The following is a 72,089-nucleotide window of genomic DNA, read 5'->3' as shown; positions in this document are numbered from 1 at the left end:
GTTCTGTTTTTGACAGATTCTGTTTTTCATGTGTTGTTTACTTATTTTGATGAATCTATGGCTAGTAAAATAGTTTATAAACCATAGAGAAGTTGGAATACAGTAAGTTTAACACCAATATAAATAAATAATGAGTTCATTACAGTACCTTGAAGTGGTCATTTATTTTCTTATACTAACGGAGCTTACGAGTTTTCTGTTAAGTTTTGTGTTGTGAAGTTTTCAAGTTTTGGGTAAGGATTCGGTGGACTACGGAATAAGGAGTGGAAAGAGCCTAAGCTTGTGGATGCCCAAGGCACCCCAAGGTAATATTCAAGGACAACCAAGAGCCTAATCTTGGGGATGCCCCGGAAGGCATCCCCTCTTTCAGCTTCGTTCATCGGTAACTTTACTTGGAGCTATATTTTTATTCACCACATGATATGTGTTTTGCTTGGAGCGTCAATTTATTTTGTTAGGATTTGCTTGCTGTTATTTAGAACAATGTTTTGCATCTTTTATTTCAATAAAAGTGGCATCGATAGCCCTTACTATGCCTATGTTACAAGTATACATGTTGCTGTTTGAAAACAGAAAGTTTACCGCTGTTGCAATAATTCCCTCGAAAAGTCAGAATGTGATAAAATGTTGAAAACTTTTGCATATTAAGCTCTGATAAATTCACTACAGTGGGAATTGTCTTTCATAATTTTTGGAGCTAGGGAAGTATGGATGTTGTAGCATTCTTTACAGACTATCCTGTTTAGGCAGATTGCTGTTATGTTTGCATTGTTTGCATATGTTTGCTTCTTTAATGATTCTATTTGAGGATAGGACTATTAATATGCAGAGGCATTTAGTATGCAATGTTGAATAATAATTTTAGTTATTTGCTACAGTAGAGTATGATAAGGTTTTTGCAATGGTTTATACTAACTTATCTCACGAGTCCTTGTTGAAGTTTTGTGTGGATGAAGCTTTTGAGATTTAGGGAGACCGTGATATGAGAGGAATTAAGGAGCCACAAAAGCTCAAGCTTGGCGATGCCCAAGGCACCCCAAGACAATATTTCAAGAAGTCTCAAGCGTCTAAGCTTGGGGATGACCCGGTTGGCATCCCACCTTTCTTCTTCAACAACTATCGGTTAGTACCGGTTGATCCTAAGTTTTTGCTTCTTCACATGATCTTTGACATTCTTAGAATGTCATTTTATTTTGCTTTGCTTGCTGTTTGAATAAAGTACCAAGATCTGAAATTCTTAAATGTTATAGAGTCTTCACATAGTTGCATAATTATTCGACTACTCATGGATCTTCACTTATATCTTTTGGAGTAGTTTGTCATTTGCTCTAGTGCTTCCCTTATACCTTTTAGAGCATGGTGGTAGTTTTATTTTGAAGAAATAGATGAACTCTCATGCTTCATTTATATTATTTTGAGAGTCTTAAATAGCATGGTAATTTGCTTAAAATCCTAATATGCTAGGTATACAAGATTAATAATAAAATTCTCTTATGAGTGTTTTGAATACTGATGAGGACATCAATACTATTGTTACACCCACAGCCCCTACTGTTACATATACTGGACCAATTACTAGAGCTCGCGCACGCCAATTAAATTACCAGGTACTTTCGTTTCTTGGTGATGATTCTAATGTTCATGAGATTATGATGCTGCCTAAATTGGATACATTTGTTTTGCTTTCAAATGAAGGGCCTAGCTTGGAGAAGGATGAACATTGGAGCAAGAACACGCATGAAGTTGATGGCATGCGCAAGGGGATCAAGAACGGAGTTACAAGTGATGATTTCAGGACTTTGAAGCCGCCATAAGGAGTGCATGAAGCCATGGACGAAATATACAAGATGCCACTTCATAATATTCGTCCATAGGCTATTCTAGGTGCTGCGTCACCTTATTAATGGGCCAGGCCCATGTAATTTCGAAATACTTAAGTATAGGCTATTTTTAGAGTCCGTATGTATGGGGAAACAAGAGTTAGGGTTGGTTTCGGACCCCACCCTCAAGGGCCACGAAATTCCCCTCTCTTTCTCCATATATACAGCCCTTAGGGCGTCGTTTAGATTTTGGGTTTTGTTTAGATTAAAAGTTCGCCATAGCTGCAACTTCGCGTACTTCGTTTGTGTCCAACGACCAGACCAAGACGTCACAGAACCCCACCTTGATCAATAAAGCTTTCATCTTATATTCGCAATATCCAGATTGCAATCTCAATTTCTTGCTTGTTCTTCGTTTGCTCGCAGGAAACAGGCCCTCGTGGTCAGGTTGATCGTGCTCCGGCGTGGTCAATAACCCCTCGGAAGTTGGTTTAGCGATTGCTAAGGCGCGACGTCTCGCACGTTCGTAGTCGGATCGTCAAGGTCGACTCCCACAGAAAACGATAGCCACCATCTCATCGAAACATCGGGACACCTTTGCCTCTATCAAGTGGTATCAGAGCCAGGTTGCTCGGTGAGATTTTACAGTTTTTCGTAGATTAGATCGAGTCTGTTCTTCATACCTACAGTCCACGAAAAAGCCACACAAACAAAATTAGGGTTAGTTCATCATATCCGAACCAATCTGAGCCTTTGCATAATCTTTTTAGGGTTTTTGCTTTGTTGAATTTGCGGTTGCATCGTCGTGTCAAGTTGCTGGTCTTAGAGTCTAGTCTTTTAGAGTGTCGAGTTCTGGTCATAAGTTGTCACGCCGCCGCCGCACCATCATCATCGCCCATCTACCACTTTTGCTTATCCGCCACCGCTCTGAATCCTTATCCATATACCACTACCAATCCGTATCCATATACCACTACCAATCCGTATCCATATACCACCATCAATCTCTATCCATATACCACCACCGCTACCATATACCACCACCGCTGCCATATACCACAACCATATATCCACCACCAATCCGAGTTCTTCTCATATTAAGTTTGTTCTTGAGATCAATCTCAATTCCGATTCGTGTTTCCTTGCCTGCGTAGGTCTCGGAAAAAAAAAGTCTGGAGACCCCCGGGCAGTTTTTAGGCCAAAATTTTCACGGGCAAAAATATTTTTTCCCTATCCTATTTTTAGGCTTTTCTGAGTCTTTTGAGCCACGTGCCATCATAGTGATTTTTTGTCGCACTTTTTCGTCGCCGCTGCCCTGATTTCCGCAAAAAAAAAGTGAAAAAAAAATTGCGTGCCCATCCTATTAGTTTGACGAGGGAAGAGTTTTGAGACACTCGCCATTATAGTGATTTTTCGCAAAAAAAAAAGAGGAGCGCAAAAAAAACGCGAAAAAAAAAAGTTCCAGAGTGTGCTTTTCCCTTATTTTCGTGCAGCGCCGTGATTTTTGTTAGTGTTCTAGGCTCGCGTCTCTAGCACGGTCTAGCCTAGGACCAGCACAGTACCGTCGTTGAGCGTTTATTCAACTTTGCATCTCTGAATTGATTATTGCTGACCCTTTTTGCTACCATACTATAAGCCGTCCCAGCTCCACATACCTCTACGTCGTGCGTTTGACTCTCCCTGGCAATCGCTCTATCCAAGCTTTTGAGAGTTTTGACTACAACGGTTGCCGATCACCGCCTGCTGCTGGGTAAGAACTGGTAAGAATTTGAGAATTGCTTGACGGATTTGTGACACCCGCCACCACCACCTCTTGTTAGTATTCTGTAGGATCATATTCTTGTGTGTTTTCTATTGTTGCTAACCATGGCAGGATCACAAGCCGACGAGACTGACTGGGAGAACATGACGAATCAGGAGTTGCATGATAAATTTCAGCAAATGATGAATGGACAGGTGCAGGATGTGCTAAACAGATTTGAAGAGGCCATGGAGAAGATAGATGACATGGAGAAGACGTTCGAAACTAAGCTCGATAACAGGTTTAATGAATTGCTCGCGCGTCTTCCACCACCACCACCGGCTGCACCTAACGCACCTCTACAACAACAACAACGACGACTACCTACACATCGTGAAACAGCCCTCCGCCGAGCGAGCCGTCTCCCTCTTGCACCTTGCCAAACTGTTGGTGCTGCTGTTGCTACTTCTGTGGCTCCTGCTGCTGATGCGGAGGAGGATGATTTTGCTGGCGATTACGAGGATGAGGTTGATCAAAATCAGAACTACGTGCCACCACCAGCACAGCAACCATCAGGTCGTCCACATGCCAATAATGGCAATGGTAGGGCTCACCCTCAGGTACGAGATCATGACCATCTCCCTAAACTAAAATTGAATATTCCACCATTTGAGGGTAGATATGTTCCTGATATATATCTTACTTGGGAGTTAGAAACTGAACAACGATTTACATGTTTACAATATCCCGAGGAGAGACGTGTTCCTGCTGCTGTTTGTGCATTCACTAGTTTTGCATGTGTTTGGTGGTCTGAGCATTGTAGATTATATCCCATTCCTGCTACTTGGGCTGCTTTGAAAACTGCTATGCGTACTCGTTGGGTTCCACCATATTATCAACGTGAATTACTTCAAAAATTGCAGCGCTTAAGACAGGGAAAGAATTCTGTAGAAGAATATTATCAGGAATTACAAACTGGCATGATTAGATGTGGTATTGTTGAGGAGAATGAAGCTATGCTTGCACGTTTTATGGGTGGATTAAATAGAGAGATTCAGACGATTCTAGAGTATAAGGAGTATACTAATATCACTCGTTTATTCCATCTTGCTTGTAAAGCTGAACGTGAAGTGCAGGATCGACAGGCATTGGCGCGGACTAACTTTTCTGCAGGTCGACCTTCTTCATGGACACCACGTGCATCATCTACTTCCACACGTTCTGCTTCACCGGCGCCTCCGTCGGCTGCCACCTCCAACCGTGATACAATAAAGCAGGCACAATCACCACTATCTGCCAAGAGCACACCTTCTGGGCCTGCAAAGAGCTCTTTTTCATCCATGGCATCAACAGGGCAAACACATGATATTATTTGTCGACGTTGCAAGGGTGGAGGTCATTATGCGAGAGAATGCCCATCTAAGCGTGTGATGATTGTTACTGAGGATGGTGGGTATGAGTCTGCTAGTGACTATGATGAGGAGACTTTGGCTCTTATTACACGTGACGAACACGGTGGAGACGATTCTGATCATGAGATGCAATACATGGCTCCTGAAGATGCTGACAGGTATGAATGTTTAGTTGCTCAACGTGTTTTGAGTGTGCAGGTTACACAAGCTGAGCAAAATCAGAGGCATAATTTGTTCCATACAAAGGGAGTTGTGAAGGAACGTTCTGTTCGCGTGATCATAGATGGAGGGAGTTGCAACAACTTGGCTAGCATCGAGATGGTGGAGAAGCTATCTCTCACCACAAGACCACATCCACATCCTTACTACATCCAATGGTTCAACAACAGCGGCAAGGTTAAGGTAACATGTACTGTTCGTGTGCATTTTAGTATCTCTACATATGCTGATTATGTTGATTGTGATGTGGTACCGATGCAAGCATGTTCCTTATTACTTGGTAGACCATGGCAATTTGATAAAAATTCTATTCACCATGGTAGAAACAATCAGTATACTCTTGTTCATAAGGATAAAAATATTACTTTGCTTCCTATGACTCCTGATTCCATTTTGAAAGATGATATTAATAGAGCTAATAAAGCAAAACAGGAGAAAACTAAGAGTGAAAATCAGATTGTGGCAAAAGAATTTGAGCAACAAATGCAGCCTAATCTGATTCATTTGGTGCTCAAATTCTTTTGCCGGTGAAGCAGAACGTGTGGAAGTAGATGATGCACGTGGTGTCCATGAAGAAGGTCGACCTGCAGAAAAGTTAGTCCGCGCCAATGCCTGTCGATCCTGCACTTCACGTTCAGCTTTACAAGCAAGATGGAATAAACGAGTGATATTAGTATACTCCTTATACTCTAGAATTAATAATAAACAATCTAGTGTTGCTTCTGAAATTAAATTGAAAAGTGCATGTTTACTTGCCACCAAATCTTGATATTGATGATCTAGATTTTAGCAAATCTGTTTGCTATGCTTTTGTGTGCAAAGAGGCATTATTTTCATTCGAGGACGTGCCTTCCTCTTTGCCTCCTGCTGTCACTAACATTTTGCAGGAGTTCGCCGACGTCTTTCCACAAGACGTGCCACCGGGATTACCACCTATTCGCGGGATTGAGCATCAAATTGACTTAATTCCGGTGCATCATTACCCAACCGGGCACCATACCGTACCAATCCAGAGGAGACGAAGGAGATTATGCGTCAAGTACAAGAACTGCTCGACAAAGGTTATATACGCGAATCCCTTAGTCCTTGTGCTGTTCCTATCATTTTAGTGCCGAAAAAGGATGGTACGTCGCGTATGTGCGTTGATTGTAGAGGCATTAATAATATTACTATTCGTTATCGTCATCCTATTCCTAGGCTAGATGATATGCTTGATGAATTGAGTGGCTCTACAATATTCTCCAAAGTTGATTTGCGTAGTGGTTACCATCAAATTCGTATGAAATTGGGAGATGAATGGAAAACAGCATTTAAAACTAAGTTTGGATTATATGAGTGGTTAGTCATGCCTTTTGGGTTAACTAATGCACCTAGTACTTTCATGAGGTTAATGAACGAAGTTTTACGTGCTTTCATTGGACGATTTGTGGTAGTTTACTTTGATGACATATTGATTTATAGCAAATCTTTGGAGGAACATTTGGAACATTTACGTGCTGTTTTTATTGCTCTACGTGATGCACGTTTGTTTGGTAACCTTGGAAAGTGCACCTTTTGCACCGACCGAGTATCTTTTCTTGGCTATGTTGTTACTCCACAGGGAATTGAAGTTGATAAAGCCAAGATTGAAGCTATTGAGAGTTGGCCGCAGCCCAAAACGGTCACACAAGTGAGGAGTTTCCTTGGCCTCGCTGGTTTCTATAGGCGTTTTGTGAGAGATTTCAGCACCATTGCTGCACCTCTCAACGAGCTTACAAAGAAGGATGTACCTTTTGTATTGGGGTACCGCACAGGAAGAAGCCTTCACGGTATTGAAAGATAAGTTGACACATGCTCCTTTACTCCAACTTCCTAATTTCAATAAGACTTTTGAGCTTGAATGTGATGCTAGTGGAATTGGATTAGGAGGTGTGTTATTACAAGATGGAAAACCTGTTGCATACTTTTCTGAAAAATTGAGTGGGCCTAGTCTGAACTATTCTACTTATGATAAAGAATTATATGCTCTTGTTCGGACCTTAGAAACATGGCAACATTATTTATGGCCCAAGGAATTTGTTATACATTCTGATCATGAATCTTTGAAACACATTAAAAGTCAAGCAAAACTGAACCATCGACATGCTAAATGGGTTGAATTCATTGAGACTTTCCCTTATGTGATTAAACACAAGAAGGGTAAAGAAAATGTTATTGCTGATGCCTTGTCTCGTCGTTATACTATGCTTTCACAACTTGACTTTAAAATATTTGGTTTGGAGACCATCAAGGATCAATATATTAATGATGCTGAATTTAAAGATGTATTGCAGAATTGTAAGGAAGGGAGAACTTGGAACAAGTTCGTTCTTAACGATGGATTTGTGTTTCGTGCTAACAAGCTATGCATTCCAGCTAGCTCCGTTCGTCTTTTGTTGTTGCAGGAGGCGCATGGAGGAGGATTAATGGGACACTTTGGCGTCAAGAAGACGGAGGATATACTTGCTACACATTTCTTTTGGCCAAAGATGAGACGGGATGTTGAGCGTTTTGTTGCTCGCTGCACTACATGTCAAAGAGCTAAGTCACGACTCAATCCTCATGGTTTATATATGCCTTTGCCTGTACCTAGTGTTCCTTGGGAGGATATATCTATGGACTTTGTTTTAGGTTTACCTAGAACAAAGAAGGGGAGGGATAGCATATTTGTTGTCGTGGATAGGTTCTCAAAAATGGCACACTTTATACCATGCCATAAAAGCGATGATGTTGTTAATGTTGCTGATTTGTTCTTTCGTGAAATTATTCGCTTACATGGTGTGCCAAATACTATTGTTTCAGATCGTGATACTAAATTTCTTAGCCACTTTTGGAGATGTTTATGGGCTAAGTTGGGGACTAAGCTGCTTTTTAGTACTACTTGTCACCCCCAAACTGATGGACAAACTGAAGTAGTCAATCGAACATTGTCTACTATGCTTAGGGCTGTTTTGAAGAATAACAAGAAAATGTGGGAAGAATGCTTGCCTCATATTGAATTTGCTTATAATCGTTCATTGCATTCTACTACTAAGATGTGCCCTTTTGAAATTGTGTATGGTTTCCTACCTCGTGCACCTATTGATTTGTTGCCTCTTCCATCTTCGGAGAAGGTTAATTTTGATGCTAAAGAACGTTCTGAATTGATTTTAAAAATGCATGAGTTAACTAAGGAAAACATTGAGCGTATGAATGCTAAATATAAACTTGCTGGAGATAAGGGTAGAAAACATGTTGTGTTTGCACCTGGAGATCTTGTTTGGTTACATTTGCGTAAAGATAGATTTCCTAATCTGCGCAAATCAAAGCTAATGCCACGTGCTGATGGTCCTTTTAAGGTTTTAGAGAAAATAAATGATAATGCATATAAACTTGAGCTACCTGCAGATTTTGGGGTTTAGTCCCACTTTTAATATTGTAGATTTGAAGCCTTATTTGGGTGAGGAAGATGAGCTTCCGTCGAGGACGACTTCATTTCAAGAATGGGAGGATGATGAGGACATCAATACTATTGTTACACCCACAGCCCCTACTGTTACATATACTGGACCAATTACTAGAGCTCGCGCACGCCAATTAAATTACCAGGTACTTTCGTTTCTTGGTAATGATTCTAATGTTCATGAGATTATGATGCTGCCTAAATTGGATACATTTGTTTTGCTTTCAAATGAAGGGCCTAGCTTGGAGAAGGATGAACATTGGAGCAAGAACACGCATGAAGTTGATGGCATGCGCAAGGGGATCAAGAACGGAGTTACAAGTGATGATTTCAGGACTTTGAAGCCGCCATAAGGAGTGCATGAAGCCATGGACGAAATATACAAGATGCCACTTCATAATATTCGTCCATAGGCTATTCTAGGTGCTGCGTCACCTTATTAATGGGCCAGGCCCATGTAATTTCGAAATACTTAAGTATAGGCTATTTTTAGAGTCCGTATGTATGGGGAAACAAGAGTTAGGGTTGGTTTCGGACCCCACCCTCAAGGGCCACGAAATTCCCCTCTCTTTCTCCATATATACAGCCCTTAGGGCGTCGTTTAGATTTTGGGTTTTTTTTAGATTAAAAGTTCGCCATAGCTGCAACTTCGCGTACTTCGTTTGTGTCCAACGACCAGACCAAGACGTCACAGAACCCCACCTTGATCAATAAAGCTTTCATCTTATATTCGCAATATCCAGATTGCAATCTCAGTTTCTTGCTTGTTCTTCGTTTGCTCGCAGGAAACAGGCCCTCGTGGTCAGGTTGATCGTGCTCCGGCGTGGTCAATAACCCCTCGGAAGTTGATTTAGCGATTGCTAACGCGCGACGTCTCGCACGTTCGTAGTCGGATCGTCAAGGTCGACTCCCACAGAAAACGATAGCCACCATCTCATCGAAACATCGGGACACCTTTGCCTCTATCAAATACTATGAGAAGTTTGATACTTGATTATTGTTTTGAGATATGGATATGATGATATTAGAATCATGCTAGTTGAGTAGTTGTGAATTTGAGAAGTACTTATGTTGAAGTTTGTGATTCCGTAGCATGCACGTATGGTGAACGATTATGTGATGAAGTCGGAGCATTATTTATTTATTGATTGCCTTCCTTATGAGTGGCGGTCGGGAACGAGCGATGGTCTTTTCCTACCAATCTATCCCCCTAGGAGCATGTGCGTAGTACTTTGTTTCGATAACTAATAGATTTTTGCAATAAGTATGTGACTTCTTTATGACTAATGTTGAGTCCATGGATTATATGCACTCTCACCCTTCCACCATTGCTAGCCTCTCTAGTACCGCGCAACTTTCCCCGGTACCATAAACCCACCATATACCTTTCTCAAAACAGCCACCATACCTACCTATTATGGCATTTCCATAGCCATTCCGAGATATATTGCCATGCAACTTTCCACCGTCTCGTTATTATGACATGCTTCATCATTGTCATATTGCTTTGCATGATCATGTAGTTGACATCGTATTTGTGGCAAAGCCACCGTTCATAATTCTTTCATACATGTCACTCATGAGTCATTGCACATCCCGGTACACCGCCGGAGGCATTCATATAGAGTCATATCTTGTTCTAAGTATCGAGTTGTAATTCTTGAGTTGTAAGTAAATAAAAGTGTGATGATCATCATTATTAGAGCATTGTCCCAGTGAGGAAAGGATGATGCAGACTATGATTCCCCCACAAGTCGGGATGAGACTCCGGACGAAAATAAAAAAATAAAGAGGCCAAAGAAGCCCAAATAAAAAAAGAGAAAAGAGGCCATAAAAAAAGAGAAGGCCCAAATAAAAAAATAAAATAAAAATAAAAAAATGAGAGAAAAAGAGAGAAGGGGCAATGCTACTATCCTTTTACCACACTTGTGCTTCAAAGTAGCACCATGATCTTCATGATAGAAAGTCTCCTATGTTGTCACTTTCATATACTAGTGGGAATCTTTCATTATAGAACTTGGCTTGTATATTCCAATGATGGGCTTCCTCAAATTGCCTTAGGTCTTCATGAGCAAGCAAGTTGGATGCACACCCACTTAGTTTCTTTTTGAGCTTTCATACACTTATGGCTCTAGTGCATCTGTTGCATGGCAATCCCTACTCACTCACATTGATATCTATTGATGGGCATCTCCATAGCCCGTTGATACGCCTAGTTGATGTGAGACTATCTTCTCCCTTTTTGTCTTCTCCACAACCACCATTCTATTCCACCTATAGTGCTATGTCCATGGCTCACGCTCATATATTGCGTGAAGATTGAAAAAGTTTGAGAACATCAAAGTTATGAAACAATTGCTTGGCTTGTCATCGGGGTTGTGCATGATTTAAATATTTTGTGTGGTGAAGATAGAGCATAGCCAGACTATATGATTTTGTAGGGATAGCTTTCTTTGGCCATGTTATTTTGAGAAGACATAATTGCTTAGTTAGTATGCTTGAAGTATTATTATTTTTATGTCAATATGAACTTTTGTCTTGAATCTTTCGGATCTGAATATTCATATCACAAGTAAGAAGAATTACATTGAAATTATGCCAACTAGCATTCCACATCAAAAATTATCTTTTTTATCATTTACCTACTCGAGGACGAGCAGGAATTAAGCTTGGGGATGCTTGATACGTCTCCAACGTATCTATAATTTTTGATTGCTCCATGCTATATTATCTACTGTTTTGGGCAATATTGGGCTTTATTATCCACTTTTATATTATTTTTGGGACTAACCAATTAACCGGAGGCCCAGCCCAGATTTGTTGTTTTATGCCTATTTTAGTGTTTTGAAGAAAAGGAATATCATACGGAGTTGAAACGGAACGAAATCAACTAGAGAAGTTATTTTTGGAACGAAAGCCACCCGATGGACTTGGACCCCACGTCAAGGAAGGAACGAGGAAGCCACGAGGGTGGGGGCGCGCCCACCCCCCTAGGGCGCGGACCCCTGCCTCGTGGGGCCCTTGTGGCTCCCCTGACGTATTTCCTCCGCCTATATAACTCCACGTACACTAAAACTTCCAAAACGGAGATTAGATCGGGAGTTCCGCCGCCGCAAGCCTCTGTAGCCACCAAAAGTCAATCGGGGCCCTATTCCGGCACCCTGCAGGAGGGGGGATCCCTCACCGGTGGCCATCTTCATCATCTCGGCGCTCTCCATGACGAGGAGGGAGTAGTTCACCCTCGGGGCTGAGGGTATGTACCAGTAGCTATGTGTTTGATCTCTCTCTCTCGTGTTCTTGATTTAGCACGATCTTGATGTATCGCGAGCTTTGCTATTATAGTTAGATCCTATGTTTCTCCTCCCCCTCTACTCTCTTGTAATGAATTGAGTTTCCTCTTTGGAGTTATCTTATCGGATTGAGTCTTTAAAGATTTGAGAACACTTGATGTATGTCTTGCGTGGGATAACCGTGGTGACAATGGGTTATTCTATTGATCCTCTTGATGTATGTTTTGGTGATCAACTTGCGGGTTTCGTGACATTGGGAACCTATGCATAGGGGTTGGCACACGTTTTCGTCGTGATTCTCCGGTAGAAACTTTGGGGCACTCTTTGAGGTCCTTTGTGTTGGTTGAATAGATGAATCTGAGATTGTGTGATGCATATCGTATAATCATACCCACGGATACTTGAGGTGACATTGGAGTATCTAGGTGACATTAGGGTTTTGGTTGATTTGTGTCTTAAGGTGTTATTCTAGTACGAACTCTAGGGCTGTTTGTGACACTTATAGGAATAGCCCAACGGATTGATTGGAAAGAATAACTTTGCGGTGGTTTCGTACCCCACCATAATCTCTTCGTTCGTTCTCCGCTATTAGTGACTTTGGAGTGACTCTTGGTTGCATGTTGAGGGATAGTTATGTGATCCAATTATGTTAGTATTGTTGAGGGAACTTACACTAGCGAAAGTATGAACCCTAGGCCTTGTTTCCTATCATTGCAATACCGTTTACGCTCACTTTTATCATTAGTTACCTTGCTTTTTTTATTATTTCAGATTATAAATACCTTTATCTACTATCCATATACCACTTGTTTCACCATCTCTTCGCCGAACTAGTGCACCTATATAATTTACCATTGTATTGGGTGTGTTGGGGACACAAGAGACTCTTTGTTATTTGGTTGCAGGGTTGCTTGAGAGAGACCATCTTCATCCTACGCCTCCTACGGATTGATAAACCTTAGGTCATCCACTCGAGGGAAATTTGCTACTGTCCTACAAACCTCTGCACTTGGAGGCCCAACAACGTCTACAAGAAGAAGGTTGTGTAGTAGACATCAGGATGCCATCCGGGGCATCCCCAAGCTTAGGCTCTTGGTTGTCCTTGAATATTACCTCGGGGTGCCTTGGGGATCCCCAAGCTTAGGCTCTTTCCAATCCTTATTCCATAGTCCATCGAATCTTTACCCAAAACTTGAAAACTTCACAACACAAAACTTAACAGAAAACTCGTAAGCTCCGTTAGTATAAGAAAATAAATCACCACTTTTGGTACTGTTGTGCGGTCATTCTTTATTTATATTGGTGTAATATCTACTGTATTCCAAGTTCTCTATGGTTCATACCCTCCTATACTACTCATAGATTCATCAAAATAAGCAAACAACACATAGAAAACAGAATCTGTCAAAAACAGAACAGTCTGTAGTAATCAGTAGGTTTAGAATACTTCTGTAACTCCAAAAATCCTGAAAAATTAGGAAGTGCTAGGAAATTAGTTTAGTAATCTACTTCAAGTGCAATTGGTATTTTATCGTTCTCTGGTAAAAAATGAAAATTATTCTCGTGAGTGCATACTTTCTGTTTTTTCAGCAAGATCAAATAATAATCATCCAAGAAGATCCTAAGGGCTTTACTTGGCACAAACACTAATTAAAACATAAAAACACAATTGTTTCAGAGGATAGATGAATTATTTATTACTAAACAGGAGAAAAAGGCAAAGAACAAAAATAAAATTGGGTTGCCTCCCAAAAAGCGTTATCGTTTAACACCCCTAGCTAGGCATGATGATTTCAATGCTGCTCTCATAAAAGATAAGAATTGGAACATAAAGAGAGCATCGTGAAGAATATGACTAGCACATTTAAGTCTAATCCACTTCCTATTAATAGGGATTTTGTGAGCAAACAATTTATGGGAACAATAATCAATTAGCATAGGAAAGCAAAACAACCATAACTTCAAGATTTTAAGCACATAAAGAGGAAACTAGATATTATTGCAATTCCTACAAGCATATATTCCTCCCTCATAATAATTTTCAGTAATATCATGAATGAATTCAACAATATAACTATCACATAAAGCATTATTTTCATGAGCCACAATCATAGAATTTTTATTACTCTCCACATAAGCAAAAAAATTCTCATTCGGAATAAAGGGATTATAATAAGAAACTCGAATACTATAAATTGTTTCCACATTAAAAGAGTAATGTTCAGAAAAAGGGTAATAATAATCATGACAAGTTTTATAAATATAATCATCACTATTTTTTATAGCATAAGTGTCATCACAATAGTCATCATAAATAGGAGGCATGCTATCATCATAATAAATTTGCTCATCAAAACTTGGGAGACTAAAAATATCATCTTCATTAAACATAGCATCCCCAAGCTTGGGCCTTTTCATATCATAAGCATAATCACTCTCATCATTAATAGTATGGATAGCACCAATAGTATAACAATTATCAGCATCACAATGAGTAATAGGAGCAACATCATTTGGGAGGGATACCTTTTTACCTTTGCTTCTCCGTCTTTTCTTTCTCTTCTTCACATCATGTGTGGGTTTAATCCTCTTTTTGGAGTTCCTTATTAATGATATTGGTTGAATAGAAGGCTCCTCCTCGTTACCTGATTCATCATAAGAAATAATAGGAGGATATTGGGAAGTCTCTTCCCTTTCATTAGTATTCTCTTTATCTTCTATTTGTTTTCTTGTCTCTATGCAATTGGCAATATAAGGATTTTCAATGCAATTCACCACACAATACATATAAATTTCCTCTAAATCAAAATCAAGAACTTTATCAAGGACAAATTCTGGAAGATCCTTAGTTATACGTTTCATTTCTTCATAACCCACAAGAAAACTAAGTTCATTATGATGTGCAAGGGAAATCAAGTCATAAAATTTTTTGGACATGATTCGATCATGAAACAATTTGCATTGGATATTTAAATGACCACCTTCATTGCAAAGTTCACAAGGATGGCTAAGAAAATTTAAATTTTCAACACAAACATCTAGCCTTTCTTGCAACCATTTAGTTTCTAAATACTTGTGCCTCTTGCAAAATCTATATTCCCTACTTGGTGTGTACTTGCAAACTCTATGCACTCCACAAAAACTTACATGCCTATAAGAGACATTTTCATCATGACTAGTGCAATCATCATTAGTACTATGGATATTCAAAGATTTTGTACTAGCAACATTGCAATCATGCTCATCATTCAAAGATTTAGTGCCAAACATTTTAATGCATTCTTCTTCTAGCATTTTGGCACAATTATCGGAATCCTTATTCTCACGAAAGACATTAAAAAGATGACGCATATGAGGCATCCTTAATTCAATTTTTTGTAGTTTTCTTTTATAGACTAAACTAGCGATAAAACAAGAAACTAAAAGATTCGATTGCAAGATCTAAAGATATACCTTCAAGCGCCAACCTCCCTGTTAACGGCGCCAAAAAAGAGCTTGATGTCTACTACACACCCTTCTTCTTGTAGACATTGTTGGGCCTCCAAGTGCAGAGGTTTGTAGCACAGTAGCAAATTTCCCTCAAGTGGGTGACCTAAGGTTTATCAATCCGTGGGAGGCATAGGATGAAGATGGTCTCTCTCAAACAACCCTGCAACGATAACAAAGAGTCTCTTGTGTCCCCAACACACCCAATACAATGGTAAATTGTATAGGTGCACTCGTTCTGCGAAGAGATGGTGATACAAGTGCAATATGGATGGTAGATATAGGTTTTTGTAATCTGAAAATATAAAAACAGCAAGGTAACTAATGATAAAAGTGAGTGAAAATGGTATTGCAATGCGATGAAACAAGGCCTAGGGTTCATAGCTTCACTAGTGCAAGTTATCTCAACAATAATAACATCATTGGATCATATAACTATCCCTCAACAGGCAACAAAGAGTCACTCCAAAGTCACTAATAACGGAGAACAAACGAAGAGATTACTGTAGGGTACGAAACCACCTCAAAGTTATCCTTTCTGATCAATCTATTCAAGAGTCCGTAATAAAATAACACGAAGCTATTCTTTCCGTTCAATCTATCCTAGAGTTCGTACTAGAATAACACCTTAAGATACAAATCAACCAAAACCCTATTGCCACCTAGATACTCCAATGTCACCTCAAGTATCCGTGGGTATGATTATACGATATGCATCACACAATCTCAGATTCATCTATTCAACCAACACAAAGAACTTTAAAGAGTGCCCCAAAGTTTCTATCGGAGAGTCAAGACGAAAACGTGTGCCAACCCCTATGCATAGATTTCGAAGGTCACGGAACCCGCAAGTTGATCACCAAAACAAACATCAAGTGAATTAGTAGAATACCCCATTGTCACCACGGGTATCCCACGCAAGACATACATCAAGTGTTATCAAATCCTTAAAGACTCAATCCGATAAGATAACTTCAAAGGGAAAACTCAATACATTACAAGAGATAGAGGGGGAGAAACATCATAAGATCCAACTATAATAGCAAAGCTCATGATACATCAAGATCATCCTGAATCAAGAACACGTGAGAGAGAGAGGGAGAGAGAGAGAGAGATCAAACACATAGCTACTGGTACATACCCTCAGCCCCAAGGGTGAACTACTCCCTCCTCGTCATGGAGAGCGTCAGGATGATTAAGATGGCCACCGGAGAGGGATTCCCCCCTCCGGCAGGGTGCCGGAATGTGTCTAGATTGTTTTTTGGTGGCTAGAGGCTTCGGCGGCGGAACTCCCGATCTAGGTTTCTTTCTGGAAGTTTGGCTATATATAAGAGGTGTTGGAGTCGGGAACAAGTCAGGGGGGGTCCCCGAGGCGGCCACGAGGTAGGGGGTGCGCCTAGGGGGTAGGGCACGCCCTCACCCTCTTAGGTGCCTCAGGACTCTTCTGGCCCATCTCCAATACTGCTTGGGCTTCTTCTGGTACAAAAATAATCTCCGTGAAATTTCAAGTCAATTGGACTCTATTTGGTTTTCCTTTTCAGTGATACTCAAAAACAAAGAAAAAAACAGAAACTGGCACTGGGCTCTGGGTGAATAGGTTAGTCCCAAAAATCAAATAAAATAGCATATAAATGCATATAAAACATCCTAGATGGATAATATAATAGCGTGGAACAATCAAAAATTATAGACACGTTGGAGACGTATCACTGCCAAAAAGCAAGTCATCCCCACTCTAGAGCCCGGCGAAAGAGTGGTGTTTATCCCCCACTTCCTCTGCGGACTAGGGTTTCCTCTCCACCCCTTTGTCCACGGCCTATCCATATGTGGGAGTTCAATCAGGAAGGGCCGCGAACCCTGTAGCAATTCTTCGGCACAACGCATGAAGAGATTTGGAAGCTGCTCTTCAAGGCCCAGAAGAAGTGGCCGGAGAAGACCGACGACATCGGCCTCGACTGCGCTCATCCGGCCACCCCGGTAAGCACTTAGTTTCCGAACATAACTTTTGTTTACAAATCAAAGGGTATGCTGAGCCTTCCATCCCTTATTCAGAGATGGACAAAGAAGGCAGAGCGGATCAAGTGTCCGGCTCCGCTACCCGAAGACCCAGCCATTCCTCTGCTAACGAGGATGCTGGTCCCGACGCCGTATCAGGCGCCGGAGAAGAAGGCCAAGAAGAAGAGCAAGGATGCCAAAGGTGGCCTCCGCCGTAAAGGTACTTCGGACATTGTGTCCAGAGAGACCAAAGCTCCCTCCTCCCAGGAGGGAGATGAAGACGAAGAGGAGGAGGAGACAGAAAGCGATTATCCCCTTAAGGGAAGGAAGAAGAAAAGGGCGGCCTCCGGAGGCGGAGGCGTCCAAGAGGGGGAAGATATCCCTCTCGGATGGCTCAGATTCGGATGCCGAAGCCATCCCCGAGCGGCGCCCCAAGGTGAAACCCCTGGCCGCATCGTAAGTACCCAAGGATGCTTTACATATATCTGGTCTTTTATGATTGTAGTATAACATATTATATTGTGTGTTTCAGTCTGGCCCGCGACCTCCCCAACCATCATCATCTGAGGGGGACTGTCTGGCACCGGAGATGGTGGAGAGCGACACGCCTCCGCGAGCCTCTCCGCCAACCACCGTGGATAACACTGAGGTGTTGTCCCGAAGGGCCTCTCTGGGCCATGGAGAGGTACGGGAGGACGCCAAGACGGCGCCAGAGGGTAATGCCACGGCTGCCGAGAACATGGGGGACGCAACCCCCATGGAGGCTGACGACGGGCGCCCTGACCAGTCTGGCCCCCAACCAAGCACTATTCCGGAGACCCATGTAGCTCCGGAATCGAGTGAGCAACCCCCTTCAAAGGAGGGGGGAGTGCCAACTCCGGCGGTGACCTCCACTAATCCGGAGGCGCCGAACACTCTAGTGGACGCACTGCAACGTGCTTCCATCTTGGAGGAGCACCGCACCCTGATGGGTGCGGTGGTCGAGAAGGTTCAGTCCACCAAGAGCGGGTTGAACAAAGCCTTCACCATCCTGCTAACAGGCTTCGAGGTATGCGATGTAATATTCTTAGTCGCTTTTCATATGAAAAATATGCCTGTGTATAGATAGTAGCCTTGAGACTCTGTTTGGTGTTGAAAAAATGGCCGAACAGAGGATCCAGTAATAATCACAGGAGGGAACGTACTTTTCTATTGATAAACATGCTTCCCTGTTGGCAGCTACCGCCCAGGCCGCTGAAGTTTCTGAACTCAGGTGGAAGTTGAAGCTGGCCGATAATGATATCGACCGCATTAACAAGCGGTCCGATGAGGCGCAAGGTGTGTTAAAAGATATTCCTATATGCCTGAAGTGATATGCGAATGCGGAGTTTAAAATCATGCGCCTCCATGATCATGATTGCAGGTAGCGCGACCGAGGTCGAGATCCTTAAGGGCGCCCTTGCTCAAGCCAAGGAGCAGGCAAGAGCAAGCAAAGCGGCCTGATAAAGCGGCTGCGGATTTTAAGACCGAACAGGTCGCCCGCCGCCAGCATGAGGAGAGGGAGGCCGAGGTAGAGCAAGATATCAAGGACGCCATCGACAAATGTGAGGCCTTGGAGGAGAAGATTACAGCCCAATCGGTCGAACTCACCAAAGCCCTCAATTCGGCCAAGGAGGCACGGACCGAGTCTCGGGCAGCTCGGGAGGAGATCTGGCAGGCCGAACAAATAGCGGTTGGTAAGCCATTTCTTTTGTAGAGTGTATTTGGCGGTCAAAGATATGCCTTGCTCACTCGACTGTGGAGTTCTCCAAACGCCTTTGCGGATCTTCCAAAGGGTGCTGCCGACGCCACGCAGTTCTTCCGGGCCCAGGAGGGGAACACGACAGAGAAGCTCTTTTGATACCTAGTGCCGGAGCGTCCAGCGATGTTGAACAACCAGATGATGCAGCTGGCGGAGCTACATAGGATGTCCGCCGTGGCCATGAAGGGCATTATAGTTCGGCTGTGGCCAACCAAACCCATTCCTACCAGCCACTTCGGCCTGGTTAAGCAACTCACTGACACGCTGTCCCGAGTCAAAGTTGTAGAGCGCTCGGCGTGCATAGAGGGTGCGCGGATGGCCTTTGCCCGTGTCAAGATGCACTGGGCGAATATGAAGGCCTCCTTCGTGGCGACCGAGGGCCCACCCAAAGGCAAGGACCATCGCAAGCCGGATTGATACTTCGACGATGTCCTGGAGGGTGCCCGGATTGTAAAGGGCCAATGCTCGAAGGATATCATGTTTGAATGAATGTATCCGAGCTGTCTATACTTTGTTTTTGTGAACCAAGGCTTTGTAATGTATTTATGCCCTTATCTTAAATTACTTTTCCTCCTTTGCGGCCACTTTTAATTCTGAGAGTTTACTAGTCGTCGACTTCATCCCCCACGTAGATGCTACGGGGGTGTTCAAAATAGCGCATGATCACTCTTGACCCAACGTCTTGGTCCGTAAAGGAGGTGTCTGCGCAGCGAACCAGGAAATTAGACTATGCGGCTTTATCACTTTCACTTAGCCATAGGAGTATGACGATGGGATTAAGAACTAGCCCCGGGTGCTTATGCGGCTATCCGAATTGGGATGCGTTAGGCACGTGACTGGACGAAGGCCAGTCCTTCGTATAATATGGAAGAAAACACAAGAGATTTGTAGTAGGTCGCCGAATCACCGACCAGCTCTCGCCGTATCATGACAGTCAGTTTTCGGCTTTCTGTACTGAGGTGTTTGACCGGACGAACCAGAAAGACAATCGTAGTAGTTCTCCCTTTACTAACCTAGCCGAACAAGCGAAATGTAAGGTAGTAATCACAGGAGCCGTGCAACCCAACTTTTGACCAAAGACATGATTCAGAGCTGATGCATATAATGCCAACTTCGGGACGCCGAAGTGTACTCTAGAAGTTTTTGGACTTTTTTTGAAAATACATGTGGTCGAATAGAGCCCCTGGTACTTAGGCCCTACCAGAGTATTCATGGCAATCTGACGCAAAAGGGGAATACAGAATGTGAAATAATCGAATACCGAACAAAGGTTGGTAAAAAACGGTTTCCCTTATAATCCGATTGATACGTCAAAACGTGCTATTACAAATAATGCCATAAACATCAAGGCTATTTTACATGCCGAGTGAACAAGGAAAAACTGTATATGGGGCCTAAAAAGAGAAAGGTAGTCTTGAAGATCCCCTCGACACCCTGCCGCACGTCTCCGCTGCTTTTCGCCTTGGTGCAAGATCCTTTGAAAGGAGCGATCAGCATCGTTAACAAAAAAGGGGCCTAGAAAAGGGCCCTTGCACGTCTGTGAAGTTATTTGGTCTTAACGAACCTGTAATTCTAACAATAAGGATGCTAGCCGACCCTCCTCCACGGAACTCCCCCGTGCGCATCGTTCATGGTCATCGGATGGGCTTTAACTTCCTCTGCTAACCATTCGATCGGTTGACCGCATGGTAATGAGTTTGACCATGCTTTTTTCACGTATGAATGACTTGTGGACCTTGCTTGGATGAGGTTCGACTGATCCTTCGTAGGTGAATTGGATCCTTGGTGAAAGTCAACCTGTCCGATCGCTACGCATGGTGGTTGAGGAAAGGCGGAAAGGGACATGCGACGATGTCGGACCGCTTGTCCTCTTGCATGCCGCACCCTCAATTCTTTTCCCCCAACTAGATGACCCGTTGCGCCAATGACCGCCAATGACGCAAAGGGCGAGAGCGAACCAAGCACTCAAAGCATGCAAGTAAGAATATTTAGAGATCGATGATCAACAGAAGGCATCAATGTAGTACTCTTCGAGAAGATCAACATCTTGTCTCCCTATTTTCACAACTGATTCTATCCAAGAACTAAATACAGCCACCAAGGGTCATATTCTTAATAGCATAGAAAGGGAAGCACTAAAGATCCAAAGCAAATGCATATCTGTTTGCATTGAAAAGAGATATGTGACAGTAATCAATAATCTCATAATAACGACACTATGCAGTGTAGAAATCATAACCAAAATTATTCATATTCGAAACAAATACCAAGCAGTACAACGAACATAATTGCCTAATAAGTTATCCTTCCTCTCTAGTTTTACTCTTCTGGCCTAACATGACCCAATCAGAGAAGAAGAATGAACTTGCTGGAAGGCTATTGGAAATGATTCAACATTGAGATATTTAGGACTGATCTGCCCTGCCCTACCCTCGCCATGGGACAACCTCCAGTTCTACCATGCCATCCCTCGCTTTCGGTGCAACCCTCGCCATTGCATGTCTCTACCCCTGCAACAATATTATTCTTTGGGTGGAATATTATAAGCATTGCTAATTGAACTCCATGAATCATATAAGCCTTGCAAGTAACATTTTAGAAGCAAACATGAGGAAAATGCCTGGGAACAGGAAAAAAATACTACCTTCAGCAAAAAAAATGTTTCAGCATTTGTGTTGATTCTTGTACACCGAGATTCACAATTTCTGGGACATTCTTTGAATAAAACATCCATCCTCAGGGTATCTAATACTTCCACGTGAAAATGAAGAAGAAAAACATGGCAGAAATCATCCATCAGTTGAGCTTAAAACATGATATAAGGTGAGAAAGTATGTCAGACTGACAATAACTAATAGATAACTATTGTTCAAACTATCAAATTGAAATTCCATATCTATCATACAACTAACAGAGCTTGTGGCCTGTACACGAAGAAATGTCATGTCCAGAGAGGCCATATATACTAATTAAGAAAACTCAATTTTAAGCAAGACTCGTTCATTCGACACAAGGAGGTTGGGGCAGGTTCATGTGATTTGGGCTCAGGGGCAGTAGGGCTGCAGGGGCTCCTGTAGGATCAAAACAAAAGGAAGAGGTGGCGAATCACGATTCTCTCGCATGGCACCATGTTGTTGGCATCAAAAACAGGGGAGGGTCACAAGGGATCTGTCCCTAGGGAGACGGCTGCATAGAACATACAAAGCCAGAACACAAATAAAAATTTGAATGCTTCATCTAACAGCATATCACTTTATTAGTCCAGAAATCAACATGGGTTCACAAGATCTTTAATGAAAGATACGGTAACATCAAGCTACATATAGGACTATGTATGGATTAACATCACTAACCACTGTATGTCTGAGTGAAAACCTAAAACTGAATCAGTGAAGTAAATTTTTTTATAAAGCTATCAAGCTACAAATGAACACACGGCCACATCCATGCTGAACAAACACGCGCTCTGCGCCACCGTTATTACGACTCTTATATATGGTGGCGCCTCCTGGATATATGTCTCTACTCTAGTGTCTCGCACACCAGCCATGACGGCTTCATAGATCACCAAAAAAGGTTTCTAGTTATTCTTATGCAATTATAGCCAATGAGCATACAAAGCTTGTAAGATCTCCGTGGAAGTGCCACAAAATCATACCTGCATTGACTATGACGTGTTAAATTCAAATAGAAGGGACGTTCCCAATCAACCTCAGTTGAATTAGCATTGATGAGCTTCTCAAGCTGGTAATTGCAAAAAGAGAGCATATTTAGCCCAGCAATTCAACAGAAAGTATTGCTCTTATCACTTCTCAACTACTATGCTAACCAGATAAGACATAAAAGAACAGTGATAAGGATTTCCCCACTGCTTGTTTTAAAATTACACCGCACGAACAGGGAAATTATTGTAGTGAGTGTTTATATGTTCATGTATACAAAAATTATAAATGGTAAGGATTCTAACACCATGGTCATGCAACTCACAAATAAAATTTTCTCAGTGTTGTATGTTGATTACAGTTATACATATGAAACCGCGTGCACGTACCACTGAAAGGCTCCTTCGGCAATTAAGAACAACAAATTAGAAGGAATTTGCTATATATATATATATATATATATATATAGGTAAGTTGTTTGGGGCACCTAGGTGCCAAGGCACCTAGCATTTAATAGCTCGCATGTCCACCCATTTGTATTTATTGATTTGAATAGAATTAAAACACACATTAATTGATGGAGAGAGAATGGCAGAATAAAAAGAAAACATATATAGTATGTACGCACAATGTGACTCGTCGGCTTGTGGATTTTTTCTACGCACAGATGAATAAATGTATACATAAAAATTGATACCATTCTGAGATATTCATGACAAAATATTTTTATTATCTATATCAACAAATTGTGCGCCGACTCCAAATAATATAAATATACCTATGGTATATATACCTACTAATGAAATTATGTACACACACAGGTACGTATATATCCAATGATTTATTCTAGGTTTTTAGGTATTAAAGAAATTATATACGTAGCGGATATGTATATACCTACTAACAAAATTATGTACATACGTGGGTATACATATACCTACGAACAAAATTATATACATACCCCTGCAAAAAAAGAAATTATATACATACGCGGGTATGCGTATACCTACCAAAGAAATTATGTACATATGCGGATATGCATATACCTCTAACGAAATTATGTACATACGCGGGTATGCATATATCAACTAACAAAATTATGTATATATGCGCATGCCTTGAAAAAAGGTACATGTACGGGTATGTGTATGTGTATACCCAATTAAATAGTGGGTATGTGTATACCTACTACTGAGGTTACGTAACATACATGTGTATTTTACATACGTAGTGATTTATTCTACGAATCAATAAATGATATATAAGGAGGTAATAAATGTTGATTTTTATTCACTGTGATATTTTAATCACCTTCCTTTTATATGATGTGACATGCATGAATGAGACAGTTAAAGAATTAAAGCCTGCCAAATTAATTAGTAATTAAATCATTTACATTGGTTTCCAAATCTGTCGCTAAACACGATCTAACGATGGATAGGCAAGGTGCCCAGGCACCTAGGTATATATATATGTATATATATATATATATATAAACACTATTCTGATCACGGAATCAGAATAATATTCTGATCACAACATGAACTTTCCGAGTAACGCGCCTCACCTTCCCCGAGTACTAGGTTGAACTTCAGCTAAAAGGTGTCCAAATGGGGCTTGCGATATACTGTTGGATAGCTATGGACATCAGTATCATGACCCAAATTAAATTTTTGGCAAAATGTAAGCGGTTTAAGAGCAGTTTTGAAAACCGTTTTTCTTCATATAAAAAACGTGAATCGTATTTTCGATCGCATTTTTAAACCGTTTATCGAAATAAGGCAAATCATATGGCGTTGGAAAGCTGCTGCAAAACCGCTCCTTCCACATGTTGAAAGTTTTCTCTAATTCCCTACGGTTAAAGAGTAATTCGGAAAATCATAAAATTTCACAAACCGAACACCCGAGTTCGTATTTTCGATGCCATTTCTAAACGGCTAATCCAATTGAGGCAAATAATATGGCGTTGGAAAGCTTATGAAAATGCGCTACTTTTTTATGTTAAAAGTTTTTTCTAATTTTGAATGGTTTAAAAGTAATTTAGAAAACGGTACAAGTTTCACCGAGTTCGTATTTTCAAGCTAATTTTTTAACCGTATGTCCAAATGCAGCAAATGATATGGCGTTGGAAAGCTTGAAGAAATGCGAAACTTTTTTGTATATATTGTTTCTCCTAATTCATTACAGTTTTATGTCAGTTTTGAAAATGGTTAAAACGTATTTTTGCCGTAATGTCTACAAACTTTATCGAAATGGGGCAAATAATATACCGCTAAAAAGCTACGGAAAATGCGAAACTTTTTCATGTTGATGGTTTTCTCTGATTCCTAGCCGTTCTCAAGTAACTTCGAAAACGGCGGGATCATGTGTTCTGCCTATATCGCGAAACAGATTCTTCGAAAATGCACCGCGTGAAGAACCTGAACTTCTCGGTGCGTGTACCTGAACTTCACTCTGTTTTTCACATGATTTTTTTGCTCGTAGGTCTCCATCCACTGCCCGTAACTCTCCATCCACTCACTGGAATTGAGCAAGTGATATACCGATGGAAAGCTGCTGTAAGCACTTAACTTTCCGTGTTGATCGTTTTTTCATATTCGCGACAATTTTAAAAGTTTTTCATCTGAAATTCATCCACTATAGTAATTGAACTTCCTACTGTTTTCAGTTGAACTTCTGTGACGTATTTTCGTTTGTAATTTTCTCATCCATCGTCAGTGTTACACAAATAATATTCCTTTTGTACAAATCTCTCTCACAATAATTTTTTTAACTTTCTCCGACGAAGTGCTTGAACTTATAACAACAAAACTTTTAGCCTTTGATTTTTTTATTCTTTTTTCAATAAAAAATGCACACCGTGTAGTAGATGAACTTCTGGCAGTTATCAACCTGGACCACTCTCGGTTACGTGAAAATATTTAAGTTTTTTTATGAATTTTTTATTTGATTTTTCTTAGTCTTTTTTTATGAATTTTGAAGTGCTCTATTTTTAATTGTTGAACTTCTTATTATTTTATTTTTGAACTTCTTTGCTTTCATTATTTAATAACGAGGAAAATCTGAGTTTTCTATAATCATCAAACTTCTCCATCTTTTTAATATGGACTTCCTGGTTTTATTTCTTAATCTTTTTTATGAAATTTTGAAGCATTATATTTTTAAAAGTTGAACTTCTTGTTTTTTATTTTTGAACTTCTTGTTTCCATTATTTAATAACGAGGAAAATATGAGTTTTCTATAATCATTGAACTTCTCCATTTTTTTAATATGTACTTCCTGATTTTATTTCTTAATCCTTTTTTATGAAATTTTAAAGCATTATATTTTTAAAACTTGAACTTCTTGTTATTTTATTTTTGAACTTCTTGTTTCCATTCTTTAATAGCGAGGAAAATTTGAGTTTTTTATAATCATCAAACTTCTCCATCTTTTTAATATGAACTTCCTGGTTTTTTATTAATCTTTTTAATGAAATTTTGAAGCGCTCTATTTTTAAAAGTTGAAACTCTTGTTATTTAATTTTTTAACTTCTTGTTTCCATTCTTTAATAACGAGAAAAATCTGAGTTTTCTATAACCGCCGAACTTCTCCATCTTTTTAATATGGACTTCCTACTTTAATTTTTTTTAGCAACGGAAAAAATCCTACATTTTGATAGACATCGAGCCACCCCGTTTTTAAATTTGAACTTCTAGGTTTATTTTAAGAGAAAATTTTTTTTATATAAAATTGTTTGAGATGCCTTTTTTAATGACCTTCTTTGGGTTTGTAACAAGCATTAAACCTGTTGCGCCACAAACATTATTTTTTGTAAATTGAACTTCATAGTTTTATTTTTCTTACAACGGTAATAATTTGAGTTTCCCGTATACATCAAACTACTCCTCTTTTTTAATTTGAACTTCATCATTTTTATTTTTTAGCAACAAGGAAAATATGAGTTTCTTTATAAATATCGAACTTCTCTATTTTGTAATTTGGACTTCTTAGTTTATTTTCTTTCAGTGACGGCGAAATCCAAGTTTTGTAATAAATATTGAACAGATCTGTTTTTTAAATTTGAACTTCTAGTGTTTTTCTAGAAATGGTGATAATCCCATTTTTACGATTTTTTGAACTGCTCTATGTTTAAAATCTGAACTTCTTAATTTTTTATTAGAAACGATGAAATATCCGTTTCAAAGTGCTCTCTTGTTTTTGTACTATTGTATTATTTTTTTGTGTGAACTTCTTATGTCCTTCCCATCAACAGATTCAGATTTTCCATTTTTTATACATCAAACTTTTTGCATTACTTTATTTTGAACTTCTTATTCTGCATTCTTAAATAATGAGAAAAATAACTTCTTCATCTTTTTAATTTGGACTTCCTGGTTTATTTCTTAGTAGCAGAAAAAAATCTAGTCATGTAATATATATCAAACCACTTTTTGGAAAATAGTATACTTGTTGGCAATATCAATGAACATGTATAGAGCAAAGAAGCACAATTGATTTAACGAAACAGAAACTTTTTTATTAATTTTTGTTTCTGTTCGAGAACAAAGAGAACATTCTTTTTCCTGTTAATGATTTGAAGTGAATTTTATAGAGTTAAATTTTGTTTATGCTCTTTATAAATTTGTTTGTCACTTCAAGTTCTAAAAAATCACAAATCTCCCATGTTTTTCTTTTGCATGTTTAAATTATTTGAACTTGCTGAGATACACATAACACACTTGACCTTCTCAAACACAACATTTTGACCTTCACAAATAAAAATTTAAGCATAGTAATAGTCGGCGCGTTGTGCAGCGGGCATCGCTCGATGGTAGTAGCAGAAGGCGGTCGTCTGCTTTTCAAATCAATGTCCTTGAATTGGTTTCAAAGAATCAACTTTTGTTGCACTGCAGATTTAAACACACAAGCAAGTCCCCTCCTGATGAATGAATGAATTGAACAAGCAAGATGAGTGAGTCTGAATATGCATGAATATATAAAGGCCATGTTTTTATTTGGAATCTCTGGTACTTCTGAGAATATAGACTGAAATAGTAGACAGGAGTGGAGCTTAGATGCAAGAACATGAATGAGAGAAGGAAGAAAGGTGATGCCTAGGAAGGTCGGATTCGACCATCCCTGCAGTCCACACATGACAACAACGACCAGGTATATTACCGACACTGCAGGGGTAGCAGAGGCTTCAGGCTGTCACGCACTCATGTGTAATGAACCAATGACATCTTATCACTGAAGCAACAGTACAAGCTACGAAATGAAATGTCTCTAATCTTCAATATTACTTGGAAATGAAATGTCTTTTATTTCAGCCGTTGGCTAAGTCAGGGAAGCGAACAGTCAGGGCAAACAACATTGCATCAAAGATTCTTTAGAATCGCAAGCCTTCCACCAGCAGCAGCCAGACGCTAGCTTAATTGCAAATTTATCAACGGGATACTTAAATGTGGTTCCTTCCCTTCAAAAATTATTGCTCACTGGCAACGTTGTTTGCCACTGAAAAGAGTGACCCACATTTTTGCTTGGTGCCTCTAGCTTCTCCAACTCAGAACAAGAACAATCTGAGCACTACAGCCGTTCTCGGCTTCTAGTAACTTGCTAAAAGGGGGAGCTGATCTTACGAATGTCATACACATTAGATACACATCACCAAACAAAATGGGGCAAGAAGCAGGGAGACTGGCTGTCATCAGTATTTAAACTAGAGAAACAACTTATGGTCAAAAACGCTCCATCAATATCGGTCTTGTCCTGGTTCTTTTTCCTTGAAGAAAGCTTGGTAATGATCGTCGGTTTGTTTCAAAACGGTGTGATTTAAGACATCAGTGCCTCTGGACTTACCTTCCTCTCTGATGCTACTTCTTTCAGTCTCCTCACTTTGACTAGCGGATCGTGCGTCGGGTTTCATTCGGAGCTGAAGTGTGCTTGCAAGAATTTGCTTGTTCCTCGTCACAGGTGCAGCAAAATCACCACACGAAGGGCCGAAGGGGGAAGAGAGCAATCTGGTGGTAGAAGCACAACAAGAACAATAAACACAATGGTTGAATGTCTTGTGGGAAGAAGATAACTTCTGACGTGTAGAGTGGACGAATGATGTTAACAACAAGGTCGTTGTAGTAGTGGTAAGAAGCCACTCCAGGGTCATGTCCATTTTTTTGTCGACCATACCGACACTGCATATTTCGCAGCTAAAGAGACAAGCATCTTCCAATTCTTTTGAGCGACTTGCTCCCAGCTGCTACTGCAGCTTCCCTCAGCTCTGGTTCCGGTAGTTCATGGGGAGAGGATGGAGGCAGAAGGGCAACAAAGCTCGAGGGAGCAGCTCGGCCTACACGAGCAGGAGGAGGAGCAGCATCAACAAATTGCTAGCATCAGTTGATTTAACTCCAGAGGAAGAAGATCGAGGTTGCAGTTCAGACATGCGCCACGGGGAAGATCATTTTCTGGGCTCACCGGAGTTGGGGGTCGTCTCCCCTTCACATCGAGGAGGAGGAGGGGGACGGAACCTGCTGGTGGTGCTCAACACGTGATGCATGGCTGCAGAGGAAGCAAGGGTGGCGCGCTGACGCGAGGGCGTCGGGTGGTGCGCGCTCCGGCGGCTGGTTGCTGCGCTTGGCCGCGAGGTAGCGGTGCCCAGTGGAGGCGCCTGGGTAGGCGGCAGCGCACCGGGATCCGGCGACCTCTCCTCCCGCATCCATGGTTGTTGTAGGGTCATCGGATGCACGGCGGGGCCTGCGTGGGGGAGACTTGAGAGGGACATGGTACTAGAAGGCGAGCGGCGGTAGGAGAAACGGGTGGCGGCGCCGGCGCTCGGAGGTCCAGCGGCGCCCGATTTTTTGATGGCTGAATTGCGGTGGTGGGCGGTGCGGGGCAGATGGCGAGGCGGTGGTCTGGGCAGGTCGTAGCAACGACGGCGTGGGGCAGGTAGCGGCGGCGGCGCCATGGGGGATCGGGAGAGAGTGAGAGGTGCGGGATTCGGGTGGTTCAGGGAAGGTGGAGGGTGGTTCCTGGATTGGGCGTGTTCTCTTTTTTTTTCTGCCTGCCGGTTCGGGCCGTCGGAGAGTTCAGGAACATCTAGGGTTAATAAAATAAAACAATAGTTATGCTTCCCTTAAAAAGCAGTATATGTTTTAACAGTAGCAAAAAAAATGTTAGCTAAAGTGAATACAGAGCACACTTGTTATCTACAACTGAGTTAACTCAACAGCGCAAAACATGTAAGTACAAAAAAGTGAAGGAAGAATGCATAAATTTTATAAAAGCAGTGAAATGAACAGCGGGTGTCACATGTATTCATACCATGCCATTCTGCAGATTGGAGGTCTCCTAATGCCCTTTGCCTTGACTACATCGTGAAGAGAAAAGTGTCAAAGAAATCAGAGTACCAGATTACATGTGCTAACTGGTAAATATATAACAGGAATATTCCTGTCACCCTATCTACACGAAAAAGCACCTGAATCAAGCAGTGAGTTGATATCGACATATGAAAGCAAGGAGAAAATTCCTTTCTACACGAAACAACATTATCATCAGCAATACAATAGTCCATTGACCTGTTGCGCCCCTTTTTCAAGAAGCTAATTAAAACCAAGAATTGGTAGCCGTTTTATATGCACAGATATCATTTCATTATTGGTTGGAGAGAAAACAAACGTTTTGATGCCATATTATTCGAAGCCACTCTTAATAAATTATTGAGATGAACACTTTTGACTAATGTGGAAACATGGCAACAAAATGTAATATCTAAATGAACAACATCCACCTTGAGGACTGATGCATAAGCAAAATGACCTCTCATAGAACCGTATCGATGTCAAGTAGGTTATAAACATGACACCGTTAAATAATATGTAGTCGAGGAAAATAAAGATAAAGAAAGATATCTTTGTTCTTCATACATCTGGTACGAAACAATGTGAATTCATGTATCTCACCAAGGACAAGGAATCTTTTACCCAGTTAGCAAATTAAAAATCATGAAACGGTGGACCTACGACTGTGTGACTGCTTAACTTCAAAGACATAAGCTATACATAAAGCTTAAACTTGATGAATGTGAACATTCAGATACATAGAAACATATGAGAACTCTGTTGGCAATTATCCATAAACTTTATATCATGCTAGTAACTGAGGTACACTACAGATCAGAAATGTGACATTGTACTGTAAAACTATATAGTAGAGGTAACATGGAAAGTATGTATCATATAGATCATTAGAAGTATTGATTTATTCAGTACTTTGTGTCATTGACTTATCTTTAATATTATTTTTTCAGAAGGAAATGCTCCTTGTGCCGCCACACATACATGTTACTACTCCGTCCCATAATATAAGTAGATTATTAGGTCCTTGCATTTGAAAACAAAGTTCAACTTATGTATGGTACCAATCAACACAGCAAACCAGGAGCTCTATTTGGAATTTGTAAACAATAGAAAGTTGGAGACCACTCAATGAAGAAGCACAAATATAAGAAATGAAACTGGATCTTGCCTGAAAAAAGTTAGGGGATGCATTTTAGTTATCTTGAAGTCTGAACCCTGAAACAAACATATCTGATTTGCATTCTCTCAAAGAAGGAACTCATTTTGCTGCTTCTCTGCAATTTTTTGATTCATTCTTTGCCTAAACTGTAGCGTATCTCTGCTCATGTTTATGCATTGGAAGTATACATGAAAGATGTTACTGCAAAACTGTTGCTTGTTAGCTGACTGAAAAATTGCTGCTTATCTCAGTAGTAAAACTGCTGTTGTTTGTACACTGAAAAACTGGTGCTTATCTCAGTAGTAAAACTTCTACTGTTTGTTAACTGGTTGAAAAACTGCTGCTGTTTGAACCAGTATTATGCACCTTATGTATCTCATTAGTAAAAGAGCTTCTACACTGTCGTTTTGTTAATTGGAAAACTGCTTGTTAACTGACTGAAAAAATTCAAATCACTTGCATCCAGTACGGGTACAATGCTGATGTTTGTTCATTTTGAACCAAACTTTGATATAATACAGACTGCAATACATACTCTATTGTGCATATTAAGTTTCAGAACCATATGCCAATACCAAGGAATGTGAGCTGTTTATTATGTTGGAAATCTGTTTCTTATCTACTCTAGCAATTTATACCAGATGACTGTATAACATGAAGAACATTAGATCTTATGCCCTTGAGCATTCCTTCATGAGTGATATCTCGTCAATATATCTTAAAATATTTAGACCTTCACCAATAAATCTCCCGGAAACAATAACTGGATGCAACCGCCCTCGAGGTCAAGTGAAAATATATTTTTATTGAAGTACACAAACAAAAATTGCACATATATTTCTATTGTTACAGTTGGCCAACCTGCATCTTAAAAATAAAATGCAGAAACAAACATGAATGGGAGAAAGTGATGATTCACCCCTTTCTTTTTCGTCAGGCTCTTTCACAAGATTCTTTCTCCCCGTTCCTATCTCAGATCTGAAATTCCACAAGATTCTTTCTCTTCTTTTCTATCTCAGATCTGAAAAAAAAAACAGAAATTGAGAATCAAAATCATAAAATCAGAGAACTGAGATAATAACTGGGAGAGGAGGGGGGAGCAACCTAGATTGTGGATTGTGATGATGGACGACGAGCTCCTCCACTCCACCATGACGCGAGCACCGCCTGGAAGTCCTGCTACTCTGCTCCCATCCCCCATCGCCATCCTCCTCTGCGCCTCCATGCCCACCACGAAGTTGGCCCTGTTCTCCCATGGTGGCGTCCCTCCTCTCCATCTCTCTCTCTCCTGCAGATCAAATCGAGCGCCGCCGCCGCCCTTTGCTTGCAGGTTGCCACCGGCGCCAGAGAAACTCGCCTCCGCGTCTGCACGCCTCGGATCCGCTGGATCTGGGATGAGGAGGGATGGACTGAGTGAAGGGGACGAGGAGCTAGGGGGCGGCTGCGGGGTGGAGAGGGAAAAGGATTAGGGTTGGGACAGGGACAAGGAGGGGGAGGAGAGAGCGGAGGGGGCGCGGGGGCTGAGGAATGCACGTCGAGCACGGGGCGGGCGCGTAGTGGGTGGCTAATCCCTACACGGGAACGGCTGACCCAGCCAATCCATGCGAGGCTTAGCCCACCAGTCATAGGCCAATAAAAATAACTGTACGGTGAGAAAATTACCAGCAGTCAAATGATCGAATGATCTGGAGTCAATGTCAAAGGAGATCCAACGGACACGAATGATGCGCGCAGGAAGGCGTCCGGATGAGCGGGTTGCACAGCAGGATTTATATGTCGATCCCGCAGCCGTCTTCCACACTCTTCCTCCTCCTTCCTTCCTCGCTCATCAGCCGCCACAGCCGTCGTACCCTCCCGCGTCGGACGCCGCTAGGCTCGTCCATGGCTCCATCTCTCATCCCAGCCTGACTCAGGCGGAGTCATGGGTAGCAGAGAGGAGGAAGGGAGGCGGATGAACGATGGGGAAGGGGATGGCATAATCCAATCGCCCCGGGCCGTGCCTACACGAGTAGCGTCGCGGCTTGATTCTTCCCTGCCTGACGAGGGGTAGGTCTTGACAATGGCAGCCCGAGGCCGTCAGATCCGTCATCGTCTTCGTTCTTTTGGTCGAGGAAGCCGTCGTCCACGTGCTCCTTTTCACCACCACTGCTGGACGCTGGTGAGGCTAGCCTCCCCCTCCAAGCGCAGGTACTTTCCCGTTCCTTTCTATGCTCTCTCTCATCCCCTTATCTATCTCTCTGTTGTACATGGAAACAGATTTGCCCAGTTCCCAGTCCAGATTTAATGAAGGAAATTGTTGTTCATACAACGTCAATTATGGATATGGATCCATCTTGTTGTGCTGGACGAAGGGTTGGATGGAATAAGAATTGCTTCCTCTAGGTATTATTTGAAGGAAATATGCCCTAGAGGCAATAATAAAGTTATTATTTATTTCCTTATATCATGATAAATGTTTATTATTCATGCTAGAATTGTATTAACCGGAAACATAATACATGTGTGAATACATAGACAAACTTAGTGTCACTAGTATGCCTCTACTTGACTAGCTCGTTAATCAAAGATGGTTATGTTTCCTAACCATGAACAAAGTGTTGTTATTTGATTAACGAGGTCACATCATTAGTTGAATGATCTGATTGACATGACCCATTCCATTAGCTTAGCACCCGATCGTTTAGTATGTTGCTATTGCTTTCTTCATGACATATACATGTTCCTATGACTATGAGATTATGCAACTCCCGTTTGCCGGAGGAACACTTTGGGTGCTACCAAACGTCACAACGTAACTGGGTGATTATAAAGGAGTACTACAGGTGTCTCCAAAGGTACATGTTGGGTTGGCGTATTCCGAGATTAGGTTTTGTCAGTCCGGTTATCAGAGAGGTATCTCTGGGCCCTCTCGGTAATGCACATCACTTAAGCCTTGCAAGCATTGCAACTAAATGAGTTAGTTGCGGGATGATGTATTACAGAACGAGTAAAGAGACTTGCCGGTAACGAGATTGAACTAGGTATAGGAATACCGACGATCGAATCTCGGGCAAGTAACATACCTATGACAAAGGGAACAACGTATGTTTTTATGCGGTCTGACTGATAAAGATCTTCGTAGAATATGTAGGAGCCAATATGGGCATCCAGGTCCCGCTATTGGTTATTAACCGGAGACGAGTCTCGGTCATGTCTACATTGTTCTCGAACCCGTAGGGTCCGCACGCTTAAGGTTACGATGACAGTTATATTATGAGTTTACATGTTTTGATGTACCGGAGGAGTTCGGAGTTCCGGATGAGATCGGGGACATGACGAGGAGTCTCGAAATGGTCGAGACGTAAAGATTCATATATTGGATGATATGGTTAGGCCAAGGGGTCAATCCCATGAGGCTTTAGGTCGGTGCAAAAGGAGTTTTGCGGAGGCCAGGGGGCCAAACGCCGGAGACCCTGGCGTCTGGCCCTGGGCCAGACGCCGAGGCCCATGGCGTCTGGGCCAGACGCCAAGGATTGTGGCGTTTGGTCCTGGAGTCCGAGTGGGACTCTTGCCTTTCGGGCAAAACCGACACTGAGGAGGCTTTTGCTCAAAGTTTCGACCCCGGGGCTCAACATATAAATAGAGGGGCAGGGCTAGCACCAAAGACACAACAAGTTGATCCACGTGATCTATTCCTTAGCCGTGTGCGGTGCCCCAGTCACCATAATCCTCGATAATACTGTAGCGGAGTTTAGGCGAAGCCCTGCTGCTGTAGTACATCAAGATCGTCACCACGCCGTCGTGCTGACGGAACTCTTCCCCGACACTTTGCTGGATCGGAGTCCGGGGATCGTCATCGAGCTGAATGTGTGCTCGAACTCGGAGGTGCCGTAGTTTCGGTGCTTGATCGGTCGGATCGGGAAGACGTACGACTACTTCCTCTACGTTGCGTCAATGCTTCCGCAGTCGGTCTGCGTGGGTACGTAGACAACACTCTCCCCTCTCGTTGCTATGCATCACATGATCTTGCGTGTGCGTAGGAAATTTTTTGAAATTACTACGAAACCCAACATTATTCACCGAACCTCACTTCATATGGTTATAGTGTAGATCTGTTCATGCTCAGAATAAGAACCATTCATGCTGTTCAGTGTTTTATTCTTTTTTCGTTGGTTGTTGTACAAATTTCCAGAAAGATATAATCAGGAGGGACCATCTAATAGTTGCTAAAGTTACTTCTGAACGCACTCTCTAAGTATGCATGTTGTTGTACAATGCACTTGCATCTCTGAACTCTTGCTCTAATTGTTTCACATTTTCCAATAGAGATCGGGCTGGGCTTGACTGGGTTTTTGGAGTTCTCTTCTCGTTTCTTAGGATCCTCATGCTGTTTGACAAGGGGTTCCTTGCAATGGGAAATGTAAGAATCATCCTCCTGGTTTACTTATACTTCGCTCTAACCTATTGCATCCTAATTATCATGCATTTCATGTCAGGTTCTCTTCGTCTCTGGTGTTTCTCTAACGATTGGACTGAAGTCAACTTTCCAGTTCTTCACAAAGCCTAAGAATCGCAAGGTCATATACATGTAATATTTCATTAGGTACTTTTGCTATCCCTGGACTACACAAGTCAATAGAGCTGATGTTCATCATTGTTTCAGGATTGTCCATCTTTCAGTTGGATTAAGGTTTTCCTATTGTCTGCAAATGAAACGTACTTGATGTACCTCTGGTATGATAAAAGAAGAGATTGACCTTTTCTTTTGTAAAATTTTCTGCAGATGATGTTGTGGAGATTGATTTGAGAATTTGCGTGCTTATTAGTTCCACTACTTTTTTCTCATTAACTGATATTAGACGTGGTGTATAAATGTTGCACCTGACTCTATTTTTCAAGGATATACGAATGAAGCTATAGTACTTGCAAACTGTGACTCCTCTTTGCTGGACAATGAAAGTAAAAATGATAACCTACCATGTAGTAAAATTACATGGCTGATCTCTGTTTTGTACATGTTAGGTGAGCATTATGAAATGTTCTACTTCCCTTAATAGAGTGTATTTTCCTCTCATCAAATGCTCACTTATATTTCTGGAATAAACAAATCTTTTGTGTTGTAACCTGTTTTGAGTTTCGATGATTTACCATCTGCCTTCTCCTCTGCTTTATGTCGCTTCTCTAAATTATTTCTTCGGGCCACTACCATAACTTGCTGGTTTAGTTTAGGTGTGTAGGCAGAATTTTTCATGTGATTGTTTGAAACTACAACCACGTTGAATGTGCTTTTGTTTATTTATCAAGGATCGATAGTCTAAGATGTAGTGCATTTTGATATCTGATGTTGCTGCTATAAAATGTGTTGCACTCTGGGCTGTGATACCTGTACATCTAACAGGTAGTTCAGACTTTTTCTTTCCAAGTCCTATTGTGGCTGTACCATTTTACCTGCGTGTGTATGCAGGTGTTCTTTTGGCATCATACACTCCCCTGTGAAGTGCGTGTTTAATCACCATGCAATGGGCATATGGATTTGAGGTGTAGGGTGGTGTTGGAACTGATTGATGCTACTAGGTTCTTCATATGTTTTGTTCTTGGAACGTTTGTGCCATTAAAAATTCAAACAATGTATGCGTGCTCGCTTAGCTCTAACCATATGCCATGCGCTGGCTTTAGTTTGGTTAAAAAAGTCAACTCCATTGGAGAGTTTATAGCTTTGTACAGTGTGTACAGTTCTAGAGCTTCATTTTTCCTATTGCCATGCGTGTACAGTTTTAGAGCTTCATCACATTGTGGTAGGGAAAGATAGTATGCAGAATGTCAAAAGCTTTATTTTTGTCCATTAGATAGTTTATAGCTTTGTCAAGTGAGGTAGGTTTATAGCTTTGTCACTGGGGTAGTTTGTCACATAGACTACCCCTGACAAAATAAGTTCTCCATGCAACATAGTTAATTAGTGAATCTACAATGCATGCTTATTTCTGGCAGAAGCTTAGTGGATGAATTAGCATTTTGTAAAGGATGTCTAAGCTCCCTTCTCTTTTCTTTCTATAAACTAGAAGGCTAGGATAGGTTTCTAAATTACCATTTTGAACAATGTTAACAAGTTTACCATTTCTCATTTCTTAATACCATTTTGGGATTGTTTGAGCACTATACAAATATTTCGCTTTCTGCTAAAGTCAAAGATATTGTATCCTTGAATGTTTTTCAATTGCCAAACATGCCAAATTCTGCATATTCGTCAAGGTGACACGGATTTTGGTTTTACTTTCCGTCTGCAGCCTCTTATATCATAGGCGAGAAATCGATTAAAAGATTGTATTGGTTCCGAAATAATGTTTTAGTGTTGAACTATTGATTAATCCCCCTGTTTTCTTTAGTCTACGTGATTCAATAGAAATGATGTTTTAGTCATTTTGATAGTTATGAAACAAATGTCATAGACCATAGCTAGCTATTATGGAGATGTTTCGTAGTATTATTTTTATACAGAAGGGCTAAAGCTCCAATCATACATGTTTGCTCAAACCTAAAGCTCCTAACTAATGAAAATATTTTGAAAGCATTTAATGATTTTAAAGGTACATACATTCTTAAACAAGAGCCTATGTATTTTTTGCTCAAACACAAAGTCATTGGAAAATGCAAATGTTTTCAGTGTGAACATGATTGATTTCAAATGGGTCTGTGCAAACATGGTAGCAAGTATTTTGTGCTATAAAATTAAAATATGTATATACATCTCATCATAGACAACAGTTCATGATGTTTCCTACTAAAGGGGATTAAACCAAGGATATTTTTTCATTGCGCACATGGATTTAGCGTGCCTCTGCGCCATTTGGCGTAACGGGTCCACTAGTTTAAACATATAATGAGGCTAGCCAACTCGTCTCCTCGGTTGTCCCTTGTTTTGCTTCAATTTGGGCCGTTGGATGTTGGTCAAACTGCTTCTATTTGCGTTGGCTGATGTTGGATCTTCATTGGTTTTCGTTTTGACTGCATGGTGAGTTCATGGTAGACCATGACCTGTGGGCTCGGTCTCTCAACCGATTGGCTGGGTGAGCCTTTTTCGGTTGCCCAGGCGGCCTCTCCAGCCGCGTCGCGTGGGTGCGTCCTGAGTGCTGCACGCGATTTACGGTTCCTGCTCGCCCCTCTGATTCGCTGGTGGGTGACGCTGTATGTGGGCCCATATTCCTCTTGGTCCCGTGTGTCAGTGAATGTTGCATTTTTGTGTGCGCGCAGACTCAAGTTATAGATTTTTCCAGTCAACCGCTCTTGGCGGGACGTTCCTGGAGCGCTGCCCGCGTCGTGCATCGTGCGTCGTGGGGAGCAGTTGCGGAGGGGTCGGCCGGTGCGTGTGCACCCGGCTTCTGCAACCGTCTTTCGCATGCCTCGATGACAGGTGGGCCGAAGCTACTCGTGGTCCTGCTTGTCGGCTGCACTAGATGCGTGTCTCGTCGGGGTCGCCACGTCGTCGTTTTCGTTCACATTTGGTGTTGGGGAGAGTTGTGCGGCTGACTCCTACGTTGTGCTCTGCCTGACCCCTGCGCCATGCCGCTTCTTGTCTAAGGCAGCAAGAGCGTGCGGTGTGGGTGCCCCCAACCCATAGGTCTCCTCGCTCCTCCCTTCCCCCTCCCCCCGGCAGCCCTAGGAGATCTACCGTCGATGAGATCCAGCACCTCCCGAGGTCCTTATCCACCACAGCTCGTGAGGAAGCCGCGGGAGAAGGAGATAAACCGGGCATTCACCGGCTGGAGAAGGAGGAAAGGCGTATATGCCAGCCAGGGAGGCAGATCGGCTCGCCTCCGCTGCGCCGTGAGCGCCGCCGCCACCTCTGCATCCACCTTGCTCCGCGTAGCAGCATGTGTGCGGAAGCATGGACAGGCGACCACGAGCATATGTCGTCGGCGGCAACGGCAACACGCACGGTGTGATGGGCGCGGCCTACCCGCATGTAACACCCCGGATGTAATTTACCTTATATGTATCCCAACTCTTGCCGTTTCCGGCACTAAGTTATTTTGTTTCCTCGGGTTCGGGTTTTTGTCTCCGTGTGTTGTTGCCTTTGTCATGCATCTCATATCATGTCATCATGTGCATTGCATTTGCATACGTGTTCGTCTCATGCATCCGAGCATTTTCCCCGTTGTCCGTTTTGTATTCCGGCGCTCCTATCTCCTCCGGTGGCCCTTTCTACCTCTTTTCATGTGTGGGGGTTAAACATTTCCGGATTGGACCGAGACTTGCCAAGCGGCCTTGGTTTACTACCGGTAGACCGCCTGTCAAGTTTCGTACCATTTGGACTTCGTTTGATACTCCAACGGTTAACCGAGGAACCGAGAAGGCCTTGTTTGTGTTGCAGCCCAACACCCTTCCAATTTGGCCCAAAACCCACCAAAAACCCTTCCATCATCTAGAGCGTTCGATCACGATCACGTGGCCGAAAACCGCACTCCATTTGGAGCTTTCTAGCTCCCTCTATGCCTATATATAGATCCTCTCCCGAAAATCCCGGATCCCCTCCTTCCAAACCCTAGCTCCCCGCTCCTCGCCGCACCGGACGCGTCCGGTCCGGCCGGACAAAGTCACCGCCGCCGCCCGCGACGAACCAGGGCGCGCCACGTGTACCGGGCGGGTCCCCAGTTCACCGCCGACCACGCGGGCCCGCGAGGCCCAGCGAGGGCCCTCCCGGCCTGGCTCCTTCCACCGAGCGCGCCGCCCGCCCCTCGGATCCCCGCCGCCATCTCCTTCGTCTCTGGGGGCTTCGCCGCTCCCTCCGCCGCGGGCCACCGCGCCGGCCGCCGCGTCCCTCGCCGTGGCGACGCTCGACCTCGCCGCCGTCCTTTTCGGACCTCGCCGCGCCGCCCGGCCACCGCCGTCGCCGCTCTGGCGAGCTCCGCCGCCTACCTCCACCGCCTCGGCTTCCTCCCCTTCCTCCGGCGATGTCCAGCAGCTCCGGCGAGCATGAACTCCGGCCGGTGATCCTCGGTTCGCGTGAAGCCATGATCTAGATCCAGATCTGAGATTCAAGGGTTGACTTTTTCATCCTCGAACCCTAATCTTTTTGCAAACTTTGGCATGCTATAACTCCGCATCCGTAGCTCCGATTTGCGTGTGTAGCATGCCAAAATGTTCGCCTCAGAGAGTATATCATTTCATCTCATTGCATCATTTTTATTTGAGCTCATCTTGATGCCCGAAATGCTGTTGGAAGAGGGCTATGTGATAAACTTGGCAGATCTGTTTCATCAAATAGCTATTTGTCATTTTTGCCATGATTAATGTGTGCATGATATGCCTTCTGAGCTCTACATGTGTTTTGTTATATGCCATGCCATCTTTACAGAGGTGCTTACCATGTATTTTTGTGATATGTGTGGTGACTAGCACAAGCTTGCAAAGTAGTGCAATCGGTAATGCTGATTTCAGGGACTTAGAATTTCACTAAGTCCTTGTCCTGATTTTGTCATTATGCCATATGTCCATGTTGTTTCCTCGTGATCTGTGCCTCTTTTGAGGATGATCAGTAAAGATGATTTGTTAACATTGTGGTGCCCTATCCATCCGTGTCTTTGTTTGCATTTATGGAGCACCATAGCTTGAGTCAATCGAGCTCTACTTTTGCTATTTCGTGAATCCTGGCAGATTGTTGACTTATTAGCGATTTTGCCGAGGATGTTTCTATTGATCTGTGCATGCTATGTTGTTGTTCTTGCCATGTCTAGATTCTATGATATGTATTCTTGATGGGTGTATTCTTAGTTTGTCATGCCATGCTTTGTAGTGAGTGCATCGAGCTCGTGGACATGCCTACTCGTTAACAGATTTGCATGCTCCAGTTTTTCACTAAGTCTGTAATCTGATTATGTTTTTGCCATGTTCACATGTTTGCAATTGTATTTTCTGATCCCTTTTGGCTCAAGGTCACTAAGGGACTTTTGTTAAGTGCTTTGAGTAGCTTCATTCCATGCCTTGATTTTCCATGTAAAGTTCCTGTAGCATGTAGTTTTTATGCTCCAAAATGTGCTTCCTGATATTAAATTCCAGACTTGTATTAATTTCACTAAGTCTGAAACCTGTTATCATTTGCATTTTTGCCATGCTTGTTTGAACATGTTAGTGGATGAATTAGCCGTATCTTAGTGTTCATCTTTTGTCAAGCATAATGAGTGGATCCTTGCCATGTATTTTGTTGTCATGTTTGAGTGCTGTAGCATATTTATCTTGATGCATTTAGATGGCTACTTGCTGATTATCGCAGACCGGTGCCATATTTGTTTTGCTTGCCATTTCCAAACCGTGCATCTGATTCCGGTGATCTTTATATCGATTTCAACCGAAATCACCTCACCTTTCCAGTGGCACTCTTGGATTTCCAAGTTGAGGCCAGGTTCAATCATTCCTTGTCAAATCTTGCATATGCATCACATATCACATCCCGCATAGCATACCATGTTCGCATCATGTTGTTTGAGCTTTGCACGTGGTTGATTGTGTTCTTTTGCTTGTTTGTCTTGTTTGGGTAGAGCCGGGAGACGAGTTCGCTAACGAGGAGCCCATTGAGTTTTCTTATGAGGATCAAGGCAACTCTGACAACTTTGCAGGCAAGATGATCATACCCTCGAAATCACTTCTATCTTTGCTTGCTAGATGCTCGTTCTTTTGCTATGCCTATGCTACGATGCCTACCACTTGCTTATCACGCCTCCCAAATTGCCATGTCAAACCTCTAACCCACCATGTCCTAGCAAACCGTTGATTGGCTATGTTACCGCTTTGCTCAGCCCCTCGTATAGCGTTGCTAGTTGCAGGTGAAGATTGGAGATCGTTCCTTGTTGGAACATTGTTTATTGTTGGGATATCACTATATTATCTTCTTATCTTAATGCACCTATATACTTGGTAAAGGGTGGAAGGCTCGGCCTTTTTCCTAGTGTTTTGTTCCACTCTTGCCGCCCTAGTTTCCGTCATATCGGTGTTATGTTCCCGGATTTTGCGTTCCTTATGCGGTTGGGTTATAATGGGAACCCCTTGACAGTTCGCCTTGAATAAAACTCTTCCAGCAATGCCCAACTTTGGTTTTACCATTCACCACCTAGCCTTTTTCCCTTGGGTTTCGCGGACTCAAGGGTCATCTTTATTTTTAACCCCCCCGGGCTAGTGCTTCTCTAAGTGTTGGTCCAACTGAGTGATGTCCGGGGCTACCAGGGGCAACTCTGGGCTGGCCTACCCGACGTCTGGCTCATTTGAGTGTGCCCTGAGAACGAGATATGTGCAGCTCCTATCAGAATTTGTCGGCACATTCGGGCAGTGTTGCTGGACTTGTTTTACCATTGTCGAGGATGTCTTGTAAAACCGAGATGCCGAGTCTGATCAGAATGTCTCGGGAGAAGGAATATCCTTCGTTGACCGTGAGAGCTTGTGATGGGCTAAGTTGGGACTCCCCTGCAGGGATTTGAACTTTCGAAAGCCGTGCCCGCGATTATGGGTAGATGGGAATTTTTTAATGTCCGGTTGTAGATAACTTGAAACTTAACTTAATTAAAATGAATCAACCGCGTGTGTTACCGTGATGGTCTCTTCTCGGCGGAGTCCGGGAAGTGAACACGGTGTTGGAGTAATGTTTGACGTAGGTTGTTCTAGGATCACTTCTTGATCATAGTTTTTCGTTCGTGCTTTGCCTTCTCTTCTCGCTCTCTTTTGCGAACATGTTAGCCACCATATATGCTAGTCGCTTGCTGCAGCTCCACATATTTACCTTGCCTTTTCTATAAGCTTAAATAGTCTTGATCGCGAGGGTGCGAGATTGCTGAGTCCCCGTGACTCACAGATTACTTCCAAACCATATGCAGGGACCGATGATACCGTTCCAGATGATGCGCTTGAGCTCAAGTGGGAGTTCGACGAAGACTCTCGCCGTTACTATGTGTCTTTCCCAGATGATCAGTAGTGGTGCCCAGTTGGGGCGATCGGGGACCATGTCGCATGTTGGGGTTGATCTTTTATTTTAGTACCGTAGTCAGACCATGAGTGTGTTGGATGATTGTAATGTTATTCATGTATTTGTGTGACGTGGCGAGTGTAAGCCAACTATGTATCCTTTCCCCTTCTATATATATATATATTTACATGGGTTGTTGTGAAGATTACCTTACTTGCGACATTGCTTTCAATGCGGTTATGCCTCTAAGTCGTGCTTCGACACGTAGGAGATATAGCCGCATCGAGGGCGTTACACCATAGGCATTCAAGGATGGCGTGCCCGACGGCTCGGAACGCGTGCGCCTGGCGCATAGGAGGTATATGCCTCGGAGCACGCCGGCAGCAACGTGCACCGCAAGGTCCCGGAGTAGCCCAGCTAGTACAGAGCCCCTCCGTACTAGACGGACCCTGCGACTTCGTCCTCGCCTCCACTCACAGTTAATCCCCTTCCCCTCTGTGCCCTCTCTTTCTTCTGAACCATCTCTCTTTTCAGACCCTCTCCCTGTTACACATTTGCATGAAAAAACAAAAGTAAAAGGGAAAACTTACTTTGGGTTCATATGGTGCAGACTAACAACAAAATGATTGTTAATGAAAGGTTTGGGTGCTTGTTATTCTCAAATCAAGGTCTTTTATTTAATTAGTTGGATAACTACTTTTTAGGTCTATGCCGATTTCCACAACAACACTGCCTTCAACTTTCTCATTTCCCCGGCTCTGCATACAAGGTGCAAACTAGGTATGCCAATCTTGTTATCGCTTGTTCAGTCGCTTTCTGGTTTATGACCTTTCACTTGCATATGGTGAGGCAGTGTGTGGAATTTAGGGGCTGGTTTGAACCAATTACAATGATGTAGTGGTGCGGATCATTTCAGTCACCAGCTTTATATTGTGGTCAGCTTGTTTGTCTTCTTGCTCATGTATTCTAATACATGATGTCCTGATGATTTGTGAAGTTCTGTGTATCACAGGATAAGCTGCACATCAGGTCGTATGGCAGCTTGATTGTTGCTTTTAGGATGTACATGTACCCAAGTGGATCAAATACAGATACCGATCATATATTTTTGTTTACTCATGTGTGTTTTTCATATGTCTGCCAAGCATTTCGACAAATTGTTTATATCATTCAGATGTATTTAGGCCAGGTTTCTGTGATCCAAAAAAATCATGTGGCACTGTGTACTATCCATGATGATCTGACTTTGCTGGCCAGGTCAGAAATTCAAGTAATACGACTATTGCGATGCATCTTCCTACGTGTGTGTATTTATTTGCATTATCAATATTTTCCTCCAAATCACTTGTTGGTCATAAATTATTTTGCATTATTGATGATTAATTTGCAATTGAAATGACAACAGGGCCGGGTTTTATAAGTGTAATGGGTTCAAGTGTGACCTTCCAGTCAAGAAATGTCCTCAGCAAGAAGCTTATGTGAAGATCCCTTTTCTACTTTGAATGAATTTACTACATATATATCTTATTTAGTTTAGTTCATCATTCAGAGATGCATGGTGGAATATTTTTGTCCTTCACAGGTTAAATGAGCATTGCATAAAAGTCTGTCTAAGTCTCTTTCTTATTCTTCTATAAACTGGAAGGCAAATATAGATTTCTCACGCATAGTTTATCAATCATGATCTCACCTCCTTTCTATATGCAGACAGTGTGGTACTCACTGGGGATGCTTGCAAATTGGTAGTGGATGTGTGCAGTGATGGAGGGTTATGTCCCTATGGGTGACAGGCATGGTGATGTTCACCACTGGTATGGAGAGAACAGGGAAAAAGATAACTTCCCTTGAACTATGAAATGTGGTAACGAAATTAGAAATCATTGTGGTGATATAACTCTTTCATATGACCAAAATGAAATCGCATTGCACTAATTAAAGAATCGCCTGCTATATTTGTTATTTCATTCTATAATTTATGTTTACACAATGAAAATGAACCTGCTAAATGCTCTAGGACAAAGGCTGGGATGAAATCCGCTGCAGAGCCTCATGTGCTTCAAGTTTTCCATATGAATAAGAACTACATACTCTTTTTCTGTGGTATGAACCCATTTCCAGACCTATCAAGGCCAAGCTGCTAGCTAATTTTAATTTCTTTTTATGCAGATGAATCAACAAGTGTTCTCCAAAAGGCTGAAGGTGAATATCAAGGGCACCGCTCTTTGATGATGCACACCCATGGTTTGTTCACCACAATGCAATGACAAGATGTTCTCAATGGGTATGTAGCAGGAATCTCTTGTAGAGTTCAAAACCAGCCTTAATACCAATCATTTATGATGTGGTTGTTCTTATCTTTCAGTAGAACAAAAGAAGTGGAACAAATGGGTTTAACTTGTATGCCTACTCCTGTTGCGATAAACATTTGGTTTCCATCTTCAAGACAAGTTTCTGCTTGTGTAACGACAATATTGTTTGGGTCGTCCAGTTTTTAGCTATCATATGTTCCAGGATCACCCTGACCATTGGGTTCCTCATGTTCTCCTTGGTGGTTCTGTACATTGTCTCAAGATGCATTGGCCTGTTGATACTGCAAAGGAAGCTGGCTGATGCTAGAGATCATGCTCAGTATCAGCTGAAGACATCTTGGAAAAAGTACAGGAGGGACCTGCTCAAACAAATGCTCCTCCCATCTATGATGAACTGTGATTTTACTTTCATCCATTGTTTATACATGAGCTTACATCCAGAAGCAAGCTTACCTCTTAGAGTTCTTATTTCTTAGTACATGTTGTCTAAAGTAACATTTGCCCAAAAAGGCTATTACTGGTGCGTTAACCTACTGCCGGAATTGAGCTGAAATCAAAGTATGCTTTATATTGCATCCATCAAGCATAAAAAGTCTGTAGTCAAACTACATTTAGTTGGATGAAGTGTACACCATCGGTCCTAAGAGTATTATGGGTGTGTCAAGCAGGTTTTATAAGTTTGAAAATGCCCACCAGGGTCCTATATGTGATTAAGTCATTTATCATGGGTTCTAACCTATTCTTTTTTTAAATAGCTAGCCTTCATCAATCTAATTTTCTTAACATGTAAGTATGTCGCCTCATCAAATAACATGGATGAAAAAAGGTCCACCTCAACATACAACCATACAGAAAAAATACAGCTCAACATGCAAACATGCATAAGAATTTCAATCTATTATGTAGTTTCTATTTAATAAATATTTTAAAATTATACAATAATATACGCAATAAAACATATGTATTTACTACTTTTAGTCATTGTACTCTATGGTTTTGGCCCTTTTGTTCTTGTATAAAGTTACTTGCAACACTCTTGTATGGTTAAAAATACTAATTTAAACGTTTTGTTTCTTTTGCAGGTTACTCATTTTCTCTTACCGTTGTTGAATCAAATCAATTGTATTTTCGTTGAGTTGTTGGCGGCTTGTTTTTTCTGTGAGTTCATTTTCTAGGAGAGTGAGATGTGGGATACACACTCTAAAATGTTTGGTTTCTTTCAAACCATTTATTAGCTAACTAATTTTGGATGTCGTTGCACACAATACAATTGTACTCTGTTGTTGTCATCTTGCATTTTATGAGAGCTTAGCTCTGTACAATCATTTAGACTTATACAAAAGGCCAAGTTCTTAACATATGCTCAAACAAAAAGTTATTAAAAAAATTCAAATATTTTCAACGAGCACATGGTTTTAAACGGGTCTTTGCGCCATTTGGCGCAATGGGTCATCTAGTATGAAAAAAAGGAAAGGGAAAAAAGGTCTAAGGTCTGAATAGGGTCGAGCGGCATTATGGACCTCGTCCGCAAAGTGCCTCTATCGTTGCCCAAGGTATTTTGAGTGCGTAATTACGCGCACGCGGTACATATGCCGCAGTTAGATGGGGCAATTGACAGAGGTGGGACTGCTAGTTTAGCGCTGGACTAACCAGGCTGTCGTTCTGCAGGGTGGACCGGACTCGTTTGACAGTGTCCGGAGGCTTGATGGACGATGAGGTGTTCGGCTTGATGAGGCCGCTCTGTACCTCGGCTGCAAGGACCGTGGTATGATCTTCAGTGCGGAGGGAGCGCTCCATGTTTCCATTGACTATGATAACGCCGCGAGGTCCATGCATTTTGAGCTTTAAGTAAGCATAATGCAGGACTGCATTGAAGCAGGCAAAGGCGGTACGTCTTAGCACTGCGTGATAACCACAAAAGATGGGGACGATATCAAAGATCAGGTCTTCGCTTCAGAAGTTGTCCGGTCAACCGAAGGCTACCTCCAATGTTAATGAGCCCGTGCAGCAGGCTTCGACGCCGAGTATTACTCCTTTCAAGGTGGTGTTACTAGGCTTGATTCTTGATGGGTCAATACCCATTTTACGAACAATGTCTTGATAAATCAAGTTAAGACTGATGCCGCCGTCCATAAGGACTCGAGTGAGATAGAACCCATCAATAATTAGATCGAGGACCAAAGCTGCCGAACCTCCATGACGGATACTGGTCGGGTGGTCCCTCTGATCGAAGGTGATCGGACAAGCCGACCACTGGTTGAATTTAGGGGCGACAGGCTCTACGGCGTAGACGTCCCTTAGTGCGCGCTTGCGTTCCCTCTTGGGGATATGCGTGACATATATCATGTTCACTGTTTTCACTTCAGGGGGAAAATTCTTCTAACCCCCTGTGTTTGTTGGGCGGGGCTTATCATCGTCCTCGCTTGGCGGCCCTTTCCCCTTGTGTTCGGTATTTAGCTTACCGGCCTGTTTGAAAACCCAACAGTTCTTGTTGGAGTGATTGGCAGGCTTGTCAGGGGTGCCATGAATCTGGCAAGCCCGATCGAGTATTTTGTCCAAATTAGATGGACCATCCTTATTTCCTTTGAATGTCTTCTTCCGCTGACTGGATTTAGAGCCACTGAATCCGGCGTAGACCGCAGTGTCTTCCATTTCTTCATTGTTGCTTCGGCACTTATGTTTGTTGCACCATGGCCTACCGTTGCCATCCCTTCGGAGGTGCCAGGGTCGCTAGTACTATTGATTCTATGAGCCAACCAGCTATCTTCTCTCGCACAAAAGCGGGTCATGAGTGCTGTAAGAGCTGCCATAGACTTTGGCTTTTCCTGTCCGAGGTGTCGGGCGAGCCACTCGTCGCGGACGCTATGCTTAAAGGCCGCAAGGGCTTCGGCGTCCGGAAAGTCGGCGATTTGGTTCTTTTTAATTAAGAACCTGGTCCAGAGTTTACGGGCTGACTCTCTAGGTTGCTAGACTATATGACTAAGGTCATCGGCATCCGGAGGCCGGACATAGGTACCTTGGAAGTTGTCTCTAAAGGCATCCTCTAGCTCTTCCCAGCTACCAATGGAGTTTTCTAGGAGGCTGTTTAACTAGTGCCGTGCTGGTCCTTTCAGCTTTAAGGGGAGGTATTTGATTACGTGGAGATCATCACCGCGAGCCATGTGAATATGGAGAATAAAGTCCACAATCCATACCGCGGGATCTGTCGTTCCATCATATGATTCAATGTTTACGGGTTAAAACCCTTCTGGAAACAGGTGCTGCATTACCTCGTCGGTAAAGCATAAGGGGTGTGCAGCGCCTCTGTATCGGGCAACGTCACGACGGAGTTCGGATGACATCCGTGTTCGGTTTTTGGACCGGGTGAGGTTATGCCTATCGCGCCAAGCTTGATGGCCGTCCTCTCGCGTTGGGGCACGCCCCCTTGACCCATAGATTGATCTAGCTTGACCGGCTCTATTGTCCAGGTCCCGGCGTAAGTCGTAGGTGTATCCAGGAGCCGCCGCCTCCCTGCCTCTACAGCGAGGTGGTGCGGGTTGGTATTCGGCGTAAGCAGCCGCTTAGTCTTGCCCACGTGGTGGTCGGTCTGGTTCATCAACGCTGTCATATCTTGACGGTATTGGCTCGAGGGCCTCATCATCGAATTGTGGTAGTAGCCGATGCTTCGAATAACTCTTTGTTGGGCATTCGAGGCCATATTCCTCGGCAGCTAGGACCTGGGTCCACCAGTCGTTGAGCGTATCCTATTCGGCTTGAAGCTGTTGTTGTTTCTTTTCTAGGCTCCTCGCAGTTGCGATGAGCTATCGCTTGAAGCGTTCTTGCTCGAGGGGTTCCTCTGGCATGATGAAATCTTCGTTGCCAAGGCTAACTTGCTCTTGGAGATCGGTAGATAGTTACTATGCTCTGAATCCTCATTCTCGGCAAGTTCGTCTGGATTGATTTGTCCATCTTCCCGATCCTCCTACTCTATGGCGGGCTCGATGGGGTTGTCAGAGTCTTTGGCATTCTCCAGAGTGTCATTGTCTCCGGTGCCAGTATTGCTTTCCTTTTCGTGACACGACTTTGAGCGGCGCCACTGATGTCGACGTTTTGGTGCTGCCTCGGTGGGCTTGTCCTCAATTGGGTCCTTGTTGGCGTCGTCGTCATCCTTTTTGGGTGTATCCACCATATACACATCATATGTGGAGGTGGTCGTCCAACGCCCCGTAAAGGGTGGGTCATGGCCTGGTTTGTCTCCGGCGACGTCGTCCATGTCGTCGATGTCTTCGAAGGCGTAGTCGAGCATGTCGGTTAAGTCCTCGATAGTGGCTACAAACTGGGTGGTGGGTGGGATGCAAAATTTCCTGTGCTCAGCCCCTAGTTCGGGCTGGGTGTCGTTTGGAGGTGATACCTCCGTAATGGCGAGGGATCGCATTAAGTCGAAGGCCTCGCTTAAGAGCGAAGGCCAGACAGGAAACTGAGGACCTGCGGGGCTAGGCATGGCTGTTGGGGAACGTAGTAATTTCAAAAAATTTCCTACGCACACGCAAGATCATGGTGATGCAAAGCAACGAGAGGGGAGAGTTTGATCTACGTACCCTTGTAGATCGACAACGGAAGCGTTAGCACAATGTGGTTGATGTAGTCGTACGTCTTCACGGCCCGACCGATCAAGCACCGAAACTACGGCACCTCCGAGTTCTAGCACACGTTCAGCTCGATGACGATCCCCGGTCTCCGATCCAGCAAAGTGTTGGGGAAGAGTTCCGTCAGCACGACGACGTGGTGACGATCTTGATGTTCTACCGTCGCAGGGCTTCGCCTAAGCACCGCTACAATATTATCGAGGACTATGGTGGAAGGTGGCACCGCACACGGCTAAGAATATGATCACGTGGATCAACTTGTGTGTCTAGGGGTGCTCCCTGCCTCCGTATATAAAGGATCAAAGGGGGGGGGTGCGGCCGGCCAGGGGAGGGCGCGCCAGGAGGAGTCCTACTCCCTCCGGGAGTAGGATTCCCCCCTTTCCTAGTTGGAATAGGATTCGGGAGGAGGGAAAGAGGAGAGAGAGAAGGAAGGGGGGGGGCGCCGGCCCCCTCTCCTTGTCCTATTCGGACTAGAGGGGGGGGGGGCGTGCGGCCCAGCCCTGGCCACCTCTCCTCTCTTCCATTAAGGCCCACTAAGGCCCATATACCTCCCGGGGGGTTCCGGTAACCTCCCGGTACTCCGGTAAAATCCCGATTTCACCTGGAACACTTCCGATATCCAAATATAGGCTTCCAATATATCAATCTTTATGTCTCGACCATTTCGAGACTCCTCTTCATGTCCGTGATCACATCCGGGACTCCGAACAAACTTCGGTACATCAAAATGCATAAACTCATAATATAACTGTCATCAAAACCTTAAGCGTGCGGACCCTACGGGTTCGAGAACAATGTAGACATGACCGAGACATGTCTCCGGTCAATAACCAATAGCGGAACCTGGATGCTCATATTGGCTCCTACATATTCTACGAAGATCTTTTATTGGTCAGACCGCATAACAACATACGTTGTTCCCTTTGTCATCGGTATGTTACTTGCCCGAGATTCGATCGTCGGTATCTCAATACCTAGTTCAATCTCGTTACCGGCAAGTCTCTTTACTCGTTCCGTAATGCATCATCTCACAACTAACTCATTAGTTGCAATGCTTGCAAGGCTTATGTGATGTGCATTACCGAGAGGGCCCAGAGATACCTCTCTGACAATCGGAGTGACAAATCCTAATCTCGAAATACGCCAACCCAACATGTACCTTTGGAGACACCTGTAGAGCACCTTTATAATCACCCAGTTACGTTGTGACGTTTGGTAGCACACAAAGTGTTCCTTCGGCAAACGGGAGTTGCATAATCTCATAGTCATAGGAACATGTATAAGTCATGAAGAAAGCAATAGCAACATACTAAACGATCGGGTGCTAAGCTAATGGAATGGGTCATGTCAATCAGATCATTCAACTAATGATGTGATCCCGTTAATTAAATAACAACTCTTTGTCCATGGTTAGGAAACATAACCATCTTTGATTAACGAGCCAGTCTAGTAGAGGCATACTAGTGACACTCTGTTTGTCTATGTATTCACACATGTATTATGTTTCCGGTTGATACAATTCTAGCATGAATAATAAACATTTATCATGATATAAGGAAAAAATAATAACTTTATTATTGCCTCTAGGGTATATTTCCTTCAGTCTCCCACTTGCACTAGAGTCAATAATCTAGATTACACAGTAATGATTCTAACACCCATGGAGCCTTGGTGCTGATCATGTTTTGCTCATGGAAGAGGCTTAGTCAACGGGTCTGCTACATTCAGATCTGTATGTATCTTGCAAATCTCTATGTCTCCCACCTGGACTAGATCCCGGATGGAATTGAAGCGTCTCTTGATGTGCTTGGTTCTCTTGTGAAATCTGGATTCCTTTGCCAAGGCAATTGCACCAGTATTGTCACAAAAGATTTTCATTGGACCCGATGCGCTAGGTATGACACCTAGATCGGATATGAACTCCTTCATCCAGACTCCTTCATTCGCTGCTTCCGAAGCAGCTATGTATTCCGCTTCAGACGTAGATCCCGCCACGACGCTTTGTTTAGAACTGCACCAACTGACAGCTCCACCGTTTAATGTAAATACGTATCCGGTTTGCGATTTAGAATCGTCTGGATCAGTGTCAAAGCTCGCGTCGACGTAACCACTTACGATTAGCTCTTTGGCACCTCCATAAACGAGAAACATATCCTTAGTCCTTTTCAGGTATTTCAGGATGTTCTTGACCGCTGTCCAGTGATCCACTCTTGGATTACTTTGGTACCTCCCTGCTAGACTTATAGCAAGGCACACATCAGGTCTGGTACACAGCATTGCATATATGATAGAGCCTATGACTGAAGCATAGGGAACATCTTTCATTTTCTCTCTATCTTCTGCAGTGGTCGGGCATTGAGTCTGACTCAACTTCACACCTTGTAACACAGGCAAGAACCCTTTCTTTGCTTGATCCATTTTGAACTTCTTCAAAACTTTGTCAAGGTATGTGCTTTGTGAAAGTCCAATTAAGCGTCTTGATCTATCTCTATAGATCTTAATGCCTAATATGTAAGCAGCTTCACCGAGGTCTTTCATTGAAAAACTTTTATTCAAGTATCCCTTTATGCTATCCAGAAATTCTATATCATTTCCAATTAGTAATATGTCATCCACATATAATATCAGAAATGCTACAGAGCTCCCACTCACTTTCTTGTAAATACAGGCTTCTCCAAAAGTCTGTATAAAACCAAATGCTTTGATCACACTATCAAAGCATTTATTCCAACTCCGAGAAACTTGCACCAGTCCATAAATGGATCGCTGGAGCTTGCACACTTTGTTAGCTCCCTTTGAATCGATAAAACCTTATGGTTGCATCATATACAACTCTTCTTCCAGAAATCCATTGAGGAATGCAGTTTTGACATCCATCTGTCAAATTTCATAATCATAAAATGCGACAATTGCTAACATGATTCGAACAGACTTAAGCATCGCTACGGGTGAGAAGGCCTCATCGTAGTCAATCCCTTGAACTTGCCGAAAACCTTTTGCGACAAGTCGAGCTTTGTAGACAGTAATATTACCGTCAGCGTCAGTCTTCTTCTTGAAGATCCATTTATTCTCAGTTGCTTGCTGATCATTGGGCAAGTCAACCAAAGTCCATACTTTGTTCTCATACATGGATCCCATCTCAGATTTCATGGCTTCAAGCCATTTTGCGGAATCTGGGCTCACCATCGCTTCTTCATAGTTCGTAGGTTCATCATGATCTAGTAGCATGACTTCCAGAACAGGGTTACCGTACCACTCTGGTGCGGATCTCACTCTGGTTGATCTACGAGGTTCAGTAGTATCTTGTTCTGAAGTTTCATGATCATCATCATTAGCTTCCTCACTAATTGGTGTAGTTGTCACAGAAACAGGTTTCTGTGATGTACTACTTTCCAATAAGGGAGTGGGTACAGTTACCTCGTCAAGTTCTACTTTCCTCCCACTCACTTCTTTCGAGAGAAACTCCTTCTCCAGAAACTTTCCAAATTTAGCAACAAAAGTCTTGCCTTCGGATCTGTGATAGAAGGTGTATCCAATAGTTTCCTTTGGATATCCTATGAAGACACATTTCTCCGATTTGGGTTCGAGCTTATCAGGTTGAAGCTTTTTCACATAGGCATCGCAGCCCCAAACTTTCAGAAACGACAACTTTGGTTTCTTGCCAAACCACAGTTCATAAGGCGTCGTCTCAACGAATTTTGATGGTGCCCTATTTAACGTGAATGCGGCCGTCTCTAGAGCGTATCCCCAAAATGATAGCGGTAAATCAGTAAGAGACATCATAGATCGTACCATATCTAGTAAAGTACGATTATGACGTTCGGACACACCATTACGCTGTGGTGTTCCGGGGGGCGTGAGTTGCGAAACTATTCCACATTGTTTCAAATGTACACCAAACTCGTAACTCAAATATTCTCCTCCACGATCAGATCGTAGGAATTTTATTTTCTTGTTACGATGATTTTCAACTTCACTCTGAAATTCTTTGAACTTTTCAAACGTTTCAGACTTGTGTTTCATTAAGTAGATATACCCATATCTGCTTAAGTCATCTGTGAAGGTGAGAAAATAACGATATCCGCCACGAGCCTCAACATTCATCGGACCACATACATCTGTATGTATGATTTCTAACAAATCTGTTGCTCTCTCCATAGTACCGGAGAACAGTGTTTTTGTCATCTTACCCATAAGGCACGGTTCGCAAGTACCAAGTGATTCATAATCAAGTGGTTCCAAAAGCCCATCAGTATGGAGTTTCTTCATGCGCTTTATACCGATATGACCTAAACGGCAGTGCCACAAATAAGTTGCACTATCATTATCAACTCTGCATCTTTTGGTTTCAACACTATGAATATGTATGTCACTACTGTCGAGATTTAATAAGAATAGACCACTCTTTAAGGGTGCATGACCATAAAAGATATTACTCATGTAAATAGAACAACCATTATTCTCTGATTTAAATGAATAACCGTCTCGCATCAAACAAGATCCAGATATAATGTTCATGCTTAACGCTGGCACCAAATAACAATTATTTAGGTCTAATATTAATCCCGAAGGTAGATGTAGAGGTAGCGTGCCGACTGCGATCACATCGACTTTGGAACCATTTCCCACGCGCATCGTCACCTCGTCCTTAGCCAATCTTCGCTTAATCCGTAGTCCCTGTTTCGAGTTGCAAATATTAGCAACAGAACCAGTATCAAATACCCAGGTGCTACTGCGAGCATTAGTAAGGTACACATCAATAACATGTATATCACATATACCTTTGTTCACCTTGCCATCCTTATTATCCGCCAAATACTTGAGGCAGTTCCGCTTCCAGTGACTAGTCTGCTTGCAGTAGAAGCACTCAGTTTCAAGCTTAGGTCCAGGTTTAGGTTTCTTCTCTTGAGCAGCAACTTGCTTGCTGTTCTTTTTGAAGTTCCCCTTCTTCTTCCCTTTGCCCTTTTTCTTGAAACTAGTGGTCTTGTTGACCATAAACACTTGATGCTCCTTTTTGATTTCTACCTCCGCAGCTTTCAGCATTGCGAAGAGCTCGGGGATAGTCTTATTCATCCCTTGCATATTATAGTTCATCACGAAGCTCTTGTAGCTTGGTGGCAGTGATTGGAGAATTATGTCAATGATGCAATCATCTGGAAGATTAACTCCCAATTCAATCAAGTGATTATTATACCCAGACATTTTGAGTATGTGCTCACTGACAGAACTGTTCTCCTCCATCTTGCAGCTATAGAACTTATTGGAGACTTCATATCTCTCAATCCAGGCATTTGCTTGAAATATTAACTTCAACTCCTGGAACATCTCATATGCTCCATGACGTTCAAAACGTCGTTGAAGTCCCGATTCTAAGCCGTAAAGCATGGCACACTGAACTATCGAGTAGTCATCAGCTTTGCTCTGCCAGACGTTCATAACATCTGGTGTTGCTCCAGCAGCAGGCCTGGCACCCAGCGGTGCTTCCAGGACGTAATTCTTCTGTGCAGCAATGAGGATAATCCTCAAGTTACGGACCCAGTCCGTGTAATTGCTACCATCATCTTTCAACTTTGCTTTCTCAAGGAACGCATTAAAATTCAACGGAACAACAGCACGGGCCATCTATCTACAATCAAACATGAATAAGCAAGATACTATCAGGTACTAAGTTCATGATAAATTTAGGTTCAATTAATCATATTACTTAAAGAACTCCCACTTAGATAGACATCCCTCTAGTCCTCTAAGTGATTACGTGATCCAAATCAACTAAACCATGTCCGATCATCACGTGAGATGGAGTAGTTTCATTGGTGAACATCGCTATGTTGATCATGTCTACTATATGATTCACGCTCGACCTTTCGGTCTCCGTGTTCCGAGGCCATATCTGTATATGCTTGGCTCGTCAAGTATAACCTGAGTATTCCGCGTGTGCAACTATTTTGCACCCGTTGTATTTGAACATAGAGCCTATCACACCCGATCATCACGTGGTGTCTCAGCACGAAGAACTTTCGCAACGGTGCATACTCAGGGAGAACACTTCTTGATAATTAGTGAGAGATCATCTTATAATGCTACCGTCAATCAAAGCAAGATAAGATGCATAAAAGATAAACATCACATGCAATCAATATAAGTGATATGATATGGCCATCATCATCTTGTGCTTGTGATCTCCATCTTCGAAGCACCATCGTGATCACCATCGTCACCGGCGCGACACCTTGATCTCCATCGCAGCATCGTTGTCGTCTCGCCAATCTTATGCTTCCACGACTATCGCTACCGCTTAGTGATAAAGTAAAGCATTACAACGCGATTGCATTGCATACAATAAAGCAACAACCATATGGCTCCTGCCAGTTGCTGATAACTCGGTTAGAAAACATGATCATCTCATACAATAAAGTTTAGCATCATGTCTTGACCATATCACATCACAACATGCCCTGCAAAAACAAGTTAGACGTCCTCTACTTTGTTGTTGCATGTTTTACGTGGCTGCTACGGGCTTAAGCAAGAACCAATCTTACCTACGCATCAAAACCACAACGATAGTTTGTCAAGTTGGTGCTGTTTTAACCTTCGCAAGGACCTGGCGTAGCCACACTCGGTTCAACTAAAGTTGGAGAAACTGTCACCCGCTAGCCACCTTTGTGCAAAGCACGTCGGGAGAACCGGTCTCGCGTAAGCGTACGCGTAATGTCGGTCCGGGCCGCTTCGTCCAACAATACCGCCGAACCAAAGTATGACATGCTGGTAAGCAGTATGACTTATATCGCCCACAACTCACTTGTGTTCTACTCGTGCATATAACATCAACATATAAAACCTAGGCTCTGATTCCACTGTTGGGGAACGTAGTAATTTCAAAAAATTTCCTACGCACACGCAAGATCATGGTGATGCATAGCAACGAGAGGGGAGAGTTTGATCTACATACCCTTGTAGATCGACAACGGAAACGTTAGCACAACATGGTTGATGTAGTCGTACGTCTTCATGGCCCGACCGATCAAGCACCGAAACTACGGCACCTCTGAGTTCTAGCACACGTTCAGCTCAATGACGATCCCCGGACTCCGATCCAGCAAAGTGTCGGGGAAGAGTTCCGTCAGCACGATGGCGTGGTGACGATCTTGATGTTCTACCGTCACAGGGCTTCGCCTAAGCACCGCTACAATATTATCGAGGACTATGGTGGAAGGTGGCACCGCACACGGCTAAGAATATGATCACGTGGATCAACTTGTGTGTCTAAGGGTGCTCCCTGCCTCCGTATATAAAGGATCAAAGGGGAGGGGTGCGGCCGGCCAGGGGAGGCCACGCCAGGAGGAGTACTACTCCCTCCGGGAGTAGGATTCCCCCCCTTTCCTAGTTGGAATAGGATTCGGGAGGGGGGAAAGAGGAGAGAGAGAAGGAAGGGGGGCGCCGCCCCCCTCTCCTTGTCCTATTCGGACTAGGGGCGGAGGGGCGCGCGGCCCAGCCCTGGCCACCTCTCCTCTCTTCCATTAAGGCCCACTAAGGCCCATATACCTCCCGGGGGGTTCCGGTACCTCCCGGTACTCCGGTAAAATCCCGATTTCACCTGGAACACTTCCGATATCCAAATATAGGCTTCCAATATATCAATCTTTATGTCTCGACCATTTCAAGACTCCTCGTCATGTCCGTGATCACATCCGGGACTCTGAACAAACTTCGGTACATCAAAATGCATAAACTCATAATATAACTGTCATCAAAACCTTAAGCGTGCGGACCCTACGGGTTCGAGAACAATGTAGACATGACCGAGACATGTCTCCGGTCAATAACCAATAGCGGAACCTGGATGCTCATATTGGCTCCTACATATTCTACGAAGATCTTTTATCGGTCAGACCGCATAACAACATACGTTGTTCCCTTTGTCATCGGTATGTTACTTGCCCGAGATTCGATCGTCGGTATCTCAATACCTAGTTCAATCTCGTTACCGGCAAGTCTCTTTACTCGTTTCGTAATGCATCATCTCACAACTAAATCATTAGTTGCAATGCTTGCAAGGCTTATGTGATGTGCATTACCGAGAGGGCCCAGAGATACCTCTCCGACAATCGGAGTGACAAATCCTAATCTCGAAATATGCCAACCCAACATGTACCTTTGGAGACACCTGTAGAGCACCTTTATAATCACCCAGTTACGTTGTGACGTTTGGTAGCACACAAAGTGTTCCTCCGGCAAATGGGAGTTGCATAATCTCATAGTCATAGGAACATGTATAAGTCATGAAGAAAGCAATAGCAACATACTAAACGATTGGGTGCTAAGCTAATGGAATGGGTCATGTCAATCAGACCATTCACCTAATGATGTGATCCTGTTAATTAAATAACAACTCTTTGTCCATGGTTAGGAAACATAACCATCTTTGATTAACGAGCTAGTCTAGTAGAGGCATACTAGTGACACTCTGTTTGTCTATGTATTCACACATGTATTATGTTTCCGGTTAATACAATTCTAGCATGAATAATAAACATTTATCATGATATAAGGAAATAAATAATAACTTTATTATTGCCTCTAGGCCATATTTCCTTCAATGGCAGATTCTACGACGCTGTGTTTACTAGGAGCAGACCTTGATAGTTCTGAGTTGACATCTAGAGGCAAGTTCGGCTCTCCGATGATAGGAAGAGTTCTGCTTGATTCCAGACTCGCTGAAGACATAGTTGCCTCTGGGTCTTCGGAGAAGAGCTCCGTAGTAGGACAGAGTTCGATGGGTTTCAGACACCCATCTTTGGATGAAGTGGTCTGCTCTACATCTAAGGCCAGGGCAGGGATGATAGTTGGTCCTTGAGCGGTGCCTGATGATGGATCCGAGGCCATGAATCCTTCGAAGATCAAGTCTCCTCGGATATCGGCGACGTAATTCAGGCTCCTAAATCTGATCTGATGACCAGTGCGTAGCTACAGATCTGTTCAAGGTGACCAACCGAATTGACACGCAAAGCGAAGCTGCCGAACACAAAAAGTTGACTGGGGACGAAGATTTCCTCGGAAACAACATCTTTGATGATGGTTGAACGAGCCATCGAACCTTTTGTCGACGACAAAGTGGAACTCTCAATGAAAGCACCAATGTCTGTGACAAAACCGGCCGATCTCGGGTAGGGGGTCCCGAACTATGCGTCTGAGGATCGGAGGTAACATGGGACAAAGGGGACACGATGTTTACCCAGGTTCGGGCCCTCTTAACGGAGGTAAGACCCTACTTCCTGCTTGATTTACTTTGATGAGTATAGGGGTTACAAGAGTTGATCTACCTTGAGATCGTAATGACTAAACCCTAGAAGTCTAGCCTATGTGAATTCTGATAGCCTCTATGGACTAAGCCCTCCGGTTTATATAGACACTGGAGGGGCCTAGGGTTGTACAGAGTCGGTTTACAGAAGAAGGAAACTATACATCTGAACACCAATCTTTCCATACACACAAAGGAGAGTCCTATCCGGATATGGGGGAAGGCCTTCTATGTTGTATCTTGACGACCCATTAGTCCGGCCCATATCACACATCCCGGACACCTGAGGACCCCTTAATCCAGGACTCCCTCAGTCGGGGAAGAAGTCGTCGTCGGTGAAGTCATCGCTGCCAGTAGTCGCGCGAGTGCGCTCCTCAAATTCCAACAGCGCCGGCTGAATGGAGCGCAGGAGGGAGTGGTTGTAGGGGACGTTGCGGCCGCCGAATGGAGCGCAGGAGTAGCACACGAAGTAGTAGATGGTGCTCCTCCCTAGTCTCTATCTCTACTCTTATCTCTACTTCTCCACTCTTGTAAAAAAACCGAGTTGGTGATGATGGTGTGCCTACCATCTTGTAATATAGACCACACGATCTATATCTTGTTGGGGAACGTAGCATAAATTCAAAATTTTCCTACGTGTCACCAAGATCAATCTATGGAGTCATCTAGCAACGAGGGAGGAGTGGATCTACATACCCTTGTAGATCGCGCGCGGAAGGGTTCAAGAGAACGGGGTTGATGGAGTCGTACTCGTCGTGATCCAAATCACCGATGATCCTAGCGCCGAACGGACGGCACCTCCGCGTTCAACACACGTATACGGAGCGAAGACGTCTCCTCCTTCTTGATCCAGCAGGAGGAGGGAGAGGTTGATGGAGATCCAGCAGCACGACGGCGTGGTGGAAGTAGCGGGATTCCAACAGGGCTTCACAAGCGCTGCGGGAGGAGGGAGATGTGTCACGGGAGGGAGAGGGAGGCGCCAGGCCTTAGGTATAGTTGCTCCTCCCTTTTCCCCACTATATATAGGGCCAAGGGAGAGGGGGGAGGCGCAGCCCTTGCCCCTTCCTCCAAGGAAGGGTGCGGCCAAGGGGGGGAGGAGTCCATCCTCCCCAAGGCACCTCGGAGGTGCCTTCCCCTTTTAGGACTCTTCCTTTTCCTCTACTCTTGGCGCATGGGCCTCTTGGGGCTGGTGCCCTTGGTTGGACCATATAGGCCAAGGCGCACCCCCTACAGCCCATGTGGCCCCCCGGGGCAGGTGGCCCCACCCGGTGGACCCCCGGGACCCTTCCGGTGGTCCCGGTACAATACCGGTGACCCCGAAACTTGTCCCGATGGCCGAAATAGCACTTCCTATATATAATTCTTTACCTCCGGACCATTCCGGAACTCCTCGTGACGTCCGGGATCTCATCCGGGACTCCGAACAACTTTTGGGTTACCGCATACTAATATCTCTATAACCCTAGCGTCACCGAACCTTAAGTGTGTAGACCCTGCGGGTTCGGGAGACATGCAGACATGACCGAGATGACTCTCCGGTCAATAACCAACAGCGGGATCTGGATACCCATGTTGGCTCCCACATGTTCCACGATGATCTCATCGGATGAACCACGATGTCAAGGACTTAATCAATCCCGTATACAATTCCCTTTGTCTAGCGGTACGATACTTGCCCGAGATTCGATCGTCGGTATCCCGATACCTTGTTCTTTCTCGTTACCGGCAAGTCTCTTTTACTCGTTCAGTAACACATCATCCCGTGATCAACTCCTTGATCACATTGTGCACATTATGATGATGTCCTACCGAGTGGGCCCAGAGATACCTCTTCGTCACACGGAGTGACAAATCCCAGTCTTGATTCGTGCCAACCCAACAGACACTTTCGGAGATACCCGTAGTGTACCTTTATAGCCACCCAGTTACGTTGTGACGTTTGGCACACCCAAAGCACTCCTACGGTATCCGGGAGTTGCACAATCTCATGGTCTAAGGAAATGATACTTGACATTAGAAAAGCTTTAGCATACGAACTACACGATCTTGTGCTATGCTTAGGATTGGGTCTTGTCCATCACATCATTCTCCTAATGATGTGATCCCGTTATCAATGACATCCAATGTCCATGGTCAGGAAACCGTAACCATCTATTGATCAACGAGCTAGTCAACTAGAGGCTTACTAGGGACATGGTGTTGTCTATGTATCCACACATGTATTTGAGTTTCCTATCAATACAATTCTAGCATGGATAATAGACGATTATCATGAACAAGGAAATATAATAATAATCAATTTATTATTGCCTCTAGGGCATATTTCCAACAGTCTCCCACTTGCACTAGAGTCAATAACCAGTTCACATCGCTATGTGATTAACACTCAAGGTCACATCCCCATGTGACTAACACCCAAAGAGTTTACTAGAGTCAATAATCTAGTTCACATTACCATGTGATTAACACTCGATGAGTTCTGGGTTTGAACATGTTATGCTTGTGAGAGATGTTATAGTCAACGGGTCTGAATCTTTCAGATCCATATGTACTTCGCAAATCTCTATGTCATCTTGTAGATGCAACTACTACGCTACATTTGGAGCTATTCCAAATAACTGTTCTACTATACGAATCCAGTTTACTACTCAGAATAATCTGGATTAGTGTCAAAGTTTGCATTGGCGTAACCCTTTACGACGAACTCTTTTACCACCTCCATAATCGAGAAAATTCCTTAGTCCACTAGTTACTAAGGATAACTTTGACCGCTGTCCTGTGATCCATACTTGGATCACTCTTGCACCCCTTGACTGACTCATGGCAAGGCACACTTCAGGTGCGGTACACAGCATAGCATACTGTAGAGCCTATGTCTTAAGCATAGGGGACGACCTTCGTCCTTTCTCTCTATTCTGCCGTGGTCGAGCTTTAAGTCTTAACTTCATACCTTACAACTCAGGCAAGAACTCCTTCTTTGACTGATCCATCTTGAACACCTTCAAGATCATGTCAAGGTATGTGCTCATTTGAAAGTACCATTAAGCGTTTTGATCTATCCTTATAGATCTTGATGCTCAATGTTCAAGTAGCTTAATCCAGGCTTTCCATTGAAAACACTTTCCAAATAACCCTATATGCTTTCCAGAAATTCTACATCATTTATGATCCATAACATATACTCATCAGAAATTCTATAGTGCTCCCACTCACTTCTTTGGAAATACAAGTTTCTCATAAACTTTGTATACACCAAAATCTTTGATCATCTCATCAAAGCATACATTCCAACTCCGAGATGCTTACTCCAGTCCTTAGAAGGATCGCTGGAGCTTTGCATACTTATTAGCATATTTCAGGATTGACAAAACCTTCCGGTTGTATTACATACAACCTTTCCTCAAGAAAAATCATCGAGGAAACAATGTTTTGACATCCTATCTGCAAGATTTCATAAATGATGCAGTAATTGCTAATATAATTCCAACAGACTCTTAGCATCGCTACGAGTGAGAAAGTCTCATCGTAGTCAACTCCTTGAACTTGTCGGAAAACATCTTAATGACAAGTCAAGCTTTCTTAATGGTGATACTTACCATCATTGTCCGTCTTCCTTTTAAAATCCATCTGCACTCAATAGCCTTACGACCATCGAGCTGTTCTGCCAAAGTCCACACTTTGTTTTCATACATGGATCCTCTCTCGGATTTTATGGCCTCGAGCCATTTATCGGAATCCAGGCCCACCATCGCTTCTCCATAGCTCGTAGGTTCATTGTTGTCTAGCAACATGACTTCCAAGACAGGATTACGTACCACTCTGAAGTAGTACGCATCCTTGTCATCCCACGAGGTTTGGTAGTGACTTGATCTGAAGTTTCATGATCACTATCATAAGCTTCCACTTCAATTGGTGTAGGTGCCACAGGAATAACTTCCTGTGCCCTGCCACACACTAGTTGAAGAGACAGTTCAATAACCTCATCAAGTCTCCACCATCCTCCCACTCAATTCTTTCGAGAGAAACTTTTCCTTGAGAAAGGACCCGATTCTAGAAACAATCCCTTATTGCTTTCGGATCTGAGATAGGAGGTATACCCAACTGTTTTGGGTGTCCTATGAAGATGCATTTATCCGCTTTGGGTTTGAGCTTATCAGCCTGAAACTTTTTCACATAAGCGTCGCAGCCCCAAACTTTTAAGAAATGACAGCTTAGGTTTCTCTAAACCATAGTTCATACGGTGTCATCTCATCGGAATTACGTGGTGCCCTATTTAAAGTGAATGTGATTGTCTCTAATGCCTAACCCATAAACTATCGTGGTAATTCGATAAGAGACATCATGGTATGCATCACATCTAATAGGGTGCAGTTATGATGTTCGGACACACCATCACACTATGGTGTTCTAGGCTGTATTAGTTGTGAAACAATTTCCACAATGTCTTAATTCTGTGCCAAACTCGTAATTCAGATATTCATCTCTATGATCATATCATAGATATTTTATCCTCTTGTCACGACGATCTTTCAACTTCACCCTGAAATTACTTGAACCTTTCAATAATTCAGACTCGTGATTCATCAAGTAAATATACTCAACATCTACTCAAATCATCTGTGAAGTAAGAACATAACGATATCCACTACATGCCTCAGCACTCATTGGATTGCACACATCAAAATGTATTACTTCCAACAAGTTGCTTTCTAGTTCCATTTTACCGAAAACGAGGCTTTTAGTCATCTTGCCCATGTGGTATGATTTGCATGTCTCAAGTGATTCAAAATCAAGTGAGTCCAAACGGTCCATTTGCATGGAGTTTCTTCATGCATATACACCAATAGATATGGTACGCATGTCTCAAACTTTTAAAAGAGTGAGTCCAAAGATCCATCAACATGGAGCTTCTTCATGCATTTTATACCGATATGACTTACGTGGCAGTGCCACAAGTAGGTGGTACTATCATTACTATCTTATATCTTTTGGCATGAACATGTGTATCACTATGATCGAGATTCAGTGAACCATTCATTTTAGGTGCAAGACCATTGCAGGTATTATTCAAATAAACAGAGTAACCATTATTCTCCTTAAATGAATAACCGTATTGCGATAGACATAATCCAGTCATGTCTATGCTCAATGCAAACACCAATCTCGATGGTAGAGGGAGCGTGCGATGCTTGATCATATCAACATTGGATACACTTCCAACACATATCGTCAGCTCACCTTTAGCTAGTCTCCGTTTATTCCGTAGCTTTTATTTCGAGTTACTAACCCTTAGCAACCGAACCGGTATCTAATACCCTGGTGCTACTAGGAGTACTATTAAAGTACACATTAACACAATGTATATCCAATATACTTCTATCGACCTTGCCAGCCTTCTCATCTACCAAGTATCTATGGTAATTCTGCTCCAGTGGCTGTTCCCCTTATTACAGAAGCACTTAGTCTCGGGTTTGGGTTCAACTTTGGGTTTCTTCACTAGAGCAGCAACTGATTTGCCGTTTCATGAAGTATCCCTTCTTGCCCTTGCCCTTCTTGAAACTAGTGGTTTCACTAACCATCAACAATTGATGCTCCTTCTTGATTTCTACTTTTGTGGTGTCAAACATCGCGAATATCTCAAGGATCATCATATATGTCCCTGATATATCATAGTTCATCACGAAGCTCTAGCAGCTTGGTGGTAATGACTTCGGAGAAACATCACTATCTCATCTGGAAGATCAACTCCCACTCGATTCAAGCGATTGTAGTACTCAGACAATCTGAGCACAAGTTCAACAATTGAGCTTTTCTCCCTTAGTTTGCAGGCTAAGAAAATCGTCGGAGGTCTTATACCTCTTGACGTGGGCACGAGCCTGAAATCCCAATTTCAGCCCTCGAAACATCTCATATGTTTCGCGACGTTTCAAAACGTCTTCGGTGCCTCAACTCTAAGCCGTTTAACTGAACTATCACATAGTTATCAAAATGTGTATGTCAGATGTTCGCAACATCCATAGACAACGTTCGAGGTTCAGCACACTGAGCGGTGCATTAAGGACATAAGCCTTCTATGAAGCAATGAGGACAAACCTCAGTTTACGGACCTAGTCTGCATAATTACTACTATCAACTTTCAACTAAATTTTCTCTAGGAACATAACTAAATAGTAGAACTGAAGCGCGAGCTACAACATAATTTGCGAAGACCTTTTGACTATGTTCAGGATAATTAAGTTCATCTTATGAACTCCCACTCAGATAGACATCCCTCTAGTCATCTAAGTGATTACATGATCCGAGTCAACTAGGCCGTGTCCGATCATCACGTGAGACGGACTAGTCAACATCGGTGAACATCTTCATGTTGATCGTATCTTCTATACGACTCATGCTCGACCTTTCGGTCTTCTGTGTTCCGAGGCCATGTCTGTACACATGCTAGGCTCGTCAAGTCAACCTAAGTGTTTGCATGTGTAAATCTGTCTTACACCCGTTGTATGTGAACGTTTGAATCAAACACCTGATCATCACGTGGTGCATTGAAACAACGAACTGTCGCAACGGTGCACAGTTAGGGGGAACACTTTCTTGAAATTTTAATGAGGGATCATCTTATTTACTACCATCGTTCTAAGTAAACAAGATGTATAAACATGATAAACATCACATGTAATCAAATAGTGACATGATATGGCCAATATCATATTGCTCCTTTTGATCTCCATCTTCGGGGATCCATGATCATCATCGTCACCGGCATGACACCATGATCTCCATCATCATGATCTCCATCATTGTGTCTCCATGAAGTTGTCACGCTCATCGACATGCAAGTCATGATTCTCGTTACAAGAACATGATCAATCTCATACATCACATATATCATTCATCACATCCTTTTGGCCATATCACATCACATGGCATACCCTGCAAAAACAAGTTAGACGTCCTCTAATTGTTGTTTGCATGTTTTACGTGGCTGCTATGGGTTTCAAGCAAGAACGTTTCTTACCTACGCAAAAACCACAACGTGATATGCCAATTGCTATTTACCCTTCATAAGGACCCTTTTCATCGAATCCGATCCGACTAAAGTAGGAGAGACAGACACCCGCTAGCCACCTTATGCAACTAGTGCATGTCAGTTGGTGGAACCAGTCTCACGTAAGAGTACGTGTAAGGTCGGTCCGGGCCGCTTCATCCCACGATGCCGCCGAATCAAGATAAGACTAGTAACGGCAAGCATATTGAACAAAATCAACGCCCACAACTACTTTGTGTTCTACTCGTGCATAGTAACTACGCATAAACCTAGCTCATGATGCCACTGTTGGGGAACGTAGCATAAATTCAAAATTTTCCTACGTGTCACCAAGATCAATCTATGGATTCATCTAGCAACGAGGGAGGAGTGGATCTACATACCCTTGTAGATCGCGCGCGGAAGCGTTCAAGAGAACGGGGTTGATGGAGTCGTACTCGTCGTGATCCAAATCACCGATGATCCTAGTGCCGAACGGACGGCACCTCCGCGTTCAACACACGTACGGAACGGAGACGTCTCCCACGCCTTGATCCAGCAAGGAGGAGGGATAGGTTGATGGATATCAGCAGCACGACGGCGTGGTGGAAGTAGCGGGATTCCAACAGGGCTTCGCTAAGCGCTGCGGGAGGAGGAAGATGTGTCACGGGAGGGAGAGGGAGGCGCCAGGCCTTAGGTATGGTTGCTCCTCCTTTTCCCCACTATATATAGGGCCAAGGGAGAGGGGGGAGGCGCAGCCCTTGCCCCTTCCTCCAAGGAAGGGTGCGGCCAAAGGGGGGAGGAGTCCATCCTCCCCAAGGCACCTCGGAGGTGCCTTCCCCTTTTAGGACTCTCCCCTTTTTTCTCTCTCTTGGCGCATGGGCCTCTTGGGGCTGGTGCCCTTGGCCCATATAGGCCAAGGCGCACCCCCTACAGCCCATGTGGCCCCCGGGCAGGTGGCCCCACCCGGTGGACCCCCGGGACCCTTCCGGTGGTCCCGGTACAATACCGGTGACCCCGAAACTTGTCCCGATGGCCGAAATAGCACTTCCTATATATAATTCTTTACCTCCGGACCATTCCGGAACTCCTCGTGACGTCCGGGATCTCATCCGGGACTCCGAACAACATTCGGTTTACCGCATACTAATATCTCTATAACCCTAGCGTCACCGAACCTTAAGTGTGTAGACCCTACGGGTTCGGGAGACATGCAGACATGACCGAGACGTTCTCCGGTCAATAACCAACAGCGGGATCTGGATACCCATGTTGGCTCCCACATGTTCCACGATGATCTCATCGGATGAACCACGATGTCAAGGACTTAATCAATCCCGTATACAATTCCCTTTGTCTAGCGGTACGATACTTGCCCGAGATTCGATCGTCGGTATCCTGATACCTTGTTCAATCTCGTTACCGGCAAGTCTCTTTACTCGTTTCGTAACACATCATCCCGTGATCAACTCCTTGATCACATTGTGCACATTATGATGATGTCCTACCGAGTGGGCCCAGAGATACCTCTCCGTCACACGGAGTGACAAATCCCAGTCTCGATTCGTGCCAACCCAACAGACACTTTCGGAGATACCCGTAGTGTACCTTTATAGCCACCCAGTTACGTTGTGACGTTTGGCACACCCAAAGCACTCCTACGGTATCCGGGAGTTGCACAATCTCATGGTCTAAGGAAATGATACTTGACATTAGAAAAGCTTTAGCATACGAACTACACGATCTTGTGCTATGCTTAGGATTGGGTCTTGTCCATCACATCATTCTCCTAATGATGTGATCCCGTTATCAATGACATCCAATGTCCATGGTCAGGAAACCGTAACCATCTATTGATCAACGAGCTAGTCAACTAGAGGCTTACTAGGGACATGGTGTTGTCTATGTATCCACACATGTATTTGAGTTTCCTATCAATACAATTCTAGCATGGATAATAAACGATTATCATGAACAAGGAAATATAATAATAATCAATTTATTATTGGCCTCTAGGGCATATTTCCAACATATCTGACGGATAGAAAGCAAACTATGACAATTTTACAAAAGATACCTGCACCTCTCTCCACATTTACAGACAAGTCCTTGCCTCGTTCATCCTTATTGCTGAGAAATTAAAAAAGGAAGTCTCTGGAACAATTTGGCATGGTGGCCATTGCCGGCACCATCCATCCCCATGCCTCCGCCCAGTCCGACCACTAGTCACCACCACGCCCCACTCCTCCTCACCTTATCTCTCATCTTTCTCAAGATATCATTTTTGATGAAATTCTCGAGATACCATTTTTTCGATAAAATTCTTGAGATATCATTAGTTTTTACACATGGGATTGCTCCTGCATGGGTTAATCACAGCAGGTGTTTTGTAAAAAAAATGCATCTTGATGTTCCCTGCAATGCACAGGCATCTTGCTAGTTTGCATATAATTCCAAACACCACATAGACACAGTCTTTGACCATTTTACAACTATGTTAGTATCATTGCTAGTGGTCAGCCGATGCAAGTTATAGCCTTGGGTGTTTTAACCTTTTTTTAGTAATGATATCTGGCGATTGTTCGCCACGAGCTCAATCCTGGCGAATCCCACGTAACCGTTAGATTTCCATCCGACGGTGGCATGTTTTAAGCCATATTATTTGACAAAACCGCCACCCTTACACACGTACTGTAACTGCATCGCGGGCGTCTGCAACTGCCATGTCTCCCAGGGAACGTTTGTTGGGGATTGGAGTTAGCACCGGTGGTGGTTCATAGTCGTTCCACGCTCAGGCATTGAAGTTTGTAACTATTTTAGATTCAAATATACAACTCCTCCGGTGCTAGTAGTAGAGTAGAGTCCTACTCCACTACTCTATATGCAAACTAGGGCATAGTAATGGTCATTTAAAGCTCCAATTCTATTTGTTTCATGATCAAGTCGTGTCCAAAAATTGTGATAACTTGATTACCCTTGAGCATCATAAAGAGCTTAGTCTTCTTTTGGCTTATGAAGAAATGAAATGTATAACTGAGGGTATTCCAAAATTTAATCTCGATAAATTTCTTGATTTTGATCTAGAGGAAATTTATATGTATTGTGCGGTGAATTGTATTGAAAATCCTTATATTGCCAATTATATAAAGAAAAGAAAACAAATAGAAGATGAAGAGAATACTAATGAAAGGGAAGAGACTTCCCAATATCCTCCTATTATTTCTTATGATGAATCAGGTAACGAGGAGGAGCCTTCTATTCGACCAATCTCATTAATAAGGAGCTCCAAAAAGAGGATTGAACCCACACATGATGTGGTGAAGAAGAAGAAAAGAAAAAGGAAGAGAGGTAAAAAGATATCTCTCCCAAATAATACTGCTCCTATTACTGTTGTGCCTCATGAAAATATAATTGTGGAAGATGATGCACTTGATGATGATCTCGTTATGCCTATTGCTTGTTGTGATGATTATGATTGGGAAAATAATGATACTTCTTATGATCTTGAAAATCTTTTTGGCATTTGTTTGGAGGAATATGATAATTGCTATACTATTGGTGCTATCCATACTATTTATGATGAGAGTGATTATGCCTATGGTATAAAAAGGCCCAAGCTTGGGGATGCTATGTTTGATGAAGATGATGTTTTTGAAAATATATTTGCTGCAATTAATGTTAGTCCCAAGCTTAGGGAAGCTATGTTTAATGAAGATGATATTTGTAGTCTCCCAAGTTTTGATATGAAAATTTATTATGATGATAGCATGCCTCCTACTTATGATGATTATAATTATGAAAGTGGATTTGAAGAGGTCATGACTTTATTTAGTGATGATTCCACTATCTTGGAAGAGGTTTCAATCGATTATGATGAGAACAAAGTTGCTACTTATGATAATTATTGTGATGATACATATGCTGTAAAAAGTAGTGATGATTATATTTATAAAACTTGTCATGATTATGATTACCCTTTTTCCGAACATTACTCTTTTAATGTGGAAACAATTTATAGTATTCGAGTTTCTTATGATACTCCCACTATTCTGAAAGAGAAGAATTTTGCTTATGTGGGGAGTAATAAAATTTCTATGCTTGTAGATCATGAAAAGAATGCTTTATGTGGTAGTTATATTGTTGAATTCATTCACGATGCTACTGAAAATTATTATGAGGGAGGAATATATGCTTGTAGGAATTGCAATAATTTCAAGTTTCCTCCCTATGTTCTTAAAATCTTGAAGTCATGCTTGGTTTGCCTTCCTATGCTAGTTGATTATTGTTCCCATAAGTTGTTTGCTCACAAAATCCCTATGCATAGGAAGTGGGTTAGACTTAAATGTGCTAGTCATATTATTCATGATGCTCTCTTTATGTTTCATTTCTTATCTTTTATGTGAGCATCATTGAAATCATCATGCCTAGCTAGGGGCGTTAAACAATAGCGCTTGTTGGGAGGCAACCCAATTTTATTTTTGTACCTTGATTTTTGCTCCTGTTTAGTAATAAATAATTCATATAGCCTCTGTTTAGATGTGTTTTTATGGTTTAATTAGTGTTTGTGCCAAGTAGAACCTTTGGGAACACTTGGGGAAAGTCTTTGCGATCTTGCTGTAAAAAATAGAAACTTTAGCACTCACGAGATTTGCTGCCATTTTTTTAATGGAGAGCGCAATTTAGTTAACTTGTTTTGCAGAGGATTAATAGACAAATTCCTCATGTCCAGCAATTTATTTTAGAATTTTTGGGGTTCCAGAAGTATTCGAAACCTACAGATTACTACAGACTATTCTGTTTTTGTCAAATTCTGTTTTTCATGTGTTGTTTGCTTATTTTGATGAATCTATGGCTAGTAATAGAGTTTATGAACCATATAAAAGTTGGAATACAGTAGGTTTAACACCAATATAAATAAATAATGAGTTCATTATAGTACCTTGAAGTGGTGGTTTGTTTTCTTTTGCTAACGGAGCTCACGAGTTTTCTGTTACGTTTTGTGTTGTGAAGTTTTCAAGTTTTGGGTAAAGATTCGATGGACTATGGAATAAGGAGTGGCAAGAGCCTAAGCTTGGGGATGCCCAAGGCACCCCAAGGTAATATTCAAGGACAACCAAGAGCCTAAGCTTGGGGATGCCCCGGATGGCATCCCCTCTTTCTTCGTTCAAATCGGTACTTTACTTGGTTGCTAATTTTTATTCTTCACATGAGATGTTTGTTCTTAGATGTCATTTTATTTTGTTTTTTTGCTTTTTGAATAAAATACCAAGATCTGAAATTCTTAAATGTTAGAGAGTCTTCACATAGTTGCATAATTATTTGACTACTCATTGATCTTCACTTATATCTTTCGGAGTAGTTTGTCGTTTGCTCTAGTGCTTCACTTATATCTTTTAGAGCACGACGATAGTTTTATTTTGAATAAATAGATGAACTCTCGTGCTTCACTTATATTATTTTGAGAGTATTTAGAACAGCATGGTAATTTGCTTTTGTTATGAAACTAGTCCTAATATGATGGGCATCCAAGAGGGATATAATAAAAC

At 42.8% G+C, this 72,089-nt stretch overlaps 2 long non-coding RNA genes across 6 annotated transcripts; one reads left to right on the top strand and one right to left on the bottom strand.

Moving 5' to 3' along the window:
* Window positions 1-21,342: 21,342 nt before the first annotated feature.
* On the bottom strand, window positions 21,343-32,960 carry LOC125508569. Of its 5 annotated transcripts, XR_007283600.1 has the most exons (7): window positions 32,466-32,936; window positions 32,281-32,382; window positions 30,322-30,376; window positions 30,165-30,210; window positions 22,862-22,947; window positions 21,848-21,948; window positions 21,343-21,729 (listed from the first exon to the last, which is right to left on the bottom strand). It is a non-coding gene; the product is annotated as an uncharacterized LOC125508569 (long non-coding RNA). The 5 variants fall into 5 exon arrangements; XR_007283601.1 differs by having other exon boundaries at window positions 21,343-21,954; window positions 32,466-32,933; XR_007283598.1 differs by having other exon boundaries at window positions 21,343-21,948; window positions 32,466-32,932.
* Window positions 32,961-44,513: 11,553 nt separating this feature from the next.
* On the top strand, window positions 44,514-46,149 carry LOC125508568. Its single transcript, XR_007283596.1, has 2 exons — window positions 44,514-45,568; window positions 45,650-46,149. It is a non-coding gene; the product is annotated as an uncharacterized LOC125508568 (long non-coding RNA).
* The last annotated feature ends 25,940 nt before the right edge of the window (window positions 46,150-72,089 follow it).

The sequence above is a fragment of the Triticum urartu genome, chromosome 5 (genome assembly GCF_003073215.2).
Source record: "Triticum urartu cultivar G1812 chromosome 5, Tu2.1, whole genome shotgun sequence".
NCBI classification, from domain to species: domain Eukaryota; kingdom Viridiplantae; phylum Streptophyta; class Magnoliopsida; order Poales; family Poaceae; genus Triticum; species Triticum urartu.
The sequence above is the reverse complement of the archived record's forward strand: the minus strand, read 5'-3'. Positions and strand labels throughout refer to the sequence as shown.